The following is a 60,948-nucleotide window of genomic DNA, read 5'->3' on the forward strand; positions in this document are numbered from 1 at the left end:
TGTTTGGGCAGATGCTTCTGATCCGGGCTGGATTGGATATGCCTCTGCTGGACTGGACTATCAACAACTTCAACTGGTCTGTTTCAACTGCAAATCGATGCCAACGTTTGAATTTGGCAGAGCTTTAATTTATTTCAAACCCTGGAAGGCTTTTTGATTGGGCAAAATTGGGACTTCTTCAGTCCGGAAGAGGCAGAAGTGGTTGGACTTGACTACTGGGCTGGAGCTGCACTGTGGTATCTGTCCTGCTTGATCAAGGCTCTTCATAAATTTGTTGAGGTTTTCATATTTGTAAAAACCTGACCTCTGCTTGCTTTGGCTTATGCTGAACCAAATTTGTAACAAGAGAAATCTCGTTTTGAATGATTTATTTCTCTAAGTCTGAACTGAAGTGAAGTTGGGTGTCTTGATTGGCAGATGTTTGAAGGCTTTTGAGATCAAGTGATCATTTTGGTTGATTTTTTTGGTTGTCTGATTGATTGTCCTTTGCTCTGTTCACCCTCTCCTATATTTATAAGAAATGTTTTCTTTGGAGTGGGGGTTCTAATTCTTTTAATAATGGGCGGCCAAAAATTCTCAAAAGACCTTTTATTTTTAAATGCAAAGAAAAAGGGGGTTTTATCATTTCTGGCAAATTAAGCCCTCAATAGTTAGTTCCTGAGGCCATCACTTCCCTGTATTTTGATGGGGAACCTAACCCTTCTTTTAGTTTAAATGCTCCTGTAAGAGTTTCAAACTGTGATGGTAAGTTTGATTTTCCAGTTTTGAATAACTCCCTGTTTCCTGCTTATCTCTTTTTAGAAAAACAAAGTCTGCGTATCCCTTGAAAATGGTGCCTTCTTTGGAGTAGAAAAAATATCTCTGAATATATAAAAGGGATTTGACCTTTCTGGCAGCAGAGTTTTCTTCAGAGATGTTCTTCTTTTATACCTGCCCTTATTAATTTCTTATCAATCCCAGTTAAAATTGCTGACTTTTCCAAGTCAGGAGGTCACGTGGGTCTGTCTCTTTTTTGGGCTTATTTTCTTTATTTGAACAAGCCAAGCCCAATTTTGGGTTTCTTTGAAGCCCAATTTTGGGTTTCTTTGAAGCCCAAGTCTTTCTCGTGGTTTGATAGTTTCTGGGCCTTCAATATTTGGCCAAGTGTATAGTCTTGGCCCGGTTATTTTTTGGTGGCTGTCCAAATTGATATGGGCTGAGTGTTTCAAAGTAGGCCCAAACAGCTTAAACTGAAAACTAACCCCTGTGAAATCCAAGGTCAAGAGCAAAGTCCCAAAAATCCAATGTCGGACAAAGCAAGTTGCTCTGGGGCTCTTGATGTGAGAGCCCTATATTTTGAGGATGATACTGCTAAGGGTGGGGAAAAGCAGGATGAAATGGTAACATCTCTAAACGTTGAATTCTCTATTTTTTAAAAAGCCATTAGACGTCGTTATTGTGAATCACAGTCGTTAGATTAAAAACGACGACGGTTTACATTTACTACCGTTTGAAATTACATACCACAACGCATGTATTAATAAACCGTCGTTTGGAATGCAATACCACAACAGTGGAAAGGATTGAGTTATTGTCGTATTTAGTTTACTTGTTTTACAAGCTATCTTCACTGACACAATCCCACTTTCTGTATCTCTCTCTCTCTCTCTCTCTCTCTCTCTCACTCACTCTTTTTATCTGCAATTGCTGTTATCTGTGTTTCTGCTAAAAAAGGCTGGTACACTCTGGAATCTGGATTTTTGAAAAATTTTATGGTGATTTAGATGACGGTTTTAGTTCTTACCGACGTAATAGATAAATCCCCACGACGTTTATTATTTACCATCGTTTAATGGTTTTTAGACGTCCGTAATTCTTACATACCGTCTTATGTTATGCCTTATTACGACAGTTTAATTTAATTTTTTTACTTTTTGTACTATCTGTCTTATATATATTTCTTTATTTCTTAAAACAGAAATCCAGGGATGTAGAAAAGCAAGATGAAAAGGTAAATTCTCATAACTTTGCCTTTTTCATTTGTTTTTCAATTTTCAAACGTCGATATTTTCTTTAAACCGTCGTTTGTTTTAAATTTCCACGGCAATTTTGTTTTCAATTGAATTTTTAAATTGTTGTACAAACTTTCTTATATATCTCTCTTTATTTATTAAAACAGAAATCCATAGTTGGAGAAAAGCAAATTGAAAAGGTAAATTTATTATCTATGAATTTTGCATTTGAATCAGACGTCGGATTTTTTTTATATGACATAATAAATACTTCACAACGACGGTGTTTTGTTACCGTCGTGTAAATTATTTTCAGACGACGGTGTTTTCTTTAAACCGTCGTGTTTATTGATTTACCACGTCACTTTATGTTGCTTTATTTCTTTAAACAGAATACTGAAGTACCTGATTATTCAAAGCTGGAGGTGCCATCTTCTTTACAATCCCTTTGTCGTTATGTGGAAACGACACTAAAGCCTCAGGAGAAGATTATGACCTTTACAATTGAGAAGGAGGAGTTTTGTGAAGATCATAGTACCTTCGTCTTGCATGAAGATATTACACAGTTTGCAGGCATGGAAGAAATTGGGGCTACTGTGGTTGCAGTCTATATGAGGTTTGTCCTTATCAAATATTCATTTCACTCTCCTTTCTGTTGAAAAAAAAAAGTCATGTGATCATTTCATAAATTTTGGTGCCTATTTGATAATTTGAAAGCTGCAAATATGGTGAACATGGTTGGCCTTATCGGCACTGCTCAAGTTAGTGCCAACTCTGGGACATTAACTGACAGATCACGTTTGGTAGCCAATCGACTTCAAAAGACAGATGGTGAACAATCCACGGTTAGTCTCCTTAACATGATTTTGTTTGTATGATGCACTGCGTATAAAACTGTTTAACCTTTATATTTATTTTGTGCAGCAATCATTGGGTCTTGATCATTGTGAGAGCAAAGAAGGAGACAGTGTATTTTCTGGATCCACTGCCCGGAAATCGAGTTGCTGATGAGGAGGGCAAAAACATAGTGAACAATGCTATCAAAATGTATAATTCACACATAGGCAGACAAGGGCGTAAAGCACCTATTTGGAAAACTCTACCAGGCACACCAAAGCAACCCAGCAGTGTAGAGTGTGGCTATTATGTCATGCACTTTATGAGAGACATCATCATGGATCCTTCCCTGGAGTTTGAGAAGATGGTAAGAAGAAAATTTTCAGATTTATTTTATGTGGTTTTTTGTATTATCAACGAGGGTAAATTCAAAATACCGTCGTTGAATCAATATACTACATCGGTAATGAAAAATAGCGTCGTCTGTGGATATCGAATATTGAGTTTCTGTGTATTTATAAAGCCTAAATAATCATTGTTTATGGATTGCAGTTTGCGAAGGGAAAAGATCAAGCGCCATACCCTCAAGAAGCCATTGATGAAGTGAGGAAAGAATGGGCAGAGTTTGTTTGCCTTCATATGGAGTAGAGGATTTTTAGAACACTTAACATTTTTATATAATGTACAAATTTTGTTAGAATTAGACAACTTTTTGTACAAATTTTGTCTATAATATACTGTTTGTGCCTAATAAATCACGGCCATGAGCTGGCCGAAGGAGCTGTTAAGCTCATAATTTCATACATATACATGCCCAATTTACTTACTTCTTTTGCTTAGTTCCTATAATTCTAAGTTATTTCCCTCCCTTTCTGTGTTTTGTAGGCCAATAGAGCAAGAGAGCATAATTCATGCAATTCAAGCATGTTAAGGCCTAATTTGGATGAATGGAAGAAGAGCTTAAAAGACAAACTCATTTTGGCTACAGCCCCCTGCCAGTCCAGTTCCGTAGGTCATATTGCAAGCTTTGTTTCAGCAACCTACACAGCTCGGATGAGGCAGCATTCTTCATGAAAGTTGTTCCAATGGGTGTGTACTATAACATATCCAAAATTCAGCCCCATTGGATAAATATGGAGTCTGTTACCTAGCAAACACAGAGCCATGCTCAGGATGGATTTTATCAGCGCGCAAAATGAGTTAGCAATTTGTTTTGGCCTTAACTTCCTCCTCCGACCTTGGATTGGCCCAAATGACATATGGCTGGAAAGAAGACATTCTGAACTTCAATTTCGAGTGCTTAAAGTCCTAATTTGATTAAGAGAAGCCCAAGTTGTAAGCCCTTGAAGTTGCTGGTTATGCTGACCTCAGCATGTGCTGGTTGGATGCTTGGTCATGGTGAGCTAGGTATGAGCTATCATTTCTGGTTGGAAGCTTGGTCATGGTGACATGAAGATGAGCTAGGGCTGCTGGTGGGATCTATTGGTGAAGTGCATCAACCAATTCAGATTTTATAATGCAAGTGTTGTATGCATTAGTGAAGTGCATCAACCAATTCATCTTTTATAATGCAAGTGTTGTATGCATTAGCCATATTGAATTCAGATTTGTCACTCCCCTCTCCCTATAAATACCACATCCATTCCACATTCAAGACACAACAAATCCTGAGATTCACAACCCCCACAATTCACTCCAACCATCCTCAAACACTCTCAAAATCCCAAACACTCCAACAATCACCAAAACAACTCCAGCAAACCTCTCTTCCATTTCCCTACGAATTTCATCTTCCTTAGCCATCACCACTCACTCAAACTCATCCCAAATCACCTCCATATCCTTCATACATCTTTCTAGAAGTGGGGAAGCTCTTGGAGAAGCATTAGAAGTGGAGAAGCACTTGGAGAAGCCTTGGACACCACAAGAACTTCAGAAAAAGGGTTTTTCTACTCTTATTGTATTCATTATGTTTTCTCATTTCTGTTCAAGTCTCTTTTCCATTATGAGTAGCTAAATCCATAACTAGGGCTTCGATGTAACCTAACATGAATATTCTGGGTTTATAAGTTTGGAGTTTCAAGTTTGATTCATGATTCATGTTCTTATTCATTATGCTTATAAGTTAACATGCTTGTTTGAATGATTGATCACCATTAGAACTTGTTTGTTAACTATCTTGGTTTGAATTAAGAGTATACACCATGCTTTAATTCGAATTGAACTATGAATAGGAAGAGTATGTATGGACATTCGACAACAGGGATTAGATACATACTTGGTTGTTTAAAATGTTCTTCTATGCTTAATGGGTTCCTAATGCTTAATTTTAGGTTAGACAACAAATGATCAAATTAGGGAATTAGGAACACAAGGTTAGGACCAAACACCATGGCCTAATCATACTTTAGCTAGAATCAATCTTTGAATCTGAATTAGACTTGTTACTTGAATCTTTATAACCCAGAATTGAATTGTTATGGTGATTCGAATGCCCTAGTCTCAAAATCTGTTTTCCAACTCTTAAAACCACTCTTTGTTACATTTGTTTACTTGTTTTTGTTTGCAATTTCATTTTGCTTCTTTTGTTCAACAATCACAACCACTCTTGTTTTAAATTCTGTTTTAGACATAACCTCCTACTTTCTTGAATTTGGTAATCTAAGTACATAACTAGTTTTAACTTCTCAGTCTTCGTGGGTACGACCTCGTACTTGTCTTTCTATACTTGTGATACTCGCAAGTGCTGGGTTTAGGGTTTAGGTTCGTTCCCCGGCAACGGCGCCAAAAACTTGTTGCGTAGATTTAGCTCCACCAAAATGGATTAAGCTGCATCCTCAACTTGTGATACTCGCAAGTGCACGAACCGTTGGTAGTATAGCATATGTAAGTGCGAGGTCGATTCCACAGGGATTGGTGATTGAATGATCCAATTTAGTTTCCCTACACAAAATAGAAACAAAAACAAAGAACATAAAACAAGGAAGAAAGAAATAAGTAACTCAAGCAAATAAGTTCCCAAGTTCAATTTAGATTAATGGATTGATTCTAGCTAAAGTATGATTAAGCCATGGTGTGTGGTCATAACCTTGTGTTCCTAATTCCCTAATTTGATCATTTGTTGTCTAACCTAAAATTAAGCATTAGGAACCCATTAAGCATAGAAGAACATTTTAAACAACCAAGCATGTATCTAATCCCTGTTGTCGAATGTCCATACATACTCTTCCTATTCATAGTTCAATTCGAATTAAAGCATGGTGTATACTCTTAATTCAAACCAAGATAGCTAACATGCAAGCCTAAATGGTGATCAATCATTCAAACTAGCATATTAACTTATAAGCATAATGAATAAGAACAAAAACCATAATTGAAACTTGGAAACTAATTAAACTTGAATACTTAAGAAAGAATGTACATTACAAGAAAAATAAATTACAACTAAGAAAACATTAAGGAAACTAAGAGAACTTTGAGGAAGAAAGGAAGTGTTTGAGAACTTTGAGGAGGGAGAAGAAAGTGTTTGGGAACTTTAGAGAATTTTGGAAGAACATGTGTTTGAGAGCTTTGAGGATTTTGGAAGGGAATGTGTTTAAGACATGGGATTAGAGTTAAACCATAAAGGAGTTAACTCAAAATAGGAAGATGAAGAACTTGCATTAATATGATCTCAAGAAGGATGCCAAACACTTAAGAGTAATAAAATGCATGCAATTCAACCATATGACATTTAAGATCAATTTAGGTCTTATTATAGGTTGTAATGGGGCCAAGGGTGTAAGGTGAGTGAGAAATGAAAGGTATGGATAATACAAAGTCCAAGGAACTCAAAATGTAAGAACATAAAATAATTGTTTACAAGACTTCGAATCATCACGATTAGATTTTTTTTCTTTTACATGATCAAAACTCCTTATACCTTCATTTACATTGATTCAAACTCCTTTCCAAACACCAAATTATTTTGAAGGCCCAAAAATGAAACCCAAAAACAAAATTTCATTCAACTACCATTTAATCATAACTTTTTTCTTTTCTTTTCTTTCACCAATTGTGTGATTTTCTTTTTTTTCTTTTTTTCTTCTATGTAATACCCCTTCCCAAACTTAGCATGAAAAACACATCCGAATTAGAGCTCATGAGTTCCTTAGAAAGGTAAATATTTGTTTTTCGGGCTAAGGCGAGGAAATATAATTGGTAAAATGAAAGAAAAGGTTTACATGTAGGCTCAAAATGGTTAACAATGGAAAATCATGCTTAAGCATGCATAAGGTTAGCTTGAAAGGCACAAACGATCCAAAGAAGGCCTTAATATCATTTCTTTAAATGTCATGAAATCAAATTGCATAAGAATGAATGACTTTTAAGTGTTCAACCAAATCAATGAATAATGAGATCAAACAACAACTTTGATGACAAGAAAATAAGAGTATGTGTATAACACTCATGAAATGAAGCACAAGGCTCAAAAGCTCACATTATATGGTTATATAAGTCTAATTTATGCTTAATACAATTCTTTAGGTCATGCAAATCCTTTAATTGGAAAATTATGAAACAAATGGCAAGTGCAAAGAAGGTTTCGAACATACCATGCTAGAACGATGCCAAATTAATTAATTAATGAATTATTTTATTTGTTTTTATTTTACAAGAAGAATTTACAAGGAACAAAAAAAAAAAAAAATAAATAAATAAATAAAATTCAATTTTCATTTAAGTCATGCAAACATTTATCACAATCTCATCAAATGTGTTCGGAAAGTGACTCAAAACAAAACAAGACTCAAAATATAGAAAGAAAAAAAAAACAAGCAAGAAATATATATATATTTTTTTAATAAGAGAAACTAAATTTACTTGGTAAACTCCAATACCCCCAAACCTAGATATGAACATTGTCCTCAATGTTTAAAAATTAGGAACAAGCAATGTCATAACAAGAAATGAAAGGTACTAAAGTAAATATAAAATCACAAAACACACAAGAATTGAAATAAAATAATTACAAAATAAAAATTACAAACAAACAAAAAAATAAAAAATAAAAAAACGAAACAGTAAAACACTCGAAACAGAAAACAAACAGTCTTACACAAGCCAAAACCCAAACGATTGAAAGCCCAACCCAAAAGAAGTTAACACACTTTGAAACCTAACAACGGTGAAAACCCGAAGCCCACATGTTATTAATTTTTTTTATTTTTTTATTTATTTTAATTTAATGAAACGTGAATTGGGAGTGCGAAGGCGGGTATTTACGAAACAGAAAAAGTGTGGTCCTTGATGCCTTGGTTCCTGGGAAGTCACGGGGAAAATAGGTGAGGGACGTGTCGGCGTGCAGAGGCCGCTTTCACATCCCCCAAGCTAGAATTATTAGACTCGTAGGAAGGCGCGACCACTTTTTCACTTGAAGGTGGTGAAAGGTGAAAATGCAATTAAGGGGGTTGGGAAACGGGTGCGGCGACATATAGAGATAAGCCGTAAGGGCCGCACAGAACTCAGAACCGCAATGGCTAGGGTTAGCAAAAACTAAGTCTATAAAAGGTAAAAAAAAGAAAGGGTAAAAAACACAAACTCAGAAACACACAAAAGAGAAAAGAAAGAAGATAAGAAGTGAGAAATCAAATGGCCTCTTCCTACCCCTTTTCGTTGGATCTCAACCTAGCTCCACCGACTCAAACACGAGGCCAAGCAGCGGCACCAGTATGGATGCCCTACTTTGCTTCCGCACGGGGGCCTGTGACAGTAACTGACTCAATACTCCTGGACAACGATGTTGCCATTGGAGTGGGCAGAAATCTGGTGACTCCTAAAGATATACGTGTTCTGGGGACAAGGGATGACAACCGGGTCGTGAGCGATGCCCTGGCACTGAGCGTGCAGAGTACAACAACAGTCGCAAGTTTGGGTCATCGCCTACTTGCGAAGTCCCATGAGGTAGAGGTGCTGAAAGGTCAGTTGGCGGCGGAGCGAAGTATGATTGAGGAGTGTCAGACTGCTATAAAAAGCTTGAAAAGGGAGAGGTCAAGGATAGTGGAGGTGAATCGACACCAGCTAGAAGTATTGCGGGACGAGAATAGAAACCTATCAAAGATGGTAGAGTTGTACTCTCGCGACATGCGAAAACAGCTGGAAGACCTAGACCGACCGGGTAAACGCAAGCAAGCAGATCGTGAGAGTAGTTACGCTCAAGCTAAGATTGCGATCTTTGGGAGCTCAAGTGGTGAGCCCCAAGAGGCTGTGCATGAAGCCCAGGAAGAGGACAGCCAGAGGGCCAAACTCAAAGCTCCAATGGTCGAGACACCGAGCACTGTGAAGAAATGACTTCTACTGCATTATTGATGTTTTTATTTTATTTTATTTTATTTTTTTGGTTGTTTTTGTCTTTATTTTGTTTTGGAAATAAAAGAGTAAATTTGCAGAAGGAAAAAGAAAACGGAAAAGAAAGTGATAAGTCCATAAATATACTCATTTATGTACTCTCTTTACTTAGGCTTTGTAGAAGAATTAGACTTAAAAAGGGCTTATTACTTCACTTTTCTGATTTTCAGCTTTTCTGCGCTCTTGGAAGGTTTTTAAGGGAAAATCAACTTTTCGGAGGGATTTTAGTGCAAGGTCAATTGGAGATGAAAGCTAACACCTTGAAGTTGAATCTGTGATTTTTCCAGAATTTTCTACCGAGCCAATTGGTACAGTATTACAAGTAACGTTAGCCCACGTGCAGACAGGACAGTTTCGTACATGTTACGTGAATATGAAGAAACGGAAGCCTTCCCGAATTTTCCAAGTTACGTGCTATATATGGTTGGAAAGATAAGACATTTATCTTTCTAAAATATATTTTTCCTGATTTTTCTAGAAGGCCGAAGAACCCCAAATCGTGTGACAATTGGGCTGAGCTGTATTTCCCTGTGGAGTTAGGAATTGTGATCTTTACTTTTCTATTTGGATTCCTTGTTTACCAAGACTTCTTGGACGACTTTTCAGTAAATTTTAGGGTTTAGGACTTTGATTTAAGTCATATAAAAGGCCAGCCAAGGCCCCATACAGAGGATACACGTCCGAAGGAGATCAACCGCGCAAGAGGAAAAAGCTGCCAGCGAGTTCTTTCTTTTCCTTTCTTCTTTTAATTTTCAGTTCTTATGTATTTATTTTTGAGTTCATCCCAGAACATGAGTAACTAATTTCTTGTTAGTTAGGGCTTAATCTTGAAGCCCTAAACATGATTTCAATTCTATAAACAAGTTTGAATGGATTTTTCAGTTTCTACAAGCGTGATGATTTCGGTTTCTCGATGTTATGTGAATTCTGATATTTTGTTTCTTTGAGTAGCTAACTTTGAAGCATGTATCGGAATTAAATTGTTGTAGAACATAGGTCAATTGCCATATTGAATGTGTTCTTGTTTGCAACGAATAATTGGGTTAAGAACTAGTTATGAGAAATCGATTCTTGAATTCCTAATAACAAATGCCATGTTTTAGGGTTTTTGTGACACTCATATTCTCTTTGATCTTAATGGATTCTTGATTGTTAAATTGAGTAAATGCCATACTGGATTTCAATTAAGAATACACGTATTGATGTAAATGCCATACACTTTACATACACTTAAGAGAGAATCATACAACTCGAGTCAAATGCCATGATCTTGTTGTGAGTGTCGTCATCATATGCTTGCTAGAAATTGATTATCTACTGTTGTTTATGGATTGATTGATTGTTTGGAGGTGGATAGTGAGTCCTAGCTATTGTTCTTGATTGATTTTAAACTAATTTCTCTTAAACTCTAATTTAAATTCTGTTTTGTTTTCTTTTATTTACAAAATCAAATCAAAACCCCCTTGGTGTTGGCGTGTGTGTGGAAGTCCTTGTGATTTCAATCTTTATTTTATTTTCGTGTTTAATTGTGTTCTAGTTTTCTTTGTGTGACATTGATAAACATCTCTTTAGATTACAATCTCTGTGGGAATGACCCTTGCTTGCTTACTATACTATCATTTGATTTGTGCACTTGCAAGGTTTTAATATTGTTGTTAAAAATTACCAACAAGTTTTTGGCGCCGTTGCCGGGGATTGTTTATCTAATTAAGTTTTGTTTTCAATTTCAGGTATATGCTGGGACGTCGTTCGCAAGGTTACAAGCTTATACAATACGACCCTGAACTAGAGAACACACTTCGTTATCTCCGTCGAGATAAAGATACGCAAGCTACACTTCCAATCAAGATGGGAGACGAGTTGGCACTCAACAACCTCACCCGACCTTTGAAGGATTTCACGGTTCCTAAAGCATTGGACCAGCCGTCATGTATTGCGTATCCAGCCACTACAACCACCTTTGAGATCAAGAGTGGCACCATTCACCTTTTGCCACAATTCTATGGCAAGCCTGGGGATGATCCTCACATACATATCAAGGATTTCTTTGCCGTGTGCGCGACTATGCACAATGGAGGGATTAGTGATGAGGCAATCAGATTGCGTTTGTTTCCATTCTCACTTAAGGAACGAGCCAAGGAGTGGCTCTATTCTTTACCTAGTGCATCTATCACTACATGGACAGCATTGGCTTCCAAGTTCCTTGCAAAGTTCTTTCCAGCTCAAAAGACAAACCGTATTAGGAAGGAGATCATGGGAGTGCAGCAACTAGATGGAGAATCATTTCATGAGTATTGGGATCGGTTTCAGAGACTCCTAGCTTCATGCCCTCATCACCAAATTGAAGATTGGCTACTTATGCAATACTTTTATGAGGGATTACTCGATTCGGAGAGGATGATGGTTGATGCTACTAGTGGAGGAGGCTTGATGAACAAGAGTGCTACTGAAGCTAAGGAGATGTTTGAGAACATTGCAGCAAACTCTCAACAATTTAATTATCGGAGAGCTCCCCCAAAGAAAGCAGGTGTTTATGAGGTAAGTGCTAGTGATATTGGTCCTCAAATAGCTAATTTGACTAACCTTGTTAAGCAGTTAATCCCTCAAGCACAAGTGTGTGCTGTGTGTGCTAATCCCGGACATCCTACGGAGTCTTGTCCAAGTTTGTATGGTGATGGAGAAGAGATGGCTCAAGCACACTATATGCAACAACAAAAGCCAAGAAACGATCCATTTTCTAACACCTATAATCCGGGATGGCGGCAACACCCTAACTTTGGATGGAAGAACAACCAAAACGTGCAAACAACCCCAGTTCAACAAAATCAGTTTGTTCCTCAACAAAATGCACCACCACCACCTCCTAGGCAAGGTAAGTCTTTAGAAGAGTTAGTTAATTCTTTGGCATTAAGCACTCAAGGTTTTATGCAGGAAACAAGGCAAACACATACACAAATGTCTACAGCAATCAAGAGCCTTGAAAACCAAGTTGGACAAATTGCAGCCTCCTTGAGTCAAAGAGAGCCAGGACAGTTTCCAAGCCAAGTAATTCCAAATCCTAATGGAGGCCATGAAACCGCAAAGGCGATTACTCTTCGAAGTGGAAAAGAGGTGGGAAAGGATGACAATGAGGAGAGAAATTCAACCAAAACAGTGGCTGCCCCCTCTCCCAAGCTTATGGTTCCAAGTGACAACTCTAAGGTAAGTTCTCTTGTGGATCATTCGATTACTTCAAAGATTCCTTTTCCTCGTAGGTTTTTGAATTCAAAGAAGGAGCAAGTTTCAAAGGATATCCTAGAGACTTTCCGAAAAGTGCAAGTGAACATTCCCTTGCTCGATGCGATCCAACAAATTCCAAGCTATGCAAAATTCCTCAAAGATCTTTGTACAAATAAAAGGAAGTTCAAGGAGCATGAAACCGTGGCCTTAAGTGAAGAAGTTTCAGCCGTGCTATTGCGTAAATTGCCTCCTAAACTAAAGGATCCAGGGAGTTTTACTATACCTTGTCTCATTGGAAATCAAAGGTTTGAACATGCTTTATTAGACTTAGGTGCTTCAATTAATTTGATGCCTTTTTCTGTTTTTGAATCTTTAAATTTAGGTGAGCTTAAGAAGACTTCCGTGAGCATACAATTGGCTGATCGATCAATCAAGTATCCTAAGGGAGTGTTGGAAGATGTTTTGGTCAAGGTGAATGAGCTAATATTTCCAGCCGACTTTCTAGTGCTCGAGATGGAGGAAGTTCCTATTCCTGGAAAAGACCTTCCATTGATTCTAGGACGTCCATTCATGAGAACAGCAAGGACAAAAATCGATGTGTATGAAGGCACTCTCACAATGGCATTCGATGAGGAAACCGTGGAGTTTAAGGTATTAGATGCTTTAAAATATCCTAATGATGATCATGCTTGTTTTTCCATAGATGTACTTGAGCAGGTGGTACAAGAAACGTTTAATGCATCACAAGGAGAGACGCCATTGGAGAGGGCACTCATCCAAAGCCCCAAAACTGTGAATAAAGAAGGGAACACAGCTGTACTTGAAGCCGTGAATATGCTTGAGGCCTTGCCTCCCCAAAGAGGTAAGTCTAACTCTATTTTTGAGCCTCTTCCGTTATCTACTAATACGCTTGTTCCCTCTATTGTGAAAGCACCACAGGTTGAGCTAAAACCCCTTCCAGAGAACTTGAAATATGCATATTTAGGTGATGAAAAGACACTGCCTGTAATCATTGCTTCTAATTTGAGTGCATCTGAAGAAGACAAACTAATTAGAGTTCTAAGGGAGCACAAGACTGCCCTAGGTTGGACCATTGCAGACATCAAAGGTATAAGCCCTACAAAGTGCATGCATAGGATCCTTTTGGAAGGAGAATCTAAACCTACAAGGGAAGCCCAAAGGAGGCTGAATCCGGTGATGAAAGAAGTTGTTAAGAAGGAAGTTTTGAAGCTTTTGGACGTGGGAATTATATACCCCATTTCGGATAGCAAGTGGGTGAGTCCCGTCCAAGTTGTTCCCAAGAAATCCGGAATTACCGTTGTGAAGAATGAAGACAATGAGTTGGTGCCTCAAAGAATTCAAACGGGTTGGAGAGTATGCATAGATTATAGAAAGCTCAATACCACGACACGTAAGGATCACTTTCCGTTACCATTTATTGATCAAATGCTTGAGCGTCTTGCAGGTCATAGTCATTATTGCTTCTTGGATGGATACTCTGGATACAATCAAATTGCCATTGCTCCGGAAGATCAAGAAAAGACCACCTTCACCTGTCCATTTGGTACGTTTGCTTATAGGCGTATGCCTTTTGGTTTATGTAACGCACCTGCCACTTTTCAACGTTGCATGATGTCAATTTTTTCTGATATGGTGGAGGAGATAATCGAGGTATTTATGGATGATTTTTCTGTTTTTGGTGATTCATTTGATATTTGTCTTCACAACCTTTCTTTAGTGTTGAAAAGGTGTCAGGAATGCAATTTAGTGCTCAACTGGGAGAAGTGCCACTTCATGGTACAGCAGGGTATTGTCTTGGGTCACATTATCTCTTGTAGGGGAATTGAAGTGGACAAGGCAAAAATCGACATTGTGAGAAGCTTGCAGCCCCCCACAACCGTGAAGGAGATTAGGTCATTCCTAGGACATGCAGGGTTCTATAGGCGTTTCATCAAGGACTTTTCAAAGATATCAAGGCCCCTATGTCGGTTGCTTGGCAAAGATGTGGAATTCGAGTTTAATGAAGAGTGCTTGGCTGCATTTAACAAGCTTAAGGAGCTTTTGACATCTGCCCCTATCATGCAGCCTCCAGATTGGAATTTTCCCTTTGAGTTGATGTGTGACGCCTCGGATTATGCAGTGGGGGCCGTGCTTGGACAAAGAGTGCACAACGTACCACATGCCATCTATTATGCTTCCCGGACTTTGAATGATGCTCAGTTGAATTATTCAACTACGGAAAAGGAGTTGCTTGCTGTTATTTTTGCTTTAGAGAAATTTAGATCATATCTTATTGGCACTAAGGTAATTGTATTCTCTGATCATGCAGCACTTAGGTACCTCCTCCACAAGAAGGACGCCAAGCCGCGACTGATTAGGTGGACTCTCTTGCTTCAAGAATTTGATTTGGTGATTAGAGACAAGAAAGGGAGTGAAAACGTGGTGGCTGACCATTTGAGTAGGCTGGTGCACGGATCCAATGAAGAAGAGGACGTGCTTCCTCTACGTGAAAGTTTCCCCGATGAGCAACTCTTCACCTTCGAAGCCAAGGACCCTTGGTACGCTGACATTATCAATTACAAGGCTTCAAAACTGATTCCGGAGGATCTCACTCGAGCTCAAAAGGATAAGCTTGTGAAAACAAGTAAGTATTATGTTTGGGACGATCCATACTTATGGAAATATTGTCCAGATCAGATTGTTAGAAGGTGCGTGTCCGAATCTGAATTTAATTCTATACTTGCCTTTTGTCATTCATCTGCATGTGGTGGACATTTTGGTACTAAGAAAACAGCCCTTAAAGTATTGCAATGTGGTTTTTATTTGCCTAGCTTGTTCAAAGATGCATTTACTTATTGTTCCACATGTGATAGATGTCAAAGAACCGGTAACATTAGCTCTAGGAATCAAATGCCTTTAACGCCTATCCTTATTGTTGAAATATTTGATGTGTGGGGCATTGATTTTATGGGACCATTCCCTTCATCTTATGGCTTTATTTACATCCTTCTTGCTGTTGACTATGTCTCTAATTGGGTGGAAGCAATTCCTACCCGGACTAATGATTCAAAAGTTGTTTTGAGCTTTGTGAAGGACCACATCTTTTCTAGGTTTGGAACACCAAGAGCCATTATCAGCGATGGAGGCAGCCACTTTTGTAATAGGTCATTTGAGGCACTTTTAAAGCGGTATGGAATTACACATAGGGTCTCAACACCTTATCATCCCCAAAAAAGTGGACAAGTGGAGATTAGTAACCGAGAAATCAAGCAAATCTTGGAGAAAACCGTGAGCCCTACAAGGAAGGATTGGAGCTTGAGACTTAATGATGCATTATGGGCATATAGGACAGCCTACAAAACCCCCATTGGTATGTCTCCTTTTCGTTTGGTTTATGGTAAAGCATGTCACCTTCCGGTTGAACTTGAACATAGAGCATTTTGGGCAATCAAGAAATTCAATTTCGATATGAAAGAGGCTGGAGATGCAAGGCGACTCCAATTGAATGAATTGGATGAGATGAGGAATGATGCCTATGAGAGTGCACGAATTTACAAGGAAAAGACTAAGGCATTTCATGACAAAGCAATTCAAAGGAAGACCTTTGAAATAGGACAGAAAGTCTTGCTCTTCAATTCACGTCTCCGGCTATTCCCAGGTAAGTTACGTTCTAGATGGTAAGGTCCTTTTGTTGTTACTAATGTTTTCCCTCATGGTGCAGTTGAGATTCAAAATGACAAGACGGGAAACATATTTAAAGTGAACGGACATCGCTTGAAGCCATACTATGAATCTTTTGAGTTGGGAAAAGAGAGCATGCACATGGATGCACCACCCCCATCTATTGAATAATCATCTAAAGAACCGCGTCTGGCTGAAGACTTTAAACTTAGCGCTTCTTGGGAGGCAACCCAAGCATTCTTAACTTTTGTTTTTAGTTTATGTGTGATTTCTCGTATAATTTTCATATTTTTGTTTTTGTTAAGTTTTTCATCATCAAATAATGGATTTTGTGTTCCAAAGAAAAAAATTCACATTTTTTTAGCCCTAGAATGTTTGCAGCACATTTCAGATGTGTTACAGAAGTTTTTTTGGTCGTTGGTTGAGTTTAAATGCCAGAAAATAGAAAAATAGCTTTTATGTTCTTATTTTGGTCAAAACTAGAATTTCTGCCTAAATTATTTTTTGCTGTTTTTCAGGTCAATCTGATGCCACCAACATGTTTAGAATAGTTATTCTGATGTTTTGGACCAGGTTTGGGGGTCTCCGGTGGCCTACATTATGTTTTAGGACGATTTGAAGCTCAAAAAAGGACCTAAAACACAAAAAAAGGCAGCTGCTGTTTTGCCCAGAATTTGAAGATTTTTCGTCACCAAAGAGGTTTTAGCGACGGTGTTCATCGGATTTTTCGTCACCAAAGAGGTTTTAGCAGCGGTGTTCATCAGATTTTTCGTCGCTAAAAGTCAGATTTCCAGATTTTTATGATTCCATATCCAGCTCAATTTTGTTCCAATTTCATCGCATTCCGAGACTTTTAGGAGCTATTACGGGTCTGTTGACATTCCAAGAAGCAAGTTGTGGGTGTTTAAGTTCGTCACATTGTCCATCCTCTCTCACTTCGACATATTCTATGCTTTGCTCAACCACACCTACACAAACCTGGGAAGTTCTCACACTCTCTCTCTCTCTTTAATTAATTTTGCATGACTTAGTTTTCTTTGTTTTAAACATTGAGGACAATGTTTGTTTTAAGTTGTGGGTGATTGAGTTCTTTGGTTTCATAACGCATGCAGCAGTCCTCTGTCTTTGTTTCCAATTCTGTTCTTGTCTGCTTCTGTTTTTGGAATTTGGCTCGCGTTGCGTTCTTTGTTTTTTTCGTTCTGAATCCAACCATATAAAGAACGTGAAGTTTAGCCAAGTATTTTGGGAGATACGTGTAATTCTTTGCGCCTGGGTCAGAACTGCAGTTTGTTTATTGATTTTCAATTCCTTTCAACTTTCGGTTTTTATTTAATTAGTTTTTATTTTGTTGTTTTGTTTTGTTTGTGGTAGTCACTTCCCAATTCTATGATGAGATTGAATTTTATTTGCAATTAACTTTCAAGAAATGTTGAGCATGACAATAATTCTTTACATTATCTTTGTGTTAGCCTTATTTTTGTGATTAGACTTTGGAAATCCTTACGCACACAGCCACATTAATATGATGTTCGATTGGGGAGTTCACATGATTTAAATTCCCAAATAAGGGTGTAGACTTATATAACCCTTATCATGTGAGCTTTTGAGCCTATGCCTTTCTTTCTTGAGTGTTATATACTATTCGATAATTTTCTTGTCTACAAGTCGTTGTGATCTCATTATTCTTTGTTTTGGTCAAGTACTTGAGGATGTTTAAATTGTTTGCTAGAACTACTTTCATGATCTATTTGAGGCATACTTCGTGAACCACATGGATTCTTGGAAGTGATATAGGCCTTGTTTCTTTCGTTTGAGCCCTTCTAGCCAACCCGTATCACTTTTATCCCTAGTTAACCCCCTTTGTGCCTTTTATGTAAGCTTTTTTCGTTCTTTACCCAATTCTCCTCACCTTAATCTATCATATGTTTATCCTACACCCTTCTAAGGAGTTTTGTTGAGTATTTTCGTTGTTAAGGGAGCATTGCACAAATTGGTCAATCATGTGGAAAGTGAAGGATACTATCTAATAAATAAAAAAATAAAAAAATAAAAAAAAACTAATTTCGAAGCCTTTTCAACTTGAGTTATTAAGCCCTAGGAGTGTTTTACATTTAATGCCCTAAAGCTAGCTAGCTTGGGAGTCATTGGCCTAACACTCGCTACATGGGTTGATTAGAAAGCTAATGGAGTTAGGAGAAAAAGAAAAAAAAAAACGTGTGAAAAAAAAAAATAATAATAAAAATAAAAATTCAAGACAGTATCAATTCCGTGCTCAAAGTGCAAGATGTTATAATTTTCATGGAAAGCTCTATGAATTCCTTAGAATTTGTTCATTCCTTATCTTTTTCTTGTTTCACCCATCACCCTAAACCCCATTACAACCTTAGTGAAAGTCCTACTTGATCCAAGGAGAAGTGTGGTTCCTCATGTGGAGAATAGAGTACTATGGTCGGATGGTTTAAATGTTTTCAAGTATGCGATATCTTCCCATGAGATTTTTTATATTTGTCATGTGCCTTTATTTCAATTATGTGAGTACATCCTATTGCTTTGATTCCTCTCACATATATGAGTGACACTACCTAGTGCTGTCATTGGAGTGAACATCCTTGGTGAGAATTGAAGTCAAAGCTTGTTCTTATTTGGTTATTTAACTTTTGTGAAGCATAAGTCGTAGTTATGTTAATGTTGGCTATGTCACACACGACACTCCAAGTTGTTCAACTAAAGTTTGGTTAACCCTTTGATAATGTCTTGAGTTATTGTTGCTTATTTCTTGGAAGTTAGCTAACGGTTGGTGATTATCTCTGAGATCAATATTGGGAAGTTAGTCCATCGCTTGTTTGCGTTGAGTCTTTGTTCTTTTGTTTTTATTTTCTGTGTTGTTTTGCTCGAGGACTAGCAAAATCTAAGTTGTGGGTATTTGATAAGTCCATAAATATACTCATTTATGTACTCTCTTTACTTAGGCTTTGTAGAAGAATTAGACTTAAAAAGGGCTTATTACTTCACTTTTCTGATTTTCAGCTTTTCTGCGCTCTTGGAAGGTTTTTAAGGGAAAATCAACTTTTCGGAGGGATTTTAGTGCAAGGTCAATTGGAGATGAAAGCTAACACCTTGAAGTTGAATCTGTGATTTTTCCAGAATTTTCTACCGAGCCAATTGGTACAGTATTACAAGTAACGTTAGCCCACGTGCAGACAGGACAGTTTCGTACATGTTACGTGAATATGAAGAAACGGAAGCCTTCCCGAATTTTCCAAGTTACGTGCTATATATGGTTGGAAAGATAAGACATTTATCTTTCTAAAATATATTTTTCCTGATTTTTCTAGAAGGCCGAAGAACCCCAAATCGTGTGACAATTGGGCTGAGCTGTATTTCCCTGTGGAGTTAGGAATTGTGATCTTTACTTTTCTATTTGGATTCCTTGTTTACCAAGACTTCTTGGACGACTTTTCAGTAAATTTTAGGGTTTAGGACTTTGATTTAAGTCATATAAAAGGCCAGCCAAGGCCCCATACAGAGGATACACGTCCGAAGGAGATCAACCGCGCAAGAGGAAAAAGCTGCCAGCGAGTTCTTTCTTTTCCTTTCTTCTTTTAATTTTCAGTTCTTATGTATTTATTTTTGAGTTCATCCCAGAACATGAGTAACTAATTTCTTGTTAGTTAGGGCTTAATCTTGAAGCCCTAAACATGATTTCAATTCTATAAACAAGTTTGAATGGATTTTTCAGTTTCTACAAGCGTGATGATTTCGGTTTCTCGATGTTATGTGAATTCTGATATTTTGTTTCTTTGAGTAGCTAACTTTGAAGCATGTATCGGAATTAAATTGTTGTAGAACATAGGTCAATTGCCATATTGAATGTGTTCTTGTTTGCAACGAATAATTGGGTTAAGAACTAGTTATGAGAAATCGATTCTTGAATTCCTAATAACAAATGCCATGTTTTAGGGTTTTTGTGACACTCATATTCTCTTTGATCTTAATGGATTCTTGATTGTTAAATTGAGTAAATGCCATACTGGATTTCAATTAAGAATACACGTATTGATGTAAATGCCATACACTTTACATACACTTAAGAGAGAATCATACAACTCGAGTCAAATGCCATGATCTTGTTGTGAGTGTCGTCATCATATGCTTGCTAGAAATTGATTATCTACTGTTGTTTATGGATTGATTGATTGTTTGGAGGTGGATAGTGAGTCCTAGCTATTGTTCTTGATTGATTTTAAACTAATTTCTCTTAAACTCTAATTTAAATTCTGTTTTGTTTTCTTTTATTTACAAAATCAAATCAAAACCCCCTTGGTGTTGGCGTGTGTGTGGAAGTCCTTGTGATTTCAATCTTTATTTTATTTTCGTGTTTAATTGTGTTCTAGTTTTCTTTGTGTGACATTGATAAACATCTCTTTAGATTACAATCTCTGTGGGAATGACCCTTGCTTGCTTACTATACTATCATTTGATTTGTGCACTTGCAAGGTTTTAATATTGTTGTTAAAAATTACCAACAGAAAGCACACTTTCCAAACTTAAATCAAACGAAGACGACAAACGGAAATGGAAGCACAGTTCCCTAACTAAAATAAAATAAAGATGACAGCCGAAAGGAAAAAGCAAAAACACAAAGCTCTAGAAAATGAAAGTAACGGGCAAAAACATAAAACACCAGAAAACACGGAAAAAAGAAAAGTAAAGTGAAAGTAAAGGTGCTCCCCCTTGAAGCGATTAGGTCGAGCATGCCCGGGAAATCCGAAATGGTGTTGGCTCTCTCTCTCATCAGCGTATGTCTATTTAAACCACACCTCTGCAAGCGGATGATACCCAGCATTTCTTCCTGCAAACTCAAGGAAAAACATCAAAAAATTCAGAAGCAAAACAAATGGCATCCTCATGCACTCACCTTGATGATCTCAACCTTGAGCTCTCACTTGCACCACCGAATGCCCAGACAAGGGCTCCTCCAACTCCTGTCTTCCCAAACTCCACATATCATCACGGCACAGCCTCAAACTTTGCTGAGATAATACCAAACTTTTCTGAGGCAATGCCGAACAGAGCAGCGCTGCTGGGAGGCATGATTGGCAGCAAGCTCACACCGACAGATCATCTGCATGTGGCACAGAGGTCTGACAAGGCAGCGGTGGAGGAGTCCCACAATTTAACTGTGCTCCACGCGGTCTCCGCTACCAATTTGGGCATGCGCCTACTAGCGAGGACAAGAGAGTGTGCCGCGATGAGCGAGGAAATAGCTTCCTTGAAGGCTATGGTGGCGGACTTGCAGAAGCGGCTCTACTGTGCCAATCAGCACGTGGAAGCACTGCAGAGGAAAAATGAGGACCATGTCGAGCTGCTGCAGATTCTGCAAGTAAGAGAAAATAGAGGCAAGCCATGATGATGATGAAGATGAAGAAGAAGAAGAAGAAGAAGAAGAAGAAGTTTTTTTTTTTTGTTTTTTTTTTGTTTTTTTTTGTTTTTGTTTTGTTTTTGTTTTTTTTTGTTTTTTTTTTTGTTTTTAATGCAGCTTTTGAAATAAAAATGTGTTTTAACACTCAGAAATAAACTAACTAACCATACCACGTAAATAAATAAATAAACTAACTTAACAAAACAAAAACAAAGACTATACAGAAAAGAAAACAAAGAAAATAAATAAATAAATAAAACTTAATTTAAAAACACACGAATATACAAGCAACTCACGGATGACCAGTTAAGGGCCTCAGAAAACACAGCCAGGGGATCCAGGAAGGTTGGAGGGGTCACAATGGTCCCGCTTAAAACCCAAACTTCTTAGACACCGAAGGTGTCGCCTAAAGAACTCCTAGACACTGTATTAACGGAAGTGCTCACTGGGGTTACCATAAGTCGGCTCATATGAAAAATAAATTTTTTTTTTTTTAAATTTTTTTAAAAATATATTCTCGTAAGAAAAAGAAACAAAAACAAATTAAGATAACATGAAACAACAAACCATAAACGAAAATGAACTAAGTACTCTAAACAAACTCAAACAAACGATATAAATTATTGTACTAAAAGAAACAAACCAAGAAACCAAAGAAAAAAACAAACAAACAGCACTTTCTATCACCCTTTTATCACCATTTGGACAGATTCGTTTCTATGTTTTTCAGCTTCGACCTCTGTTCAGTTTTTAGGCTATAACTTTCCAACCGTAAGTCCAAATTTTACGTTCTTTATATGGTTGGATTCAGCATAGAAAAACAAATAACTCATCGCGGACCAAAAGGCAAAAACAACTACGGAAATAAACAGAATTCAAAGAAGAGAAAGGATTGAAATGCTCCCCCTTGAAGCGATTAGGTCGAGCATGGATGCACTTGGAGGTCGCGACTTCTCCCACTGCTCCACACTTCCCATTCTTATGATTGAGGTTGCCATCTCCCTCCATTTATTATTGAGCTATAATAAATTGCTAAAACAAACATAGAAAACTTGAAATAGAATTAAAAGGATGAGGAAATAAAAACTAAAATGAACAGGAATATCAACACACATCCAATTTCATGCATCAAAGTAACAAACACCAATGGGTTGTGTAAGCTGGGACTTAAACCCAGTTCTCTTGCTTGTTAGGCAATTGTCCTTGTCCATTGGACTACAAACACAACTTGTCCATTAACGCCATTAAATTTAAAACATGAAACTGTCTAGAAAAACATGAAAATGAAAAATAAAAATAAAACAAGTAGGGAAAAGAAATAGAACCAAACTATGTTGCCAATCCCCGGCAACGGCGCCAAAAACTTGTTGCGTAGATACAGTTGCACCAAAATGGATTCAATTGCATCCTCAACTTGTGATACTCGCAAGTGCACGAGCCGTTCGGTAGTATAGCGTATGTAAGTGCGAGGTCGATCCCATGAGGATTGGTGATTGAATGATTCAATTCATTTTCCCTACACAAAACAGAAATGAAAAAGAAGGGAAATAAATAAAACAAGGAAGAAAGAAAATAACTAACTCAAGCAGATTAGTTTCCAAGTTTCAATTATGATTTTTGTTCTTATTCATTATGCTTATAAGTTAATATGCTAGTTTGAATGATTGATCACCATTTAGGCTTGCATGTTAGCTATCTTGGTTTGAATTAAGAGTATACACCATGCTTTAATTCGAATTGAACTATGAATAGGAAGAGTATGTATGGACATTCGACAACAGGGATTAGATACATGCTTGGTTGTTTAAATTGTTCTTCTATGCTTAATGGGTTCCTAATGCTTAATTTTAGGTTAGACAACAAATGATCAAATTAGGGAATTAGGAACACAAGGTTATGACCACACACCATGGCTTAATCATACATTAGCTAGAATCAATCCGTTAATCTAATTGAACTTGGGAACTTATCTGCTTGAGTTAGTTATTTTCTTTCTTCCTTGTTTTATTTATTTCCCTTCTTTTTCATTTCTGTTTTGTGTAGGGAAAATGAATTGAATCATTCAATCACCAATCCTCGTGGGATCGACCTCGCACTTACATACGCTATACTACCGAACGGCTCGTGCACTTGCGAGTATCACAAGTTGAGGATGCAACTGAATCCATTTTGGTGCAGCTGTATCTAAAAACTTGTTGCGTAGATACAGCTGCACCAAAATGGATTCAGCTGCATCCTCAACTTGTGATACTCGCAAGTGCACGAGCCGTTCGGTAGTATAGCGTATGTAAGTGCGAGGTCGATCCCACGAGGATTGGTGATTGAATGATCCAATTCATTTTCCTACACAAAATAGAAATGAAAAAAAAAAGGAAATAAATACAACAAGAAAGAAAGAAAATAACTAACTCAAGCAGATAAGTTCCCAAGTTCAATTTAGATTAATGGATTGATTCTAGCTAATGTATGATTAAGCCATGGTGTGTGGTCATAACCTTGTGTTCCTAATTCCCTAATTTGATCATTTGTTGTCTAACCTAAAATTAAGCATTAGGAACCCATTAAGCATAGAAGAACAATTTAAACAACCAAGCATGTATCTAATCCCTGTTGTCGAATGTCCATACATACTCTTCCTATTCATAGTTCAATTCGAATTAAAGCATGGTGTCTACTCTTAATTCAAACCAAGATAGCTAACATGCAAGCCTAAATGGTGATCAATCATTCAAACTAGCATATTAACTTATAAGCATAATGAATAAGAACAAAAATCATAATTGAAACTTGGAAACTAATCAAACTTGAAACTAAAGAAAAGAATTTACATAACAATGAAAATTAAGTAGAACTTGGAAAAACTTAAGGAGAATTTCAGCACAAAGATCTCATTATAACAATTGAAAACTAGAAAGAGAAACTAAGAGAATTTGAGGGAGAGAAGGGAAGGGAGCTCTAGAGAAGTGTTTGAGAGCTCCCCCCCTTGGGGTGTGTTTTCTGAGGCCCTTAACTGGTCATCCGTGAGTTGTATCTAATCCCTGTTGTCGAATGTCCATACATACTCTTCCTATTCATAGTTCAATTCGAATTAAAGCATGGTGTATACTCTTAATTCAAACCAAGATAGTTAACAAACAAGTTCTAATGGTGATCAATCATTCAAACAAGCATGTTAACTTATAAGCATAATGAATAAGAACATGAATCATGAATCAAACTTGAAACTCCAAACTTATAAACCCAGAATATTCATGTTAGGTTACATCGAAGCCCTAGTTATGGATTTAGCTACTCATAATGGAAAAGAGACTTGAACAGAAATGAGAAAACATAATGAATACAATAAGAGTAGAAAAACCCTTTTTCTGAAGTTCTTGTGGTGTCCAAGGCTTCTCCAAGTGCTTCTCCACTTCTAATGCTTCTCCAAGAGCTTCCCCACTTCTAGAAAGATGTATGAAGGATATGGAGGTGATTTGGGATGAGTTTGAGTGAGTGGTGATGGCTAAGGAAGATGAAATTCGTAGGGAAATGGAAGAGAGGTTTGCTGGAGTTGTTTTGGTGATTGTTGGAGTGTTTGGGATTTTGAGAGTGTTTGAGGATGGTTGGAGTGAATTGTGGGGGTTGTGAATCTCAGGATTTGTTGTGTCTTGAATGTGGAATGGATGTGGTATTTATAGGGAGAGGGGAGTGACAAATCTGAATTCCATATGGCTAATGCATACAACACTTGCATTATAAAAGATGAATTGGTTGATGCACTTCACTAATGCATACAACACTTGCATTATAAAATCTGAATTGGTTGATGCACTTCACCAATAGATCCCACCAGCAGCCCTAGTCTCAAAATCTGTTTTCCAACTCTTAAAACCACTCTTTGTTACATTTGTTTACTTGTTTTTGTTTGCAATTTCATTTTGCTTCTTTTGTTCAACAATCACAACCACTCTTGTTTTAAATTCTGTTTTAGACATAACCTCCTACTTTCTTGAATTTGGTAATCTAAGTACATAACTAGTTTTAACTTCTCAGTCTTCGTGGGTACGACCTCGTACTTGTCTTGCTATACTACTAATTGCCCCGTACAATTGCGAGTTAACATAATATTAACAACAGGAGCCCCCTTTCTCGGCCCTGGCACTTGCTCGTAAAACTGAAACGCAGCGTTTCAACAAGGTGCTTTGCCTTCCTGAAGACAAAAGAAAAATGCCAAGGCATGATCATCTCGGCCTCGAGTGCAGGCCGAGGCCGAGTCCAAGCAAAATCGCGGCCAGAAATATTAAAGTTAGATCATCACGTGATAGCAGGGACCCATGCTTCATTTAATGAAGTAGCGTCTGTTTAATGCAGCAAACCCACTGGCCACAAATAAGCATTTAATGCATGAGGGAAGGTGGGAAGTGACTGAAGTCAGGTTGTGGCGACAGAAGACAGAGTGATTAGACGTAGACATTCTCACAAGAATTCTTGCAGCTTGAGAGATTAGGTCACCAGCTATCAGAGCAATAAATGCGTCTCCACGGCCAGCTGCGCAGAAACCACGATTAGGGCGGCGGCCGAGATTTACCAGGATTTATGGGGTTACACCACCATACTTCACGATCCCAAATGTCGATTGGACACCCACTTGCGCTAATCAGACTCCACTATGCGTAAATTCAGCCTCGATTACTCATCCAGGAACTCTTCCTATAAATACAAGGCTCGAGCTACATTCAACGGGTTCAAACACCAAACCAAAGCCTCCCACGGAGCAACTTATTTTTTCCTGTAATGCACTTTCAATATCTTTACTTGCTTTCCTAGGAGTAGTGTTAGACTGTAAGGAAAATTCATTCATCAATATATCATACGACCCTTGATTTTCAAGGCGCCGGAGCACCATCTCTGTTGTTCGTTCCCTCACCCCATATATCATACGACCGTCGCTCCCTGAGCGACGCGCCGGAGCACCGCCCAAAACCCACCACCAACACCATCACTCAACGGCCTTGTAGTTCAGACCGTGAACCTAACAGCCGAGACTAGTTCCTCTCTCGGCTACAATCGTTTGATTAGAAGATGAGTTCAAACAGGCGCACCACTTATCCATCCTACACTCATCAACATCTCGACGCACGGTAGACCGTGCTGGCACGCCCGCGCACAACCGTACCGCACCCAAAAGCAAGAAACCGCGTGTCAACGCATATCCCCTCGGCCCGGAACTCCAGGCCGTGAGATTTGTGCGGCAGACATATACATCCTTTTTTTCCCTGTAAATTTGTTGAGGTTTTTGTTATTTTAAAAAAAAAAAAGAAATTGCGTGACCGACGTGTAATAAACGTTCCAACGACATAATTATATCAAACACCGTCATCTTATGGAGTACAAACATTGGTTAATAAATAAAATGAAAGGAATAAAAAACACGACTGTTGTCACGACTCGACTCTCCTAGCCCGATATTGTCCGCTTTGGGCCCCCCCTCTCTGCCCTCACGGTTTTGTTTCTTGGAACTCACGAGCAACTTCCCAGTGGGTCACCCATCCTGTGATTGCTCTAGCCCCCAACTCATTTAACTTCGGAGTTCTCAAGACTCCGAAGCCAGTGAGCTCCCAAAAGGCCTCGTGCTAGGAAGAGAAGTGCCCACACATTTAAAGCACTTCACCTTTCCCTCCCCGAGCGATGTGGGATTGCTCACCATTCTTGTTTCCCCAAGACACGGGTCTTACAATCCACCCCCCTTGTCGCTGGCACACTTCCGGTCGGGGTCCGGCTCTCATACCATTTGTCACGACCCGACTATCCTAGCACGATATTGTCCGCTTTGGGCCCCCCCTCTCTGCCTTCACGGTTTTGTTTCTGGGAACTCACGAGCAACTTCTCAATGGGTCACCCATCCTCTCCGTTGGTCGATGTGGGATCTTACAATCCACCCCCCTTAAGGGCCCTACGGAGAGGGGCTTGATGTGCCTTATATGTACATGCCCGCATCAATCTAGCACGAGGCCTTTTGGGAGCTCACTGGCTTCGGAGTCGTAGGAACTCCGAAGTTAAGCGAGTTGGGGGCCAGAGCAATCCCAGGATGGGTGACCCACTGGGAAGTTGGTAGTGAGCTCCCAGAAACAAAACCGTGAGGGCCAGAGAAAGGGGGCCCAAAGCGGACAATATCGTGCTACGGCGGAGCCAATCCAGAATGTGACAACTGTACATTTACAGACGACGTCTCAAGTCAGTAAAGGTGACATTTATTGCATGTTCAATTTATTACAACCGGTGTTGTAAAAAATAACAACGTCATCATTTGAAACAAACCAGATGTAAAAGGATATTTAGACGACGCTCTTAATGACCTAGATGACGTGGTAATTAAATTAAACGGCAATGAGTTAATAGTTTGAGTCGTGATATACAGTTTGTACGTCGGTGATAGCCATTAAACGACGGTTTTTTTACAAGTAAGTCGTTTATTAAGTTTTACAATATCGTTATTTTCTTAGCACCGACGTGATTTGTTTGTGTTTATTTCTATTTAATTCAAAATATTCATAATAAATTTAAAATAAACCCAAAAAATGCACCGTCAACTCCTATGAAGTCATTGAGATATTTTCTTCTTAATTTGGCTTGAGCTGAACCTCCCTGCAAATTTTTTGAGGTTTTCATATTGTGAAAAACCCAACTTCATGCTGAACCAAATTTGTAATGACAGAAAGCTGAATTCTACTTGACTCGTCTGAGTTCGATCGTCGATGTTTTAGGAAGGGCGCTTTCTAAACCGTCATTTATTTAAACCGACGTTGTAAGAAATAACAACGTCATCGTTTAAAACAAAAGAGACATAAAAGGATTTTCAGATGACGCTCTTTCTAGATACCGTTGTAAGGAGAATTAAACGTCGATAAATTAATACTTTAGTTCGTATATACAGTTTGTACGTCGGTGTGTGTGTAAAAACCGCCATTTTTTTTTCTTTTAAAGACGACTTTTTTTACAAGTAAGTCGTTTATTAGTATTTATAACGTCGTTCCTTTCTTCGCGCCGACGTGGTTTGTTGGTGTTTGTAATAATATTTTATTCTATTTAATTCAAAATATTCATAATAAATTTAAAATAAATCCAAAAAATGCACCGTCAACTCTTATGAAGTCATTGAGATATTTTCTTCCCCCTTAAGCTTAAAAAAATGCAGTTTGAGTAATACAAATTTAAAAGGACCACCAAAAACAAAATTGTTTTGATGCGTCACAACATCACTTATAGTTTGATGGTTTAGGGTTTAGTGGGTTAAAGGTTTATTTTTGGGGTTTAGGTTTTATGGTTGATATATATTAGGTCGTAAAACCATAAACCCTTTTCTAAAATTATTTTGAAATATATATATATATATATATATATATATATATATATAATTTAGGGTTTTTTTTTTTTAGGGTTTAGGGTTTAGGGTATTAATGTAATAAGTGTCATGTTTATTTATATTTTTAACGATGGTTTGTTCGTTTTCCATCGATGATTTACAAAGAGCGCTTTCTAAACCATCGTTTCTTTAAAATGACGTTGTACAGGAATAACAACGTCATCATTTTTTAAAAAGAGACGTAAAAGGTTATTCAAACGACGCTATTGGTTCTACAGATGACGTGGTTTAATTGAAATTAGACGGCAATAAGTTAAGAGTGTGACTCGTGGAATAAAGTTTGTACGTCGGTTTTGGTGAACAAATCGCCATGGTTTTGCCTTTAAACGACGTCTTTTTACAAGTAAGTCATTTATTACGATTTACAATGTCTTTACTTTCTTAACGCCGACGTGGTTTGTTGGTGTTTGTAAGAATATTTTATTCTATTTAATTCAAAATATTCATAATAAATTTAAAATAAATCCAAAAAATGCAACGTCAACTTCTATGAAGTCATTGAGATATTTTCTTCCCCCTGAAGCTTTCAAAAATGCAGTTTGAGTTATACAAATTTAAAATGACCTCCAAAAAAAAATTGTTTTGATGAGTCACAACATCACTTATAGTTTGATGGTTTAGGGTTTAGGGTTTAGGGTTTAGGGGGTTAAAGGAATATTTTTGGGGTTTAGGTTTTATTGTTGAGATATTTTAGGCCCTAAAACACTAATCCTTTTTCTAAAATTATTTTTATAAAAAAAAAAAAATTAGGTTTTATTTATTAAGATTTAGGGTTTAGGGTATATTTGTCTATTTAATTTTCTGTTCATTCCACCCGTTCGCGCACGAGTTCGAATCCCAGCAAAACCAAACCCCACATATATACTTAGTTTCTAATACGTCAATTTTTTATTTTTATTTTTTTGCGTCATAAGGAGTTACCACGACGCATTTCGTGTAATAAGCATCATATTTCTTTTGAATTTTTAACGACAGTGTTTTGATTTTGCGTCGTAAAGAGATTTACCACGACGTCTTTAATGTAATAAGCATCATGTTTATTTAGAAATTTTAACGACGGTTTTTTGTTTTCCGTCGATGTTTTAAAGAGCGCGCTTTCTAAAAATTTCCCCGCAACCTAAAATTTTTAGATTTCGCTCTAAGTCTTATACTTGTAACCCTGAACCAAGTTGGCCATCATCTGTGACCTAAAACATTTCGCTCTCTCACTTCAACTCTAATTCAAAGTTGGGCTCTCCAGGCTCCGTCGAATCCAAGTTGGCCATAATCTGTGAGATCTGCCTACCTGTAAGTACAAACCCTAATCTCATGCTTGTAAATTCATTGAATGATATTCGGTTCTGTGTTAAAGGATTTTAGATATATGTTTTGCGATCTTTTAATGCTGTTGGAGGTATGGGTTCATGGATTTAATGTTTAATGTTTTCATGAATCGGGAATGGATTTAATGTTGTCGAATCTTTTAATCACTCTCTGTTATTATGAATCGGGAATGAATTTAATGTTTTCATGCTTAGTATATGTTGGTTTCATGCTTAGTATACGTGTTCTTAATACCCAACATAAAAATTAATGTATATGTTGTGTTCTTAATATATTTTGGGTTCTTGAAAATAAACTGGGATTTCGACCATTCTGAATGCTTTTTTAGGCATACGACGATGTTTTTTTAACAAACCGTCATTTGTAGTTTTCTATACGACGGTTTTCTTTAACTACCGTTGTGGTTCAATTTGTTTGCCTTTGTTTTTTGCTAGCATTAGACGACGTTTTTTGAAAACCCGTCGTCTATATATGTCCAATACATCTGTTGTTGTTTAAAAACCATCGTCTGTATACTATATTACTTGCTATTAAAACCCTATATAATCTGCTATATTGATGGTCATTGCTTGTCTTTTCACTTTATTATAGATAAATAGGGTATAGTGTCGGAGATGGATAAGTCATGGATGCACTCGAATAGAAGATCGAAGGCATATGAGTTAGGGGTGGAAACATTTTTGAAATTTTCTGTAGAAAATCTTCTAACTACAACACATATCCGTTGTCCATGTGTTAAATGTGTGAATTTGAAATTGTTTGGGGTTGAAATTATAAGGGATCACTTATACTTTAATGGAGTTGACCAAAGCTATAAGAATTGGACATTTCACGGAGAACCTTGGGAAGCAACTACTAATGCTAGTAGAAATGTTGAAGATGATGATGACCATAGTAGGTACAGTTTTGTGTCTGAAGAAATAGAGATGGAGGATAATGATTTTGGTGATTTTGGATCCAATCCTTATGAGTTTGCCAATGCGATTGGGGATGGAGATCAACCATTGTACCCTGGTTGTAGAAAGTACACCAAGTTATCGGCATTAGTGAAGTTGTATAATTTGAAGGCAAAACATGGGATGAGTGATGTCTGTTTTACAGAATTATTGATACTTCAAGGCGATTTGCTTCCATAAGGAAATACAATACCGGCCTCTATGTATGAGGCAAAAAAGACTTTGTGTGCTTTGGGGCTGAGTTATGAGAAAATTCACGCATGCCCCAATGATTGCATCTTGTATAGGAAGGAGTATGAAGTTCAACTAATTGTCCTACTTGTGGTATCTCAAGGTGGAAGGAAGGCGAAGATTCAAACTTGAAAGAGGGTGTGCCAGCGAAGGTGGTGTGGTATTTTCCTCCAATTCCAATGTTTAAAAGGATGTTTCAATCACATGAGACAGCTAAGAGTTTGACTTGGCATACTGCTAGAAGATCAATTGACGGTCAAATGTCTCATCCGGCGAATTCCCCATCTTGGAAACTTGTTGATGATAAATGGCCTAAGTTTGGTAATGAGCTGAGAAACTTTAGATTGGCTCTTTCATCTGATGGATTCAATCCCCACAGTTCTCTAAATAGCAGATATAGTTGCTGGCCAGTTATCTTAGTTACATATAATCTCCCACCATGGTTGTGCATGAAACGAAAGTTCATGATGTTGACCTTATTGATTTCCGGTCCTAAACAACTCGGAAATGATATAGACATCTACTTGGACCCTTTGATTGATGATTTAAAATCATTGTGGGATGGGATTAGAGGAGTGTATGATGCACATAATGGAGAATACTTTGCACTCAGGGCTGCATTAATGTGGACAATTAATGATTTTCCCGCCTATGGAAACTTATCTGGTTGTGTTGTTGTTTGTGCCTAATAAATCTCGGTTGTAAAGCTGACCGAAGGGACTTCCTCTCGGCCCTAGCACCTGCCCATGAACTGAAACGTGGCGTTTCGTTGGGCATTTGCCTCCCTAAAAAGGCAAAAGAAAAGCTGCGAAGGCAGAATCCTCTCGGCCTCTCGACCGCGGTATTATCGGCCGAGGCCGAAGGACGCAAGAGCCACGGCCGAAGATATTAAGGTCACATCGCCACATGGCAGCAGGGTCCCACACTTCATTTAATGAAGTAACGCCTCTGTTTATTGCAGCAAACCCACTGGCCGTAAAAAAGCATTTAATGCACGAGGGAAGATGGGAAGTGACTGAAGTCAGGGTTTGGTGATGGGAATCAGAGTAGTTAGGCGCAAACATTCTCTCAAATATTCTTACAACTTGAGAGGTCAAGTCATCAACCACCAGACCAGGGCATTTAATGCATTCCCACGGCCAAAGGTGCAGAACCCACGATCAGGGCAGCAGCCGAGATTTACCAGGATTTATGGGGTCACACCACCATGCTTCACGATCCCAAATGTCGATTGGACTACCCACTTGCTCTGATCAGGCTCCACCATGCAGATTTTCAGCCTCGATTACTCCTCCAGAGCTCCTCCTATAAATACCAAGCTCAAACTACATTCAAAGGGTTCAAACACCAAACCAAAAGCCTCCCACGGAGCAAATTATATTTTCCTGTAATGCACTTTCAATACCTTTACTTGCTTTCCTAGGAGTAGTGATAGATTGTAAGGAAAATCAATTCATCAATATATCATACAACCCTTGATTTTCAAGGCGCCGGAGCACCATCTTTGTTACTCTCTCATCCACCCCATATATCATACGACCATCGCTCTTTGAGCCACGCGCCGGAGCCACGCGCCGGAGCACCGCCCAAAACCCCCTCGACCCGGAGCACCAGGCCGTGAGATTTGTGCAGCCAACAGTTGTTAAATGATATAAAGCTTGTCCAATATGCGGCAATGATACACCTAGTCATAGGTTGATATAGACGTTTACTTAGAGCTTTTGATTGATGATTTAAAATCTTTGTGGGATGGGATTAGAGGAGTGTATGATGCACACATAGGAGAATACTTTACACTCAGAGCTGCATTACTGTGGACAATTAATGATTTTCCTGCCTATGGAAACTTATCTAGTTTTGTTGTTAAAGGATATAAAGCTTGTCCAATATGCGGCGATGATACACCTAGTCACAGGTTGAAAAATGACCACAAAATTTGTTACATTGGGCATAGAAAATGGTTACCAATCAATCATCCATATAGGAGGCAAAGTGCAGCTTTTAATGGGAAACCTGAATATGGCACGCCTCTAGAGCCATTAACGGGAGAAGAAGTGCTGCATATGATTGAAGATATTAATTACATATGGGGCTCGAAAAAAGGGGGAGGTGGAGGTGAAAATGATGGTGACAGAGTTTGTTGGAAGAAGAAGTCAAAATTCTTTGATCTTGAGTATTGGAAATACCTTCCAGTGAGGCATGTCCTAGATGTTATGCACATTGAGAAGAATGTTTGTGATAGTATCATTGGTACATTGCTGGAGATTCCTGGAAAAAATAAAGATGGGATTGCTGCTCGGTTAGATTTATTGAACATGGGGGTCAAAACTGATTTGCAACCCGAGTATGGAGAAAGACGTACTCGTTTGCCTCCAGGGCCTTGGAATTTGTCCAGAGCAGAGAAGAGAGCGGTTTGCAATTCTTTCTGTAGTATGAAGGTCCCTGAAGGTTATTCTTCAAATATAAAAAATTTTGTATCTTTACAAGATTCAAGACTTCTTGGCCTTAAATCACATGATTGTCATACCTTAATGCAACAATTGCTCCCTGTGGCAATTCGTTCTGTTTTGGAGAAGCCTGCAAGGTATGCAATAACTCGTTTGTGCTTCTTCTTCAATGCTATATGTGCAAAGACGGTTGATGTTTCCAAGCTAGATAAGTTGGAAGAAGATGTAGTAGTTACTTTGTGTTTGCTTGAAAAATACTTTCCACCTTCATTCTTCGATATCATGGTTCATCTAGTAATACATCTTGTAAGAGAAGTTCATCTATGTGGGCCAGTATATTTTAGATGGATGTATCCGTTTGAAAGATATATGAAAGTTCTAAAGGGGTATGTTCAGAACCGTACTCATCCCGAAGGTTGCATTGCTGAGCGTTATATAGCTGAAAAGGCTATAGAATTTTGCACTGAACATTTATCTGATATTAGTACAATTGGAGTGCCATCAAGTCAGAAGATAGGAGTTTCAAAGCCATTATTAGGTTGCACAGTGAGCTTAGTTGATCGGGACCTGTTGAACCAAGCACATCTATATGTCTTGGAGAATACGGAGGAAGTCCTACCTTATATCGAGTATGAGTTTTATTCTTTAAGTTTCCATTTTAAATTATTCCTTATGTTTATCTTATATGTTTGGGACCGTAATGCTTGAATTTTTTGTGTCATGTAGGGAACATATGATCCACATCAAGACCGCTTATCCAAAATTTAGAAAGAGAACAAAGTGGTTGCAAGATAAGCACAATAGCACTTTCATTCAATGGCTACGCTTCAAGGTATGTGTTATTCAATAACATATTGGACTTTTAATTTTCTTCTTTCTATGTTAGATTGAATTAAGATATGATTAATTTGCAGGTTCAAAGTGAACTTAATGAGAGAGACAATCATGGCGTATCAGAAAATTTAAGGTGGCTAGCAGCTGGTCCAAACATGGCAGTGCCATTATATAGGAGCTATCTTATTAAAGGTGTTAAATTTAACATCAAGGCACAAGATGATGTGCGGACAGTTCAAAATAGTGGAGTTTATTTACTTGCACATACCATGCAAGTTGCTAGTGCCAAGGATAAAAACCCAATTCTCTCAAATATGGGTTTTTATGGTGTCATTCAAGAAATTTGGGACCTTGACTATCAAAAGTTTACAATCCCAATCTTTAGTTGTGATTGGATAGATAGTACTTCTGGCCTTGTAGTTGACGAACTTAGATTTACCCTTGTAGATTTGAGTAAAATTGGACATAGGAATGACCAATTTGTTTTGGCTTCTCAAGTCAAACAAGTATTTTTTGTTGACGACCCGATGCATCATGGTTGGTCGGTGCCTAATAGAGAATATAATGATGTTATTGGTGATGATGTCTTAGGTGATGTGAGAATTGAGTGTGAGCCATTTACTAGAGGGATGCCAAATGTTGACACATTTGATGAACTGGTGGGTGAGTTTGGGAGTCAAAATATTCGAGATGGGTGTGAAGATATATGGATTGAATGATGCTCTTGTAATTTATGAAATTACTTCTGCCCTAAACAGCACTACTGTATGACATTAATTTTGTAATAAATTGTAATGTGTTTTCTTCACTTTCATTATGCAGGTTTTGGCCACAAACAATCAGTACATAAAATACTGGTTCAATATTATAAAACGACGGTCCTCATAAAACTGTAAAAAACATACGTTTGTTTTCATAAAATTGTCAATAAAAAACGACGACATTGTATTTACCGACGTCTAAAAGCGAAGTAAAATTGAAGAAAGACGGCGGTATTGTGAAACAGTTATTAACGATATCACGTCGGAGAAGCATTAAGAGCCGACATGTAATTACAAATAACACGACTCCAGTACCATAATACCGACGTCTAAAAGGCGAGATATCGAACCTGAACGTTACAAAAGACGACGTCTTAGATCATGAACTCGTCCGTAACAAGTCAAAAATCGTCGTCTTAAAATTTTACCACGTCGCTTGTTATGTCATAAACGAAGTGAAAAATAAACAATTCACGACGTTATTTGAAATCCTGAGGTAAATTTGTCGACGTAAAATGATATTTGGACGTCGTTCTTTTACAAAAACAACGTTATATGGGAGTATCCGCGTCTCTTTTTTATTCTTATGTCGTTAAATATATTTTCCACGACGATTAGCTGAAAAACTTCGCCGTCTCAGATAGATTAGACGACTATTATTTTGGTAAAGACGACGTATAAATTTAGAAACACGGCTGTCTTTTACATGATCACGACGTTGTATATAAAATACGTCGTTTATAGATATGTCGTAAGTCATGAGCCTAATGTATTTTCCACGTCGTTTATTTTCAGATCATGTTGTTAATATAAATTTATACGGCGATCGACTGGAAATTTATGCCGTTTCAAATATATTAGACGACGGTTTTGTGTTTAAAGATGATGTATAAATTCTGAAACACAGTTGTCTTTTAGTTGTGGACGACGTTGTTTATTCAATATAACATCATTTATAGAAATACATGTGTCGTAAGTAATTACACTAACCGCTATTTCCACGTCAATATTAATGGAAAAAACGAAGTGGAAAAATCATTTCACGACGGTTATATAAATAGATGGGACGTAGTATGTTTTAATAACGTCGTATTTTATTTATTTAAAGACGTATTGTATTTATGTACACGAAGTTTTTTGTATAAAATAGGTCATCTATTCTTATCCTTGACAATTTTTTGGCTCATTTTTCAGTATACAGACGTCGGTTTTTTTTTGTTAATGACGTTGTGTGTTATAACAACGATGGTGATTTACCGTCGTGGTTTTACTTTGGAAAAGACGTCGGTCGATTTCACGACGATTTGAAAACCCGATACACGACGGTGAATTCCCGTCGTCTTTTGCCTTTTTTGTAGTAGTGTGTCTATACTATATGTGTGCTTTCTTATCATTAATGTTGCGGCCATGTTCTGTTAAAATATGTCATGTGTTGCGTTGTAAACGACGTTTGTTTGTTAAAATTGGTCGTCTATTCTTATCCTTGACAATTTTTTTGGCTCATTTTTCAATACACAGACGTCGGTTGTTATTTGTTAATGACGTTGTTTGTTTTAACAACAACGGGGATTTACCGTCGTGGTTTGCTTTTGGAAAAGATGTCGGTCGATTTCACGACTGTTTGAAAACTGGATACACGACAGTGAATTCCTGTCGTCTTTTGCCTTTTTTGTAGTAGTGATTCTACCTATGACTTGGAATTTTATGCTTTGGTTCGTGCAATTCAACATTGGGAGCACTACCTCGCTTATAAAGAATTCGTGGTTTATTCCGATCATCAAGCTTTAAGGTATTTGAACTCTCAAAAGAAGTTGAATGCTCGACATGTCAAATGGAGTTCATACCTTCAAGAATTCAACTTCTCTCTCAACTACAAGACTGGTGAATCTAACAAAGTTGCGGATGCTTTAAGCCGAAGGAATCTATTGTTAACTACGATGAGTACTCAAGTTATTGGTTTTGAGGAGTTAAAAGAACAATATGCTACGGATCCATATTTTAGCTCTATAGTTTCTGAACTCCAAGGTCCTATAAGTTGGAAGATGCTACCATTTCGAATGAATGATGGATATTTATTTAAAGGCAATTTGTTGTGTATTCCTGAGGGATCGTTACGTTAACAAATTATTAGAGAGCTTCATGGTAATGGATTAGGAGGACATTTTGGAAGGGATAAAACATTGGCTATGGTGACTGATCATTTTGGAAGGGATAAAACATTGGCATGGGTTGTACAAGGATTTTAGTAGACTGGTCCGAAGTGTCAAATTTGTCAGTTTGGCAAAGGAAGTTCACAAAATACAGGTTTATACACACCCTTACCAATTGCAGAAGCTCTTTGGGTTCATATTAGTATGGACTTTGTGTTAGGACTTCTGAAAACAACAAGAGGATATGATAGTCTTTTTGTTGTGGTAGATCGCTTCTCCAAGATGGCACACTTCCTTCCATGTGCTAGAACAGCATATGCCACACATATAGTTGATTTATTCTTCAAAGAAGTGGTGAGACTACATGGTGTGCCAACATCTATTGTTTCGAATAAGGATGTTAAGTTTACTGGGCATTTTTGGAGGACTCTTTGGAGGAAGTTTGGAACTGATCTAAAGTATTCTAGCACTTGTCATCCGCAGACAGATGGTCAAACTGAAGTAGTAAAGAGAAGTCTGGGTAATATGCTAAAATGCCTTGTTGGAAGCAATGTTAAGACATGGGATTTGATCATTCCACAAGCTGAATTTGCATACAACAATTCTGTGAATCGATCAACAAAGAAGACGCCATTTCAAGCTGCTTATGGACTTAAACCTCAACATGTTCTTGACTTAGTTCCACTTCCACAAGAGATGAGGGTGAGTGATGAAGGAGAGGGTTTTGCAGATCACGTTAAAAGAGTACATTAAGAAGTAAAGGCAGCTATAAAGGCTTCTAATGAGTCGTATGCAGCCGTTGCAAATCAACACCGAAGAATCAAAGATTTTGAAGAAGGTGATATGGTTTTGGTGCATTTGAGGCAAGACCGATTTCCGAAAGGCATGTACCATAAATTGAAGTCTAAAAAGTTTGGGCCATGCAAGGTGTTGAAGAAAATTAGTTCAAACGCTTACATGTTAGAGTTGCCATCTGATCTCCAAATTAGCTCAATTTTCAATGTGTCTAACTTGTATTCATTTGAAGGGTTTGATGAAGAGCCAGTTTCAATAGAGGCACAAATCCAACAACTTCCAAAGGCTCAACCTGAAGTTGTTGAAGATGTGTTGGATGTCAAGGAGGTAAAGTCAAGGAGGGGTAATCAGTATAGGCGGTTCTTAGTGAAATGGTTGGGTAAGAATGCTACTGAGAGCACATGGGTTCCTGAAGAAGAATTAAAGAGGATTGATCCAGAGATATATGCTGAAGTAGTTAAAGCTTTCTCGCCGGAGTCGAGTTCTTTCCAACCCAGTGGAGTTGATACAACAGCATCAATCCTAGTAAAAAACGGCTAAGTTTTAGATATTTTAAATTATTAAATTAAATGTTTTTCTCTTTTCATTAGGATTTGATTTAAGTTTCTTGTTTGTTTCTAGTTTCCTTTATCAATTAGGTTTTCTTAGTAAACTAAGACTATGAATTATAGGCTGGTGTATTCCAGTATAAATAGGTTTTTAAGAGACTTTTGTATTGAGTTTTCAATCAATATAATTTCAGACTTAGACTAAAGAGTTTTCTTTGGGAATTTAGCCCTAGAACTCAAAATTCTTCGTTCCACTTCAATTCTACAGCTTTATCCTTCTATTCTCTGTATCTTGGATACATTTAGGTCACTGGACAGCAGCTTATAGCTGCTGCCCTGCATCACAAATTTAGAGCTTTCAAGCACTAGAGGTGAGCGGTTGCTGGGCTAGGCAAGGGGAGGGGGAGGGGGCTCGAATCTGAGACATAGACGGAGAGACAAAGATGACAATCAATCCATCCACAGAAATGGCAAAGTTAAAAATATGGTCCAAGCCTAAAAGGGTTTCGAAGGAAAAATAAAATACGCTATCTGCTTACAAAATATACAGAAAATTATAGCGCTGCATATGATCAGCTTCACGTCAATAAGATAGACTCCAAAACCTCATATTCAACAAATCCAAAGGACAACGGTTCAATTACGTTTCAAAAGATGGCGGCCAACTTACACAAATTCTTATGCCATAAAAAATAAAAAATAAAAATCACTGAGAACCTAAAGCAAGGTCATGCCAACCATCTGCAGCAACTCGTTGAGTCTCCTGATCTGATCAATGAGAAAAATTGGAAAAGAGAAATCAGTAGGAAGGAAAAAAAATTTCCCCAAAGCAAATGCAATAATAGTCCACATATAATGGCCGAGCTCCAAAAATCCGTCCCGATCCCTAGAGTTTACCTGACTTTTCGCTGGTAAAGCAGGTGACAGACATACAGAATTACATGGACCACAGCAGCAAAAGTAATGATATCAAAGTATGGTAGGATATTCATCCAAATATTTCAGACAAACAAGCAAAGAAATAACTGCCCTAATAGTTAATATGGAAAACTGATGCAATGCCCCCGGAACACCAGTGCCGCTTCTTCCTCTGCCCCCCCCCCCCCCCCCCCCCCCCCCCCCCCACCATCCCCCTGGGTCTCCCAAAAAAAAGGAATAAGTATATTCTGACAAGTTAATAATTTCAGAACTTTGCAATGGGAGTTCTGCAATCAGTTTTTTGGAATTCCATTCAATTTCCTGTTGAGAAAAGTCATGTTTCAAGCATGTGAGCCAATTTTTGAGAGTAAATTGATCTATTCAAGTGTCTCTCCTTTCCCACCATCTCTTTCTCTCTCTTCACAATGTCCAAATTAATCAAATTCTAAAGTGGTTCAGAAAGCAGAAATGGAGGAATTGAATTTCGTATGGTTTTTATCTTCAAATCTACTGGGTTAGAACTAGGCTTGTATTCCTACATGTGGGATTGAAGCTCCATGCTTTGAATCTATTCCTATTTCCCAAAGAAGTATTAAAAAGCACATATTCATAGCTGGAGTACCTACACAATCCATTGCTAAAACTGCAAAAAGGTAAACACCATTAGGTCATCCTCGAACACATTCCGTGACCCAATGTGAAACCCGCTTCTTCACTCTATGGCCCAAATGAACCAAAGAACCCCCCTTGCTGGTAAGAAAGAGTATACTGAAGAGTTTAACATAAAGACCCACAATTAATTGCGAGAGAGAGAGAGACCCAAAACCAATTTCCGTGAGAGAGAGGGACAGCTGGGAAAGAATTCAAGAGTAACACAAAGACAAAACAGAGGGGGACCTTCAATGGGACAAATTTACGCTCAAAAAATGCCTCACATGTGCTGTACGTAACATGATTTGGCAGATAATTGAATGGGCAATGCAACAGTTTGAAAGTTTAAAGGGGATCAAATCTTTTTTTTCAGGGCAAAAAGGGACTCGCAGGGGTCACAAAAGTTTCTTAAAGTATAAACAGACGTACTTGAATCCTCGGTATCATCAGTCCGTACAACAAGCACTGGTGGAAGGGGAAGTTCTGCAATTAAAAAAGACAATTTTAACAATTGAACAAAAAGAAATAATGAAATAAATACTTCTACTTCAATGAATGCATGAGAGTGCATATCAAAGGGGGAAGGAAAAACTATACCATCATCAGGAAGAGTGCTTCTCATCCATTCTTCATCCACAATATCTATGAGTATACCCGGGTTTAACTCAGCCATTTGTTTTATACCCAAGGAAAATCCAATCCAGAATTTTTATGCAGTTCGAACTAGTATCGGTGTATCTGTAAATGAGAAACATGAACTAACACATTAATAAAAGACATACGTTGGGTAGGACAAAAGAAAGAGAACCAGTATATTAAACTACAGAGAAAAATAACTCTGCCATAACATGTTCATGATACATGAGCAATCTCCAAGACCGATGATAATATCTCAAACAAACTCAAGCTAATGACATCTAACTAAAAGCAGCAATTTCATGCCATGATGAATTACAGTGTAGGAATGCCATTGTTTTGGAAATATAAGGACGCAATAAGTGAAGGATACAGAAAAAGAAGCAACATTATACCCACGTGCCCTAGCTCAGGTGGTAAAGTAGCCTAAAATAGAAGTTGTAATATTTCCCAGCATGGAAATGAATTAAAAATTAAAATTCAACACATTCTGCATTCATTCGAGAACAGCCACTCTTCTTGGCTAGAACAGCCTTCAATCACCAAAAGTGCCATCAGTATTATAAATTTAAGAAACACAACCAATTCCCATTGGCCCAGAATCCAGATTCCAAAGAAGCAAATCTCTATCATTAGATATTTCCTGTTTTATAATTATACGTGTATTGTCAAGCAAAATTAGCCTAAATGCCCCGTTGTCATTGCTTAATGCTTACGCATGTAGGACAGGCACAAAACTTATAGAAAAGACACCACTCAAAAGCGTTACACCCATATTTAAGTAGCATGAAACTTACAGAGTTATTTTTCTCTGTAGTTTATTTGTTTCATGCTACTTAAATATGGATGTAATGCTTTTGAGTGGTGTCTTTTCTATAAGTTTTGTGCCTGTAATGCTTGCCCTTTACGTTCAAAATCTGTAATGCTAAAAAAGATTCTACTTCAAAAAGCACACTAATTCTGTTGTGCTTTCATATTGCATGGAGGTGATAAATGCTAAATTAAGAATTTCATATATCCCCCCTCCCCTTCTTTCCCCTCCCAAAACGCAGGCATTTGTCACTCTCAACAAGAGCCAAAGGGAAAGACAAAATTTGTATACTCAAGCATTTGTGTGAATGCATACAGGAGATATGGCCTTTGGATATAAATATTTAATGAAGAAATTATTACCATAGCTGCAAGAAATATCTTTGAAACACTAAATCGCCTGTTATGGAAGAAATGAGACATTCAGGCTCTGTATGATACCTACGGAAAGACAAAAACTTTACCAGGAAAGACCTAACAGGCAATAAAGCAATATACCCACATTCTAGCTTATGCCAGATGTCTATGGAAGCTTTAAAGATTTCAAGTCTAGTCGATTCCCGGATGCTTTCCGTCTCTCAAAATGACACTAAGTTGTTTATAAAAAATCAATTTTAGCAGAGTTACACCAAGTCTCCGCCAAAATCATTAACAGTGTGCTACATGGAAACCATGTCATAGTTTCTGTTGGTGAACTGAAGAAATCAGACAAACAAACCAACTGATTAGAACAGTAACTTTCTCCAATTACCATCTGTATATCACCTCAAACAAGGAATAACATTAGGCATCATGTCATAAGGTTTGACGGGTATATCACATGATTGCCTTGATGAAATAGAAGTTAAAAATTATTGACTAGACAACAGCCCAAAACACAACCAACACAGAAGACTTCCATATGCATTGATAGAGTATAGGACAATTAATTTGTCTCTATGGAAAACCCTATCATTATATGACTGGAAGTCTTAGCATCCCATAATTACTTTCGAAGCAAAACCAAGGCCTAGTATTTGAGAGACCTAATAAATAATCAAATAAAATATAAAACCAAAACCCATTTCATGAAGCAATAGCATTAACGATCCTTAACTTGAAATGCAAAGCAATCTATCTACAATTAATTGAACCCACCTAGAGTAAAATGTTCAATTAATTTACCAATCCATTTACAATTAATTGAACTCAGATAGAGTCCTTCAATTAATTTACCTCTCGTCTCTCATAATGCAGAAATTCACCCCAGAGAGGGGGAGAGAGGGGGAGAGAGAGAGAGAGAGAATCAGAGGATACAGAGCCAGGAAACTAATAAAAGTAGCTCATTTATATGATTTTCCAGCTATCTTCGTACAGGGACCAAAAACAAAAGCGCCACTCTTGAATTTGATTATCAAGATTGGAACCGTGAGAACTATACAGTAGTTTCAGCTATCCCACAACAATTTCACATCACAGGCCCAGCACCATACAGTGATACAAAATATGAAGGAGAGAGGTCATATATGGCACCCTCACTACAGAATTTCGCATCGACATTGAGGGTTATTATCAAAAGACTTATTTATCGTGAAACTATGGTCAAATTTTACTTTGTCTCTTGGAAGCCAAAGCAGCCCACTTTACCTATTGACCAAAGTTTGGTGTTCCATGTTGCCCCTACTGTCATATCCATCCAAACTCCGTCAATTTTGTTATCTGAACCTTTTGGGCTTTGTTTGATCTGCTTAACATTAAAGTGGTAAAACAAAACCCAATATTTCGTTTCTGTAGCATGCACTCTGATTAAAATCAATGTGAGCAAAACAGAAAACCAAAAATTTGATTTCTCCAACATAGAATCAGCAACCCATATAGAACATCCACCATCAATATGTTTGCATCACAGATTCACGATTAACATAACACTAATTAAAAGTACAACAATCCAAAAAATATATTTAGACTCTAAGAAAAATGCGGCAGCCAGAACCCGAATGCATCAACCCAGAAATTTAACTTACAAACCAAAGTTAAGCATCCAGAAAACCGCCCAAACCATAAACAAAACAAAAACCTGAACCAAGCAAACAACAGAAAACCCAAAATCTAATTAAACCCTTTACCAGTAATCGAAAAAATTGCAGTTGAACACAAACCCAAAATTGCACCCGAAACATGAAACCACAGAGAGAAGTGAGATAAAGAGGGAGCGTAGATAGAGAGTGAGGGAGAGAGTGAGAGCATACCCAAACTTGCAGCGAGACGACAAAGAGCAGAGATGCCTCAGAAAAACACTCGTTCAGTAACCAAATATTTTGCTCAAAGAATCACATAAAAATGTTTGGGTTTTTTTTGTTTTTCATTTTTGGTCCTGTAGTTTGTCTGTTTATCACTTTTGTCCCTATAATTTCAATTTTGTAAAATTTAACCTGTAATTTTCCATTCGGAGGAATTCAAGCATTTCATTTTCTATCAAATCCCTCCCAATTCTATTACGTATATGGGTGGAATCGGTTCGGTAACCGACTCGATGGACTCCAACCGATAACTGACCGATGGTAGTCGGTATACCCAAAATTGAAACCGCTACCGACTCTGATTTTGTCGATTTACCGGATTTCGGTTGAACAGAAACCATCGGTCGGAATGGTTCGGTGACGGTAAGAAACTAGATAAATCAATAGATAGAGAAAAAGAGGAGGAGAAGAAGAAGAAGAAAGATGAGGAGATGAAGATGAAGGCCGGTGGCAAAGAGTAGAGAGAGGGAGGAGGAGAAGAAGAAGAAGAAGAAGAAGAAGGGTTGCGATGGGGACAAGAAGAGAGATGGAGGAGGAGAAGAAGAAGAGATGGTGAGATGAACTTCGAAGAAGAATGGTGGCAGCGAAGAGGAGAGAGAGGGAGAAGAAGAAGAGATGAGCTCGTGAGGGGGAGAAGAAGATGGCGGCTGGAGAGAAAAATAAAAAGAAGAAGATAAGAATAGGGTCTGGAACTGAAGAGATGCTAGGGTTAAAAACCCTAATTTTTTTATTATATTTTTAAATTCTCTTTAGAAGCTATTAAATACTCTTGTTGTACAAAGATTTAATAAGAAAGCCAAGCAGTCCAATGGAAAGATGGAATGATTTGAAACCCTAGGTCAGGGGATCAAATCCCCTAGAATGCATAGTTTTGCACAATTTCACACACATGTCGATTCGGTTCGGTGAACTGTCTATTTGGGGTTTTCTCAACCGCGACCGGTCCGATTTGCGGTGGTTCGGTTCGATTTGCAAATCAAAAATGAAATTTAAGTAACAAATGCCCGGTTTGGTCCAATTCGGTCGGTTTTACGGTAGAAAATGCCAGCCCTAGTTAAGTACATGCCACTCAGGTGGGAGGGGTATGTTCGTCCATTTTGGCCAAATTACTATGAAATTCCTCCCAATTCCCCAAATTTCAATCCAAAGATACAACTTTTTAAGAAACTCTAAGTCCAAAAATCACGTTGAAAGTGAATAGGAAGAGCTCCAACTTGTGTTTTACCATTAGATGGTTTGATTGGACCAAAATACCCCTACATGCTAGGGGCGCTTGGTTAATGATCGGTGCATAATTACATGTCATTTTGTATCCTTCTAACTTATGATTTGGTTATGTTTTTGAGTTAAACTTGTGCTTTTAATAAGTTTCGTGTTTGTTTCAGTGTAATAAGCTTGAGACTCATTAAATGCATTTTGGAGACAAGTTGGCTCATTGGTGTCTGCAGATCAGTCAACTTCATGAATTGGACTGTACTTGCTCAAGAAGAACCAGATAACGAGCCATATATCATTGGAAAGATGCGGAAGTCTAGTTTCTGGAGAATTTTACGGTTCATGATTCCGAGTCTTCTAGAGAAAGTTATACAAGTTTTGGCAACTTAAGGTCAAATTCAGCAGCATCTGCGTTACTGGGCCAAATATCACATTTGAAGGGCTTTCCGATTTTTCCTTGAGCTGGGCTGCATATGCTTGGAAAGATAATTCAAAGAGCTTCAAGATCCAGATTTGTCCAGATTTTGTAGGAGGGAAGATCAAGCCCAAAACAAGCCCACAAGCTAACTGCAATGAAGTCAATTCCAATCTATTTTCGGTAGTCAACTTGCATGGCCCAAAATGTACACTTGTACTGCTCAGATGGGAATGCATTCTTCATAAACGTTGTTCCAATCGGTGTCTATTATGACATATCCAAATTTAAGCCCCATTGGATATATATTGAAACCTCAGGCCTTCCTACACCAAGCCTGGTTCAGATGAATTCGTTTTTCCAGCAACACATGTGCAACAGCAAAAGAACTTTATTAGCCAGCAACAAAGACTAGCAGCACATGGGTTGGCAGCAAATAAAGAGCTAGACCTCCATGCTAAAAGAAGAAACCAGCAAACCCATGTGAAGAAAGCTTGAGGTGCAACAAAAGAAGTATGGGAGGGAATTGATTCCAATCACACTAACATAGACAAGATGAAGTGGGAGTTATAAATTGTATTAAAAGAGGAATGGTGGTGTTGGAATTCATCATGATGTTCCTCCCTCTTAGCCCTATAAATAGAGAAGTCTTCAAGCTTCAAAACACAACCCCAAGGGGGGGAGCTCTTAAACACTTCTCTAGAGCTCCCCACCCTTCTCTCCCTCAAATTCTCTTAGTTTCTCTTTCTAGTTTTCAATTGTTATAATGAAATATTTGTGCTGAAATTCTTCTTAAGTTTTTCTTAGTTCCACTTTACTTTTCATTATTATGTAAATTCTTTTCTTTAGTTTCAAGTTTGATTAGTTTCCAAGTTTCAATTATGGTTTTTGTTCTTATTCATTATGCTTATAAGTTAATATGCTAGTTTGAATGATTGATCACCATTTAGGCTTGCATGTTAGCTATCTTGGTTTGAATTAAGAGTAGACACCATGCTTTAATTCGAATTGAACTATGAATAGGAAGAGTATGTATGGACATTCGACAACAGGGATTAGATACATACTTGGTTGTTTAAAATGTTCTTCTATGCTTACTGGATTCCTAAAGCTTAGTTTAGGTTAGACAACAGATGATCAAATTAGGGAATTAGGAATACAAGGTTAGGACCAAACACCATGGCTTAATCATACTTTAGCTAGAATCAATCCGTTAATCTAATTGAACTTGGGAACTTATTTGCTTGAGTTATTTCCTTTTTTCTTGTTTTATTTATTTTCTTTTTCATTTCTGTTTTGTGTAGGGGAAATGAATTGGATCATTCAATCACCAATCCTCGTGGGATCGACCTCGCACTTACATATGCTATACTACCAAACGGCTCATGCACTTGCGAGTATCACAAGTTGAGGATGCAGCTGAATCGACGCAACAGTTAAAACTTAACAAAATTTGAAGAAAGTTTACAAAAATTCAAATTTTTCCTTGAATTGTGTTTCGAATGAAAAATTATAAGGATAAAATTCACAAAATTAAAACTACGGGGATCAAAGTGATAAAATAAAACCGGTAAACTACAAAGACCAAGAATAACGTTTTGTTTTTTTTATGTTTGTTGTTTTCTAAAAGAGTGAGTAATGAAAGAAAAAAGAACTTTTGGAGTTGAGTATTATAATTTTGGTTTAGTTGTTGTTTTGCCCCTTGTTCTTTCACTCGAATCTAACCATCCTCTTGCAGTCTCAACAAAACTTTGCCAATTGTGCTTTTACTCAATGTGTGTGTTTGGATAAGGGAGTTTAAATGACCTAAATAGAAAATTAGAGAAACCACCATTACAACTACATATATTATACAAAAACTCTTAGAGAGTCTATTTGGAGAAGAAAAATTCTCAACTAGCCACTTGTCATTCTAATTAGCTCTTAGGGCAGTTCCAGCAATAAGGGCTGGGGGGGGCAGCTGCTGGGGCCCATGAAACCAGGGCATCCCTCAGGCAAGATGAGCCCTAGTTCAAGCCCGGGTTTTCTGATGTCAACAACAACAACAACAACAAAATTTAATCGAAAAAAATCTTTAAAAAATACAAAAAATTTCATATTTTTTTTAAATAAATACTTAGTCATAGTTTTTCACTTCCCACACCAAAAATCTATACAAATTTCTCTCCTCATATCTCATGTGAATAGTTGTTGCCATGGCAATTGATGGAAACACCACAACCTTTTGCAAGGGCAGCCACTATTCACGTGAATAGTAGCTGCCCTAGTCCGCCCCTTGCCATGGCAAAGGACAAACTGCTGGAAGTGCTCTTACTGTGTCATCATTTTCCCACTCAAAAATACAGCATGGTATTTTTTTTTCCTAAAAAATATAATGTTATAATGCCCTTTATGTCAATAAAACTATTAACATATTGACGTGACATGAACATTTTTGTAATTTGAGCAACTAAAAAAATTATATCACAAAAAGTTAAAAAGGAACTAAAATGCGCCCATCTATGCCTCACGTGCCCATGGACATCTAAATTTTTGGGGCCCTCTTTACCGTTTATACAATTTTATACAAATAAAAAAAATATATATATATATGCCAGTTTAATAAATTAGGTGTCAATGAGTACGTGAGTGACTTTCAAACATTGATGCAGTGAGGCTCACACATGTTTCCTAAGCTAATAAAGATTGCCTCAAGTATGGATGTACGAAGTTACATAATTACATGGTTTGTGACATACTAAGTTACAGAATAGTATATAATATGCTAAATTGTAGTAATGGTCCCTCAACTAAGACAAAACTTTAATTTTCATCCCTTATATTGTTAAATTATTACGGTGGTACTTTAATTATTCCTCCACTTTTAGAAATCGTCATTTCTGTTAGAGTAATGCTATTTGGACACACAACATTAACACACTTAGTGACACCCGCTGATGTGATGTGTCAATGTATCATTTGCTCTTCATTTCTTCTCGTTTTCTGTTCAGCGAATGATACATTGACACATCAGCCGGTGTCAACTAAGTGTGTCAATGTTGTGTGTCCAAATAGCATTACTCTTTCCATTATCTTAGTCAACTTATCTTCCCCTTCGTTAACCAGAACCCAAACCTAGAAGCAAAAGAGAGAGAGAGAAAGAGAGAGAGAGAGAGAGAGAGAAATGATTAACCCCCTCAACGAACCAGAAGCCCAACCCATAGCTACAATTTTGCCAATACACAAACGCATAGCTACACATAGCCAATACACGAACCAGGAACCTTCGGCTTTTGGTTTCTCTCTCACAACACCCCAATGTCTTTTTAGAGAGAGAGAGAGATATATATATATATATATAAGCAAAAGAAAAGATGCATATGCTTCTCTGTTTTTATCAGATCTAGGGTGGAGGATGGAGGATGGGGGTTGGGGTTCTGGGTTCAAGGGTGTTGGGGTTGCAGGCTACGGTAGAGGGTCCTGGGTTCGTGGGTGTTGGTGTTGGGGGAAGAAGAAATCGTCGGGGGAAGTGGGAGAGAGAGAGAGAGAGAGAGAGAGAGAGAGAGAGAGAGAGAGAGAGAGAGAGAGAGAGAGAGAGAGAGAGAGAGAGAGAGAGAGAGAGAGAGAGAGAGAGAGAGAGAGAGAGAGAGAGAGAGAGAGAGAGAAATTATGAATTTCCCAAATTGCCCTTAATTTTGATAGAAAATTTAATTAAGTTGATGGAAAGACCAATGATGCAACATGAGGTTTAATTGAAACACCACCGTAACAATTTAACAATATCAGGGACGAAAAGTAAAATTTGGTCTTAGTCGAGGGACCATTGCTACAATTTAATTAGCCTATATAATATGTGTGTGTCTTGAAATTATTCTTATTTGGAGTTGTAGCTAGTTTAAAGTTATATATTTTCCTTTTGATAGTTAAGGTGTGCTTCGCTATGTATTTGATTCCAAATAATTAAGTGTTGGTTGAATTGGGTATGCAACATTAATACACAACAACTAAATGAAACTAGAGAAGTTTTTGCAGCTTTATATTAAGCTTTCCAGTTTACTTACAGATACAGTCTTCATTAAGTATTAGTTTCATACATATTGCAATACCTACAACCTATGCAGTAGGGTAAGAGGCTTCCATAGCAATGCCACATAGGCCTTCCTTAGCATCAACATCTCTTTGCATTCTTATGTATCCTTCTTCACCCCATTCCGTGCCCCATGAGTTTTTCACCAACCAATACTTAGTCCCATCATCACTGACTCCATAACCAATAGCCGTAACACCATGGTCTAGGCTCGTTCCACAAGTTCCTGTAAAGACACCACTTGAATAGAATTGGAAGTCAGAACCACTAGCGTCAATGGCAACAGAAACAGGTTGATGAGCGACAGCGTTAAGAAGGGCATTTTCATCGTTTGCAGGAACATCTTCGTGGCCAGTTATCTTGGCTGCAATGTTAGCTTCCTTCTTGGTGTTGCATGTACCATCAACACCGTTGTAGGGGTAGTTAGCTTCCGTGCTAAGCCCATGATTTTGTTGGATGAACTGAAAGGCATCATCCATTAAACCACCCTCACAACCTTGGTCTACACCTTTGGTGTCGCAATCAACAAGCTCCTGCTCAGACAAAGAGACCAGTTTACCAGTTGTAAGTTGAGTAATTCCTTCTGTAGCTGCCACTGCTGAAAATGCCCAACAACATCCTGTATTTTGATTGCACATAAAAGCAGTTAGAATTACAGAAGAAAAAAAAAATCCAAAAGGAGAACATGTAGTGTTTCTCTAATTTACCACATTGGCCTTGGTCCTTGATGGGTGTTACAGCTCCTTTCTTTCTCCAATCCATCGTAGCTGGCACTGATGCTACATTTTCATACTTGAAAGACGTCGTTTTTGTGGAACATTCATGCCCCTTAAATCTATTTCTTGAGGCTATGAATTCTTCATTTGTAAGGTCTGTAAATTGATTGACTCTTAATTTGTAAGGTTTGCTTGCATCGGCGTTGGAAGATTCTATATATGCAACATTTTCCTTAAATATCTTGAAATGCTTTTCCTTCTCTTCATTGTCGGTATATACACGCCCGTAACGAGCCATCCATTCTTCGTGTCTCCCATGCATGGATGATGCATCTTGAAGACTGCGAGAAGTGGCTTCAGAAGACCATGCACCCAACATCATGATTAACGCCAAACAAGTACATAATTTGCACAGCTGCAGGTTAATGGACTCCATGGTGGCAAGTGGAAGCAAGTAGAATTTGATAAAGAAAAGGAATTAAAGAGTAGGTATATGGAAATGGGAGACTCCTCCGCAGTTTATGTAGAGCGTTTCTTTGCCATCTCCGTGCCCCAAAAAATGCTCTGCCATTAATCTTCGTGACCCCAAAAATGTTCTGATATGGACCCATAGCTTATAATATAAATATGACCATTAGTATAATTCATTGATGTGTGACGATGAGTTATTGGTCACAAAGGGCCCTACTATTTTCCATCGTCCTTTTGTGCATAGTGTTCACAATGGGCCCTACTATTTAGCAGTTGGATCCTAAACTAAGGAGGACCATTTGGGGACCAATACACGTACCAGAACATGCTTGTTATTTTTTCCTAATTTTGATAATTAAATGCTGAATTTATGATTTAATGTTTTTTTAAAGTCCGATATTATTTGGGTGGTGCATGATTGTAGAATACTTCTGTCACAGTTACAAGGCTGTTTTCTTGCTTTTGTAGGTCGGGATCGGGGGAGGCCAATTTAGCGGTCCATAGACTAGCTCGTTTTCTTTTTGTCTTTAATTAGAGTATCTTTATAGTATGAGAACTCTTCTAATATCATACAAGATGTTTTCGTTGAAAAGATCTTATAATTTCTATTTGCTTCAATAAAGTCGTTTCCTTACATTTTCTTATGTTCAAAGTGGTTTTCAATTGCTCTATAGTCTATATATGAAAGTATTAGACACAATAATCACATGTTTATCTTGCAGAAAGCTGTTTGATTAAATGTAAAATGTTTATCTAGTATTGCAGATAAGCTGTTTGATTAAATGTCACTGTAGAAACCATTTCCATTTCCATTTTTATTTCCATCGAGTGTTCACGAAAATACAGCTTTATCTCAATTCTCAATCATATGAAGTCAGTCCAGATGAATGACTTAATGATCTAACTACTAATATTGAAAATAGACACTTCTAATCCGGTGACGCTTACCCAGCAAATCCTTGTCTCGTGCACTCAGGATTTCGGATTTGGTTTCCTTCAACTTCAACTTCAAGTCTGTGGCTGTGGGAAACTTGTTCTTAATACGAATCTTCAATGCATCTGCAGGCAAAGGATCAGAAGATGCTACTGCTTCAGAATCAGTGCCAGAGAAGTAGCAATTCGGCATTCTTGATTTATTTAACTCTGGAGCTTCTTCCACTTCTTTCTGTCTATTATTCCCTCCATATCTGCACCATGCACCAGTTATCTTGAGAACCATATTTGATTTCCTTTTGGTTCCTCCAAGCAGTTCCCAAGATTGCTCTTTTGCTTCTCCCAAGTAATTGTTATTCTCCTTCTTGGATTCTTTCCGCTTTCTCTGTTTCTCCAACTTCAGATTCAGAGCCTCTTCTTCTTCTTCTTTCCGCACATTTGCTTGATTCTTCATCAACCCATCTTGGTTACTTGGCACAGAAACAAACACTGCATCCTTGGATTTCTGCAACTTCTGAAACTTGAGCAAAGATTGATCCCCAATTCTCAGCTCCTCAAGTTCTGCCCTTGCAAATGGGTTTTCAAGAAGCATTATCTCACTCCCCTTCTGATAATCAATTGGGGTAGCTTCTTTCAGTTCCATGGTCTTTTTTAGAACAATCTTTCTGGGCTATCTTCTAATTTCGTCTTCTTCTTTTAGCTTTCTTCTAAACTGAAATGTAATGCCATGCTCCCTGTGCTAACAGAATTGAGATTCTTTATAACTGCTTTCTGTGCTATATGGATTAGATAGAGAAGAGTTTTGGAGGGAAAAAACCAACCGATCGAAACAGGTTCTGGGCTTTTATGGACCAATCACACCACTAGTGGGCTTTTATACTTTTACTGTACTGATCGAAATTGAACTTAATAAATGTAATCACTCTGCTAGATTTTCTATTGACCTCATTTGGAATCTCGTTACACAAATGTACAAGTTTAAGTTTCCCAAGTATCTGGGGATTGAGCACTTAGGCTTTATCGACACTTGAGAGAACTCAACCCCACGCAAGGACGGAATCAGGAATTTGTCAATGGATGGGCTAGCTAAAGTTATTAGTTTAAAATCTAATGCTCTTTTTTTTTTACTTACAATTTATAGTGTTTCTAGAAATAAAAGTACACGTTAAATCATTAGATATTTATAAAAATACTCAATCCTAGACATGTATTTATAAAAATACCCAAGCACTATTTAAACATAGAAACATACACAAAATGGGTTTTGGGTATGTGTGTAATGATGGGTTTTGGGTATGTTTATAAATGGGTTTTGAGTGTGTGTAATGATGAGTTTTGGGTATGTTTATAAAGTGTTTTGGGTGTTAGGTATTTTTATAATTTCAGCCCCCATTTTGGGTATTTTAGTGAAACTCCCTTAAATCATATCAACCACGCTAATTAATTGTAAAGGGTGATATGATTTCTCAGAGTTGGTAAAACGATTTTTAGAAAACTTACCTATAAACATTCAAAGATGTATTGCAACTTTGCTTAAGAACGTCATACATACAGAGATGTATCGAAGTCCTCTTTCTGTTTTTCAGTTTCACAGTTTCACAATTGCGTTTCTTATTTCGTGCTCTTGTTTCACAGTTTCGTAAGCGACTCACCAATTCTTTATTTTTGATATCTCCTAAGTCCTTATTTGGGTAGCATAAGATCTAAAAGTTTTAATTTCGCATGCATGTTCTCCACAATATTTCTGTTGCTTGTGTTTGTCGATGTTCAAACGTCATCTATTTGGTCCCTCTCAATTATGTTAGTGAGATGGGGTTTGTTCTGCACATTTCTTTGTATTTTTACTTTTAGAGTTGTTTTGTTGTGGCCTCCTTTCCGGGATCCTCCCCTTCTGTTGCATGTTTTTTTTCCCATACAAGCCTTGGCAATTTCAAGTAGGGAGCAGTTATTGGCGGTTCATTTGATCCCTCGCATACGAGAAAAACTTCCGTGGCACAGGGATGCCAGGGTCAGTAAGACACCTCAGTATCCCACCCCAATCATATGATGCCAGCTGTCTATTATTTTGACTTCTCTTTTTCCTCTCCACTCTCTCCTCCTTTATCTCTTTCCTTTTGTATTTTCTCTCTCACTTGCAAGTGCTGCTACAACCCTCTTTTTTTCATTTTTTTTTTTCTGGTCTTAACCTTCAGTCAGTCCTTCCACCTCTCAATCTCAGTGTTAATTAGTCTCTCTTTCAAATCACAGAGTTGATTAACTATTATCTAATTTCAGTGGCTGGTAAATTTGCAAGCAATTGAGATTGGGGAACAAAAATGAAACTAAGCCCAATAATGAATCATTACCCATCAAAATGCACAAGAAAAAAGAGTTAAGAAATCTGAGAATGAGAACTGTGATTTAGGGGGAAGAGCTACATGAATTACACAGTTTAACAAGGAAGATACTGTTTATTTATTTATTAAAACATGGTTTTTTTTTTCTAAGAAGCACAAATACAGATACGAATACGGTGATACGATATGACACGACACCACTGCAAAAAAAAGTGTCATTACCGACCAACATTTTCCGAGGGCCCCGAAATTCACTCAGTAAAAGTGTTTTTTTCGATCAAAAAATGTTGTTCGTTGGAAATATGTCACGGGCCTGAAATTTATTTTCAACAAAGGAAATACTTGTTCGGTTCATTTTTACACATGATTTTTCATGTTATTCACCCACTATTTTGAGTTAGTTCTTGACATTTTATAGCTTTTTACTTCCTTTTTGTGTTTTCTTAGATTTTGCCTTGGTTGGGATGAAAATGAGCTAAAAGTGCATTATTAGTTATAAATTCTGTTTTTGTTCATTTTCGTAGGTCAACTTATTGGCCTGGGATCAACATGCTCTGGTGCTCGGATGAGGTCATGATCTTCATGAGACTTGTTCCAATGGATGTTAACTACAACATATCCAAATTTGAGCTCCATTGGACAAGTATTGCCTATCCAACCAATCCATCATGTTACCACAGTTCTGGAAATCCGGATTTGGCTAGCTTTTACCTCCCTTGTGTCATCTTAACTTCTTGTTACCATAACTCTTGGTAACAAGGAATTACATTTGTAAAATAGATATTTTCTGAGCTTTTGGCATCTTTGTGAAGTCAAAGCTCCATCATGGCAAGGGGACAATGGGCTAAGGCTTTATCAAAGGTGGTAGTTTTATATTAAAAGGTAAAAGCTGGAAAGGAGGAGAGAGGGAGGAGAAGTCAAAATTGCAATCTGATATTGGGAGCCTTTTGATCGTGGGAAATCAGGCTATTCCACATTCTACACAACTTGAGAGCAGCTTTTGGGGAGCTAAGAGCAAGGAAGGAGAAGGAGGTGCAGCCAAGGAAGAAAGGAGAAGACTTCCACCATTGAAGACTTCAAGCTTTCATCATTTCCAAATCTGTAAACTCCTTCTAGTTATATTTCGAGTTTGTATTTGGAATAAGTATGAGCAACTAAACTCCATAGCTGGGGCTTAGGTTGAAGCCCTAAACATGATTACCTTATTGTTTTGATGCTTGAGTGTATGAATTTCTAGATGTTGTTGATGAACCCCATTCACTAATTGAATTTTATGATATGTGTTTGCTTCCTTTGCTTAATCACCTTAGGTTGTATGCATGTAGCTAAAGTTGAGAAGTTGTGTAAGATAACCAAGAACACAATTTCTAATTAGCAACAAATGATTGAACTTGTTTAAGTGAGCATCATGTGAATTGGTTTCTTGACAACAATTGATGAATTCCAATTCACCAAATTAATCTATCCTTGATGTGTGTTTTCCTTGATTGATTACCTTTGAAAGCATGCTTCTTGAGGTTGTTGGGATTATGTGTATCTTCATGTTTTCCTAAGCAATAGATGGATGGAGTAAGAACCATCCATGTGAATTGGTTTCTTGAATACCTAATGTAAACACCATGCTATTAGGGTTCTTGTGATGTTCATATTCTCTTTGAACTTAATGGGTTTTCCTTGCAATCGAATCGAAGTACGAACCATACCTAGGTTCGGTTATGAGGAGGGCACAAGTATTGTAGCACGAACCATGCACTTTACGTATATTAGAGAGAATCAATGCGTCTTGAGCCACGACCCATGGTCTTGATTGCGAACATCTTCATCAATACATTTAGAGTTCATCACTTGAGTATCCATGAACATGGGTAGAATTGTTTAGGGTGGATTCCGAAACCCTAGTGTTTGTTACATTTTAATTTCACATTTTGATAATTCATCTCTGCCATTCACATTTAAATTCAAAGTCCATTTACTTTCATGCAATAGAAATAGGTCACTTGAACCAAATCAAAAAACCCCCCCCAATGTGTGTGTGAGTTGCGTGTTTGACACGTTTTGTGTCTTTGTCACTGAATTTTGTTTGTTTCCGTAATTGTTTTGGACTTTTGGTCCGCGTTGTGTTCTTGCATTTTCTGTTCTGATTCCAACCGTATAAAGAACGTGAATTTTGGATAAACGGTTGGAAAGTTATAGGTCAAAAAATGGACAGAGGTCGAAACTGAAAAACAGAGAAACGAATCTGTCCAAATGGTGATAAACGGGTGATAGAAAGTGCTGTTTGTGTTTTTCTTTGTTTTCTTGTGTTGTTTCATTTCTTTTATCTTCCTTACTTCATTTTTAGTTTCCAATTTGTATTGTGTTTGTGTGTTGTGTAAAATTAGTGTTCTTTACGTACTCAAATTAGAACTTATAGGAAACCGACAAGTTCTTCGTGGGATCGACCCCGTACTTACATAATCTATACTTCATTAGATTCGTGCACTTGCGGGTATTTTTAATTGGTTGTTTGCACATTAATTTGTGTCCTTTTAGGAATGCAACAATTTTTGGCGCCGTTGCCGGGGAACTGGCACGGTTGCTTATTTGTTTTGTTTGAGTATGTTTAGAGTACTTAGTTTTATTTTTGTTTATTGATTGTTGTTTCATTTTATCTTGATTTGTTTTTGTTTCTTTTTCTTACAGGAACATCCGAGGAGTCACCTCCACCATCTCCAATGGCAGCCGCAACTGAAATTGTGGAACTTACTATGTAAGAATACTCCAATAAATTTGTGATGGAAGAAGCAAATGTTTTTGGCTCATTTCATAATGAATTGCCTATGAATGAATATTTCCGACAAACATACAATTCGGAGTGGAGAAATAATTCAAACTTCTGGTGGACCGACAATCCAAATTTTCAACAAGGGTCATATCAACCATATCAAGGCCAACATAATACTTGTCCACCTTATGGTCAACCCCAATATTATAATCCACCACCACTTAGTCAATCTCACCAACCACCTCAAGGACCAACTTTGGAAGAAATTGTTGCTTCAATGGTTAGACACACAGATAGTTTCATCATGCAGAGGAATGACACCCATATGCAGAGGAATGATGCCCACATGCAGAAAATGGTTAAGGCCATTGCCAATCTAGAAAATCAAGTGGGGCAAATTGTCACATCTTTGAGTCAAAGGGAAGCTAGGATAATGTCTAGCCAAACAGTGATACAAAATGGGCGTGAGCATGTTCAAGCAGTTACCTTGAGAACTGGTAAGGTAATTGGTGAAATTGATGGTTCTAAAAATTTGATTCACAATGTTGATGAAATGCAGGTTGAGCAAGTGATTGGGCCTAAGGAAAAGGATGAAATCAACAAGGGGGAAGATAAACAAGCAGCATCTTCACCTGAGTGGATCCCAAAGCATGAACTTGCAAGAAGGGCAAGAAAGGAGAAGGTAAGTCGTGAACCTACTGATGAAGATATCTTACATGCTCCTTTTCCTCACAGGTTGATGAGTTCTAGGAAAAATCAACATGCCAAGGACATATTGGAAACTTTCAAGCAAGTGCAAGTCAATATTCCTTCCTTGGATGCAAACAAGCTCAAGGAATGCGAAACTGTTGCATTAACGGAAGAGGTTTCTGCTGTTTTGCAAAGGAAGCTTCCTCCCAATTTGCAAGATCCAGGAAGTTTCACAATTCCTTGTATAGTTGGTGATAAATTGTTTGAGGAACCTTTAATTGATTTCGGTGCTTCAATTAATCTAATGCCATATTCTGTTTTTGAAGTACTAAAGGAAGACAAGCTGAACATCCATGTTCCAAGCACCAATCATATGTTCAATGTCACTCCTTCTACTCAAATGAGAAGGCCACCCGACCCTAAATATGTGCCTCATCCATCTAATCCACGTATTGAAGAGCGCTTAAAATTGCTTTTGAAACCTACTCATGTGCATAAAAAGAAAAGAATACGAAATGGGTTGATTAGATGGCAAAGGGATTTGAAGAAACTTCATGTTCGGCACAAGGAGGCGATTGAGCCAAAACCCCCCAAGTGACCCAAGTATGTTGGAAGTCCGGCAAAAGACTTTAAACTTAGCGCTTCTTGGGAGGCAACCCAAGGTGAATAGAAGAAGTTTGTTGTCGTCCTAATCGCTTCAAAGTGGAGTTTCTCTAGACTCAAACTTACTTTTATTTTACTTTATTTATGTATTTTCCTTTTGAGTTAGGATTTCAATCTCCAACCAAGGTAATTTCGATTTTCTTGTTGTTTCTCTTTGTTTTTCTTACTTTTACTTTCCTTTACTTGTTTGTGTTTCTATTTTGTTGTTAAGTTTGGGAAGTAAATTGCTTCATGATTGCACACACTGAACTTTGGCTCAAATGTTTATTTCATTCCATACATGTGATTCCAAACACAAACTTGAAAAAAAAAAAAAAAAAAAAAAAAAAAAACATAAATTTCTCAATCACATGTTCATTGTTGCATTTTGCACCACCTGAGGCTTCTGCTAATTGCCTCTGTCTGTTCTTGCTTGTAGAACCTGCAACAGCTCTACATGATCTTCATTCCTCTTTTGCAGCATCTCTACATGCTGGCTGGCACTGTAGAGCCGCTTCTGCAGGTCCGCCACCAGAGCTTTCAGGGCCGCCACCTCCTCACTCAGTGCCCCGCACTCTCGTGTTCTCGCCAGTAGGCGCATGCCCAAATTTGTGGCCGAGACCGCGTTGAGCACAGTTAGATTGTGGGACTCGTCCACTGCCATCTGGTCAGACCTCTGCGCCACATGCAGATGATCTGCAACTGTAAGTCTGCTGACAGTCATGCCCTCCGGCATTACTGCCCTTCGCGGCACCACCTCAGAGAAGTTTGAGGCCGAGCCATGATGGTATGAGGAGTTTGGGAAGATAGGGTTTGGAGGAGCCCGTATCTGGGCATTTGGTGGTGCAAGCGACAACTCAAGGTTAAGGTCATCAACAAGCATATCTGGGGATGCCATTGATTTTTCTGTCTGGGCTTTTGATGGTTTTTCTTGAGTTTGCAGGTTGAAATGCAGGATGCTCATTCTTTCAACCGAGAAGTGGTTTAAATAGACTTATTCTCATAGGGGAGCCGACACCACTTTGTATTTCCGGAGCAATTTGCGGATGAGTCAAGTTAAACAGGGAAGCATTTCTGCTTTCACTTTACTTTCTTTCCCTCCCTGTTTTCTGGTGCATTATGTTTTGATTTCTTTTTAGTTTGTCGTCTTTGTTTTATTTCCGTTGGGGAAGTGTGCTTTGTTTCTTTTTAGTTTGTCACATTCCCTTTATTCAAGTTTGGGAAGTGCGTTTTGTTTTTCTTCTTTGTCTTTTGCAACTTTCTTTTCTTTTATTTCCGAAAACGAGAAATTGAAAAAAGAAAAAATAAAAAAATAAAAAAATAAAATAAAAATTCACCGAAAGGCAAAGACAAACAGGCACACCAATAATACACTAGAATCATTTTTTTCCAGTGCTCGGTGTCTCGACCATAGGACCCTTGAGTTTAGCCCTTTGGCTATCCACTTCCGGGGCTTCACGCACAGCCTCTTGGGGCTCATCACTCGAGCTCCCAAAGATTGCATTCTTAGCTTGAGCGTAACCACTCTCGCGGTCTGTTTTCTTGCGTTTTCCCGGTCGGTCTATGTCCTCTAGCTGCTTTCTCATGTCATGGGCGTAAACACTTACCATCTTTGAGAGATTTTTGTTCTCTTCCCGCAACGCCTCCAGCTGGTGTCGATTCACCTTTAGTATCCTTGCCTTTTCTGTTTTTAAACTTTTAATAATACTCTGGCACTCTTCAACCATACTTCGCTCTGCCGCCAACTGACCTCTTAGCACCTCCACCTCATGGGACTTCGCAATTAGGCGATGACCCACACTTGCGACTGTTGCTGTGCTTTGCACGCTTAGTGCCAGAGCATCGCTCACGACCCGGTTGTCATCCCTTGATCCCAGCACCCGTATATCCTTGGGAGTCACTAGATTTCTAGCAACTCCAAGGGCAACATCGTTGTCCAGCAGTATCGAGTCATTCACTGTCACGTGCCCCCGTGCTGAGGCAAAGTAGGGCATCCACACTGGTGCCACTGCTTGGCCCTGAGTCTGAGTTGGTTGAGCTAGGTTGAGATCCAGCGAGAATGGGTAGGAAGAGGCCATTTGAACTTTCTTTTCTTTTGTTCTTGCTTTTCTCTTTTGTGTGTTTCTGAGTTTTGTGTGTTTTGCCCCAACTCTTTCTCTTCTTCTTTTATAGAGTTAGTTTCTACGTAACCCTAGCCACTGCGCTTCTGGTTTGGCGCGGCCCTTGCGGCCTATCCCCCTCTATCGCCTCACCTGTCCCCCAACCCCTTTAATTGCATTTCCGCCTTTCAGCGCTTTCAAGAAACGAAAGTCGTCACGCCTTCCTATGAAGGCAATAATTCTGGCTTGGGACCGTGAGAGAGACCTCTGCTTGTCGGCACGTCTCTCACTTTGTATCCCGTGACTCACAAGAGCCGAGACAT

At 38.0% G+C, this 60,948-nt stretch overlaps 2 protein-coding genes and 2 pseudogenes across 3 annotated transcripts; 2 read left to right on the forward strand and 2 right to left on the reverse strand.

Moving 5' to 3' along the window:
- Nucleotides 1-10,949: 10,949 nt before the first annotated feature.
- Nucleotides 10,950-16,286, forward strand: LOC148295650 (uncharacterized; annotated as a pseudogene).
- A 21,982-nt stretch (nt 16,287-38,268) lies between these two features.
- On the forward strand, nt 38,269-38,976 carry LOC148295651 (uncharacterized; annotated as a pseudogene).
- Nucleotides 38,977-39,529: 553 nt separating this feature from the next.
- On the reverse strand, nt 39,530-44,387 carry BNS (bonsai). Of its 2 annotated transcripts, none has more exons than XM_021972956.2 (4): nt 44,228-44,387; nt 41,151-41,291; nt 40,983-41,036; nt 39,530-39,752 (listed from the first exon to the last, which is right to left on the reverse strand). In XM_021972956.2, exons 2-4 carry the CDS (start codon nt 41,224-41,226, stop codon nt 39,691-39,693), a joined length of 192 nt encoding a protein of 63 aa, XP_021828648.1. In that variant the 5' UTR covers nt 41,227-41,291; nt 44,228-44,387; the 3' UTR covers nt 39,530-39,690. The 2 variants fall into 2 exon arrangements, with proteins under 2 accessions (XP_021828648.1, XP_088107017.1); XM_088250891.1 differs by lacking the exon at nt 44,228-44,387 and adding an exon at nt 44,003-44,024.
- A 5,497-nt stretch (nt 44,388-49,884) lies between these two features.
- LOC110769059 (senescence-specific cysteine protease SAG39-like) lies at nt 49,885-51,153 on the reverse strand. Its single transcript, XM_021972958.2, has 2 exons — nt 50,682-51,153; nt 49,885-50,593 (listed from the first exon to the last, which is right to left on the reverse strand). The coding sequence occupies exons 1-2, from the start codon at nt 51,124-51,126 to the stop codon at nt 50,001-50,003; spliced, it is 1,038 nt and encodes a 345-aa protein (XP_021828650.2). The 5' UTR covers nt 51,127-51,153; the 3' UTR covers nt 49,885-50,000.
- Nucleotides 51,154-60,948: the final 9,795 nt, after the last annotated feature.

Source organism: Prunus avium, chromosome 3 (genome assembly GCF_965620075.1).
Source record: "Prunus avium chromosome 3, drPruAviu1.hap1.1, whole genome shotgun sequence".
Classification (NCBI taxonomy): Eukaryota; Viridiplantae; Streptophyta; class Magnoliopsida; order Rosales; family Rosaceae; genus Prunus; species Prunus avium.

Bases quoted from the DNA above. Each gene is read 5' to 3' on its own strand.
- LOC110769059 (XM_021972958.2), bottom strand. From the start codon at position 51,126: ATGGAGTCCATTAACCTGCAGCTGTGCAAATTATGTACTTGTTTGGCG. The intron at 50,594-50,681 runs GTAAATTAGAGA...ATCAAAATACAG, and splicing joins CAAGGACCAAGGCCAATGTG to GATGTTGTTGGGCATTTTCA.
- BNS (XM_021972956.2), bottom strand. From the start codon at position 41,226: ATGGCTGAGTTAAACCCGGGTATACTCATAGATATTGTGGATGAAGAA. The intron at 41,037-41,150 runs GTATAGTTTTTC...TTTTAATTGCAG, and splicing joins AAGCACTCTTCCTGATGATG to AACTTCCCCTTCCACCAGTG. The intron at 39,753-40,982 runs GTACGTCTGTTT...CTCATTGATCAG, and splicing joins TGATGATACCGAGGATTCAA to ATCAGGAGACTCAACGAGTT.